Below are 72,089 nucleotides of genomic sequence, written 5' to 3'. Positions count from 1 at the left end.
CCGACCTTCTAGCTATCAGGGTAAGATATTTCGTCTTTTAGGGGTCAAATAAAACCAAAAAACCACCTCCGGGAAGCCAAGGTTTTTAATTGGGTCAAGTTTAGAGACTTTTGTAAAGAGTTTTTTATGATAGAATAAAGATTTTTCATGATTATGGTCGCATTTCTCTATTCAAAAAATACAATGAAGTAATTTTTTCTGGCATTTCATACTTATTAATCACCATGTTGACCAAATTAAACGGTACGTTAATTGTAGCCTCCGCCATCTACGAAAATTGCACGAAAACTATTTTGACAAAATACTTTCTTCGGGCAACAACATTTCAAAGCTCACAAAATTTGTTTTAATATCTGATCATCATCTTTAAAAATCAATGTTCTTTGTTATCGAAATTTTGTGTAATCTCTCTGAAACAATCAAAAAGACAATGCTGGAGACAGAAAAAAGCTGCCATCATAAGAAAACAAGGATAGATGGTTTCTGTGCAAGTAGCACATAATGTTCCAACCATAGTCTTCAAAAAAACAACAAACAAGTTTTTTTTTCAAATTAGTGTCGTTACTTTTGACGTGGTGTGATATAAAAGAACTGAACAAAAACTAAAGATTAGTCATTTTTGAGCGTCACAGTAAAAAAAATAATTAGAAAATTAATTTCTCTAGGAAAATGATTAGTAAAACGACCCAAATATAAAAATTAAGTTTTTTTTTCAATTTTTCTAAGCAGTTTTTTGAATGGTTAAAGTTTTTGATTTCAAAAAAAACGGGGAAAAACACTCAAAAAAACTAATGCTACTTGAGTAAAGTTACGTTTTTACGTTTTTTATTTTTAACTATTGTAGGCTTTTGAGCAGTTAATCAATTAAAATAATCATTCAGAGATAATCATTCAGAACCCTCGGTCCAGACCTCCGCTAGTGAAATTGAAACTAATAAAGGAATTGAAAGAACTGTAACTGATAAAGGAATTGAAAGAACGGTAACTGATAAAGTATTTGAAAGAACTGTAACTAATAAAGGAATTGAAAGAACTGTAGATATCCCCCAGCAGCCAGCAATGGGGGGTCCAAAAAGGACAAAATGGACTGCCCTCTGTCCGACTGTAACAAGAATTATGTCTATGTCAGCGGTTGGACTAAGCACATGCAAAACTGCCACCCGCATGTGAAACTGATCATTACATCAGAACTGACCGTCTGCTACAGTTGTTCTCTTACTTCGAGGACCAACTACTCGATTCGCTAGCAATAATTCTTCTCTTCTCTGACTGAGAACCAACTACTCTTAATAGTAGCCAACAACTGTTGTGAATATTAAAGGCTCTCCGCTACCCTCCAATTCCTTATCTTTCTTTACAATTAATTTTAGTTAAGTCACACCATTCCCTATCGGTCCTGACATCCGCTTAAATTACACGTCCGCACATGTTTTAAGGCTATATCCCTCCCCCTGTCACTTCTGCCACGTGCGAATTTCGGTTTCATTTTTAAATCTTTTCACGCTTGTTAGTTACCCGGTATGCGGTAGCTGTCATAATTTGACCAAGCAAACAAATCTCATACGAGTCTAATCAACTAATTCCTGATCTCAGTGACTTCAGCTCTCGAGTTCAACTAAACTCTAAACCATCCTATGTTTACCCAATGATCCTACCAAGGTCTTTACTTTAAATATCTCCTTAACATTCCGACCTCCTAAGGGTAGAGGGAGACCCTCTTTATGGGTAGCTAATTCGTTTCAGGCATCTAAAATTTCTATCTGTACTCTAATCCAATCCCGACCTTCTAGCTATCAGGGTAAGATATTTCGTCTATTAGGGATCAAAATAAAACCAAAAAACCACCTCCGGGAAGACAAGGTTTTTAATTGGGTCAAGTTTAGAGACTTTTGTAAATAGTTTTTGATGATAGAATAAAGATTTATCATGATTATGGTCGCATTTCACTATTCAAAAAATACAATGAAGTAATTTTTACTGGCATTTCATACTTATTAATCACCATGTTGACCAAATTAAACGGTACGTTAACTGTAGCCTCGGCAATCTACGTAAAGTGCACGAAAACTGTTTTGACAAAAACACTTTCTTAGGGCAACAACATTTCAAAGCGTACAAAAGTTGTTTTAATATCTGATCATCAACTTTAAAAATCAGTGTTCTTTGTTATCGAAATTTTGTGTAATTTCTCTAAAACAATCAAAAAGACTATGCTGGCGACAGAAAAAGCTGCCATCATAAAAAAACAAGGATAGGCAGTTTCTGTGCAAGTAGCACAGAATGTTCCAATCATAGTCTTAAAAATACAACAAAGCAGTTTTTTCAATTTAGTGTCGTTATTTTTGGCGTGGTGTGATAAAAAAATTGAACCAGAAACTAGAAATCAGTCATTCTATTTTTGAGCATCATAGTAAAAAAAATAGAAAATTACTTTCTCTAGGAAAATGATGAGTAAAAAACCCAAATAATAAAAATTGAGTTTTTTTTCCATTTTTCTAAGCAGTTTTCTGAATGATTTATGTTTTTGATTCGAAAAATGCGGGAAAAATACTCAGAAAAACTAATGCTACTTGGGTAAACTTATGTTTTTACGTTTTAATTTAAGCCATTGTAGGTTTTTGGGCAATAAACCAAGTAAAATGAAACTGCTTGCTAGCTTTTTTTGCTCTAATTCAGAAGGAAAATCCCAGTTTCAACCAAAAATCATATAATTAAGAGGAGAAACAAAAAATTTTTCTCGACAATAGGGGGAAAAATGAAAATTTTGTAATGAGAAACAAATTATAACTGCATGGGTTTTCATGATATTTGAGAAACTTCGTAGTCGGGTGTATTTCAGTTTTTTTTCACACAAAATCAAGTACCACAGAAAATCAGACTGGGTTGTACCTGAAAAAAATGAAAAAAACTGAAATACACCCCAAAACGAAATTTCTCCAATTTTCAAAGGTCGGAACAAAATTATTCCCTAAAAAATCATTATTTCGAAACAGGTTACACTAAAATGTACTTCTTAGTTTGGGAAAAGAGGACTGACATTGTAACGAACACCACGCCTGCAATACGTTACTCTAAAATCTACTACTGCCGTTGGAAAAAGAAGACTGACAGTGTAACAAACTCTACGCCTGCAAAACGTTACTTTAAAATGTACTACTGTGGTTGGGAAAAGAGGAATGACGGTGTAACAAACATTAAGCTTGCAATGTGTTACCTTGAAATGTACTACTGTGGATGGGAAAAGAGGACTGACCGTAAAACAAGCACTACGCCTGCAATACGTTACACTAAAATGTACTAATGTGGAATGACGGAATGACGGTGTAACAAACATTAATGGAATGACGGTGTAACAAACATTAAGCCTGCAATGCGTTACCTTGAAATGTACTACTGTGGATGGGAAAAGAGGACTGACCGTAAAACAAACACTACACCTGCAATACGTTAAACTAAAATGTACTACTGTTGTTGGAAGAAGAGAACTGACAGTGTAACAAACCTTACGCCTCCAATACCTTACACTAAAATGTACTACTGTGGTTGGGAAAAGAGGACTGACATTGTAACAAACACTACGACTGCAATACGTTACACTAAAATGTACTACTGTGGTTGGGAAAAGAGGACTGACCATGTAACAAACACTACGCCTGCAATACTTTACACTAAAATGTACAACTGGGGTTAGGAAACAGGACTCACCGTGTAACAAATACTACGCCTGCAATACGTTACCCTAAAATGTGCTACAAGGGTTGGGAAAAAAGAACGGACCGTGTAACAAACACTACGCCTGCAATACGTTACACTAAAATAAACTACTGTGGTTGTGAAAAGATGACTGACAGTGTAACAAACATTACGCCTGCAATACGTTACCCTAAAATGTGCTACAGTGGTTGGGAAAAAAGAACGGACCGTGTAACAAATACTACGCCTGCAATACGTTACCCTAAAAGGTTCTACTGTGGTTGGGAAAAGAGGACTGACCGTGTAACAAACACTACACCTGCAATACGTTAAACTAAAATGTACTACTGTTGTTGGAAAAAGAGAACTGACAGTGTAACAAACCTTACGCCTCCAATACTTTACACTAAAATGTACTACTGTGGTTGGGAAAAGAGGACTTACATTGTAACAAACACTACGACTGCAATACGTTACACTAAAATGTACTACTGTGGTTGGGAAAAGAGGACTGACCGTGTAACAAACACTTCGCTTGCAATACTTTACACTAAAGTCTACTACTGTGGTTGGAAAAAGAGGACTGACAATGTAACAAACACTACGCCTGCAATACTTTAAACTACAATATATTACTGTGGTTGGGAATAGAGGACTGACAGTGTAACAAACACTATGCCTGCAAAACGTTACTCTAAAATGTACTACTGTGGTTGGGAAAAGAGGACTGACAGTGTAACAAACACTACGCTTGCAATACGTTACACTAAAATAAATTACTTTGGTTGGGAAAAGAGGACTGACACTGTAACAAACACTACGCCTGCAATACTTTAAACTACAATATATTACTGTGGTTGGGAATAGAGGGCTGACAGTGTAACAAACACTATGCCTGCAATACGTTAAACTAAAATGTACTACTGTTGTTGGAAAAAGAGAACTGACAGTGTAACAAACCTTACGCCTCCAATACCTTACACTAAAATGTACTACTGTGGTTGGGAAAAGAGGACTGATATTGTAACAAACACTACGACTGCATTACGTTACACTAAAATGTACTACTGTGGTTGGGAAAAGAGGACTGACCATGTAACAAACACTACGCCTGCAATACTTTACACTAAAATGTACAACTGTGGTTGGGAAACGAGGACTCACCGTATAACAAATACTACGCCTGCAATACGTTACCCTAAAATGTGCTACAAGGGTTGGGAAAAAAGAACGGACCGTGTAACAAACACTACGCCTGCAATACGTTACACTAAAATAAACTACTGTGGTTGTGAAAAGATGACTGACAGTGTAACAAACATTACGCCTGCAATACGTTACCCTAAAATGTGCTACAGTGGTTGGGAAAAAAGAACGGACCGTGTAACAAATACTACGCCTGCAATACGTTACCCTAAAAGGTTCTACTGTGGTTGGGAAAAGAGGACTGACCGTGTAACAAACACTACACCTGCAATACGTTAAACTAAAATGTACTACTGTTGTTGGAAAAAGAGAACTGACAGTGTAACAAACCTTACGCCTCCAATACTTTACACTAAAATGTACTACTGTGGTTAGGAAAAGAGGACTGACATTGTAACAAACACAACGACTGCAATACCTTACACTAAAATTTACTACTGTGGTTGGGAAAAGAGGACTGACCGTGTAACAAACACTTCGCTTGCAATACTTTACACTAAAGTCTACTACTGTGGTTGGAAAAAGAGGACTGACAATGTAACAAACACTACGCCTGCAATACTTTAAACTACAATATATTACTGTGGTTGGGAATAGAGGACTGACAGTGTAACAAACACTATGCCTGCAAAACGTTACTCTAAAATGTACTACTGTGGTTGGGAAAAGAGGACTGACAGTGTAACAAACACTACGCTTGCAATACGTTACACTAAAATAAATTACTTTGGTTGGGAAAAGAGGACTGACACTGTAACAAACATTACGCCTGCAATTCGCTACAATAAAAATTACTACTGTGGTTGGGAAAAGAGGACTGACCATGTAACAAACACTACGCCTGCAATACTTTACACTAAAATGTACAACTGGGGTTGGGAAAAGAGGACTGACCGTGTAACAAATACTACGCCTGCAATGCGTTACCCTAAAAGGTTCTACAGTGGTTGGGAAAAAAGGACGGACCGTGTAACAAATACTACGCCTGCAATACGTTACACTAAAATAAACTACTGTGGTTGTGAAAAGAGGACTGACAGTGTAACAAACACTACGCCTGCAATACTTTACACTAAAATGTACAACTGGGGTTGGGAAAAGAGGACTGACCGTGTAACAAATACTACGCCTGCAATACGTTACCCTAAAAGGTTCTACAGTGGTTGGGAAAAAAGGACGGACCGTGTAACAAATACTACGCCTGCAATACGTTACACTAAAATGTACTACTGTGGTTGGGAAAAGAGGACTGACCGCGTAACAAACACTACGCTTGCAATACTTTACACTAAAGTCTACTACTGTGGTTTGAAAAAGAGGACTGACAATGTAACAAACACTACGCCTGCAATACTTTAAACTACAATATATTACTGTGGTTGGGAATAGAGGACTGACAGTGTAACAAATACTATGTCTGCAAAACGTTACTCTAAAATGTACTACTGTGGTTGGGAAAAGAGGACTGACTGTGTAACAAACACTACACCTGCAATACGTTAAACTAAAATGTACTACTGTTGTTGGAAAAAGAGGACTGTCAGTGTAACAAACCTTACGCCTCCAATACTTTACACTAAAATGTACTACTGTGGTTGGGAAAAGAGGACTGACATTGTAACAAACACTACGACTGCAATACTTTACACTAAAGTCTACTACTGTGGTTTGGAAAAGAGGACTGACAATGTAACAAACACTACGCCTGCAATACTTTGAACTACAATGTACTACTGTTGTTGGAAAAAGAGGACTGACAGTGTAACAAACCTTACGCCTCCAATACCTTACACTAAAATGTACTACTGTGGTTGGGAAAAGAGGACTGACATTGTAACAAACACTACGACTGCAATACGTTACACTAAAATGTACTACTGTGGTTGGGAAAAGAGGACTGACTGTGTAACAAACACTACACCTACAATACGTTAAACTAAAATGTACTACTGTGGTTGGGAAAAGAGGACTGACCATGTAACAAACACTACGCCTGCAATACTTTACACTAAAATGTACAACTGGGGTTGGGAAAAGAGGACTCACCGTGTAACAAACACTACGCTTGCAATACTTTACACTAAAATGTACAACTGGGGTTGGGAAAAGAGGACTCACCGTGTAACAAATACTATGCCTGCAAAACGTTACTCTAAAATGTACTACTGTGGTTGGGGAAAGAGGACTGACTGTGTAACAAACACTACACCTGCAATACGTTAAACTAAAATGTACTACTGTTGTTGGAAAAAAAGGACTGACAGTGTAACAAACCTTACGCCTCCAATACCTTACACTAAAATGTACTACTGTGTTTGGGAAAAGAGGACTGACATTGTAACAAACACTACGACTGCAATACGTTACACTAAAATGTACTACCGTGGTTGGGAAAATAGGACTGACCATGTAACAAACACTACGCCTGCAATACTTTACACTAAAATGTACAACTGGGGTTGGGAAAAGAGGACTCACCGTGTAACAAATACTACGCCTGCAATACGTTACCCTAAAATGTGCTACAGTGGTTGGGAAAAAAGAACGGACCGTGTGACAAACACTACGCCTGCAATACGTTACACTAAAATAAACTACTGTGGTTGTGAAAAGATGACTGACAGTGTAACAAACATTACGCCTGCAATACGTTACCCTAAAATGTGCTACAGTGGTTGGGAAAAAAGAACGGACCGTGTAACAAATACTACGCCTGCAATACGTTACCCTAAAAGGTTCTACTGTGGTTGGGAAAAGAGGACTGACCGTGTAACAAACACTACACCTGCAATACATTAAACTAAAATGTACTACTGTTGTTGGAAAAAGAGAACTGACAGTGTAACAAACCTTACGCCTCCAATACTTTACACTAAAATGTACTACTGTGGTTGGGAAAAGAGGACTGACATTGTAACAAACACTACGACTGCAATACGTTACACTAAAATGTACTACTGTGGTTGGGAAAAGAGGACTGACCGTGTAACAAACACTTCGCTTGCAATACTTTACACTAAAGTCTACTACTGTGGTTGGAAAAAGAGGACTGACAATGTAACAAACACTACGCCTGCAATACTTTAAACTACAATATATTACTGTGGTTGGGAATAGAGGACTGACAGTGTAACAAACACTATGCCTGCAAAACGTTACTCTAAAATGTACTACTGTGGTTGGGAAAAGAGGACTGACAGTGTAACAAACACTACGCTTGCAATACGTTACACTAAAATAAATTACTGTGGTTGGGAAAAGAGGACTGACACTGTAACAAACATTACGCCTGCAATTCGCTACAATAAAAATTACTACTGTGGTTGGGAAAAGAGGACTGACCATGTAACAAACACTACGCCTGCAATACTTTACACTAAAATGTACAACTGGGGTTGGGAAAAGAGGACTCACCGTGTAACAAACACTACGCCTGCAATACGTTACACTAAAATGTACTCTTTTGTTTGGGAAAAGAGGACTGACAGTGTAACAAAGACTATGCCTGCAAAACGTTACTCTAAAATTTACTACTGTGGTTGGGAAAAGAGGACTGACAGTGTAACAAACACTACGCCTGCAATACGTTACACTTAAATAAACTACTGTGGTTGGGAAAAGAGGACTGACACTGTAACAAACGTTACGCCTACAATTCGTTACAATAAAAATTACTACTAAGGTTGGGAAAAGAGGACTGACCATGTAACAAACACTACGCCTGCAATACGTTACACTAAAATGTAATACTGTGGGTGGTAAAAGAGGACTGACAGTGTAACAGACACTACTCCTGCAATACTTTACACTAAAATGTACTACTGTGGTTGGGAAAATAGGACTGGCCGTGTAACAAACACTAAGCCTGCAATACGTTACACTAAAATCAACAACTGTGGTTGTGAAAAGAGGACTGACAGTGTATTAAACATTACGCCTACAATACGTTACACTAAAATGTACTACTGTGGTTGGGAAAATAGGACTGACCGTGTAACAAACACTACACCTGCAATACTTAGACTAAAATGTACTACTGTCGTTGGTAAAAGAGAACTGACCGTGTAACAAACCTTACGCCTCCAACATTTTACACTAAAATGTACTAATTTGGTTGGGAAAAGAGGACTGACCGTGTAACAAACACTACGCCTGCAAAACGTTACACTAAAATGTACTACTGTGGTTGAGAAAAGAGGACTGACAGCGTAGCAAACATTACGCCTGCAATGCTTTACACTGAAATGTACTAATTTGGTTGGGAAAGGAGGACTGACCGTGTTACAAACGCTACGCCTCCAACATTTTCCACTAAAATGTACTAATTTGGTTGGGAAAAGAGGACTGACCGTGTAACAAACACTACGCCTGCAAAACGTTACACTAAAATGTACTACTGTGGTTGAGAAAAGAGGACTGACAGCGTAACAAACATTACGCCTGCAATGCTTTACACTGAAATGTACTAATTTGGTTGGGAAAGGAGGACTGACTGTGTTACAAACACTACGCCTCCAACAATTTACACTGAAATGCACTAATTTGGTTGGGAAAAGAGGACTGACCGTGTAACAAACACTACGCCTGCAATGCTTTACACTGAAATGTACTAATTTGGTTGGGAAAGGAGGACTGACCGTGTTACAAACACTACGCATGCAATACATTTCACTAAAATGTACTACAGTTAATAGGAAAAGAGGACTGACATTGTAACAAACTTTACGCCTGCAATACATTACAATAAAATGTACTACTGTGGTTGGGAAAAGAGGACTGACCGTGTAACAAACACTACGCCTGCAATACATTACTTTAAAGTCTACTATAGTGGTTGGAAAAAGAGGACTGACCATGTAACAAACACTGCGCCTGCAATACTTTACACTACAATATTTTACTGTGGTTGGAATAGAGGACTGGCAGTGTAACAAACCTTACGCCTGCAATACATTACACTGAAATGTACGACTGTGCTTGGGAAAAGAGGACTGACCGTGTAACAAACACTACGCCTGCAAAATCATACACTAAAATGGGCTACTGTGGTTGGGAAAAGAGGACTGACCGTGTAACAAACACTACGCCTTAAATACGTTATACTAAAATGTACGACTGTGGTTGGGAAAAAAGGACTGACCGTGTAACAAACACTACGCCTGCAATACGTTTTATTCAAATGTACTACTGTGGTTGGTAGTACATTTGAATACTGTGCTACTGTGCTTGGTAAAAATGTACTACTGTGCTTGGTAAGATAGAACTGACCGTGTAACAAAAATTACTCCTGCAATACGTTAAACTAAAATGTACTACTTTTGTTGGAAAAAGAGGACTGACAGTGTAACAAACCTTACGCCTCCAACATTTTACACTAAAATGTACTACTTTGGTTGGGAAAAAAGGACTGACCGTGTAACAAACACTACGCCTGCGATACGTTATACTAAAATGTACTACTGTGGTTGAGAAAAGAGGACTGACAGCGTAACAAACATTACGAATGCAATACAATTCACTAAAATGTACTACAGTTATTAGGAAAAGAGGACTGACATTGTAACAAACACTACGCCTGCAATACGTTACAATAAAATGTACTACTGTGGTTGTGAGAAAAGAGGACTGACAGCGTAACAAACATTACGCCTGCAATGCTTTACACTGAAATGTACTAATTTGGTTGGGAAAAGAGGACTAACCGTGTAACAAACACTACGCCTGCAAAACGTTACACTAAAATGTACTACCGTGGTTGAGAAAAGAGGACTGACAGCGTAACAAACATTACGCCTGCAATGCTTTACACTGAAATGTACTAATTTGGTTGGGAAAGGAGGACTGACCGTGTTACAAACACTACGCCTCCAACATTTTACACTAAAATGTACTAATTTGGTTGGGAAAAGAGGACTAACCGTGTAACAAACACTACGCCTGCAAAACGTTACACTAAAATGTACTACTGTGGTTGAGAAAAGAGGACTGACAGCGTAACAAACATTACGCCTGCAATGCTTTACACTGAAATGTACTAATTTGGTTGGGAAAGGAGGACTGACCGTGTAACAAACATTACGCCTGCAATGCTTTACACTGAAATGTACTAATTTGGTTGGGAAAAGAGGACTAACCGTGTAACAAACACTACGCCTGCAAAACGTTACACTAAAATGTACTACTGTGGTAGAGAAAAGAGGACTGACAGCGTAACAAACATTACGCCTGCAATGCTTTACACTGAAATGTACTAATTTGGTTGGGAAAGGAGGACTAACCGTGTAACAAACACTACGCCTGCAAAACGTTACACTAAAATGTACTACTGTGGTAGAGAAAAGAGGACTGACAGCGTAACAAACATTACGCCTGCAATGCTTTACACTGTAATGTACTAATTTGGTTGGGAAAGGAGGACTGACCGTGTTACAAACACTACGCATGCAATACATTTCACTAAAATGTACTACAGTTAATAGGAAAAGAGGACTGACATTGTAACAAACACTACGCCTGCAATACATTACAATAAAATGTACTACTGTGGTTGGGAAAAGAGGACTGACCGTGTAACAAACACTACGCCTGCAATACTTTACTTTAAAGTCTACTATAGTGGTTGGAAAAAGAGGACTGACAATGTAACAAACACTGCGCCTGCAATACTTTACACTACAATATATAACTGTGGTTGGAATAGAGGACTGGCAGTGTAACAAACCTTACGCCTGCAATACATTACACTGAAATGTACGACTGTGGTTGGGAAAAGAGGACTGACCGTGTAACAAACACTACGCCTGCAAAACCATACACTAAAATGGGCTACTGTGGTTGGGAAAAGAGGACTGACCGTGTAACAAACACTACGCCTTCAATACGTTATACTAAAATGTACGACTGTGGTTGGGAAAAGAGGACTGACCGTGTAACAAACACTACGCCTGCAATACGTTTTATTCAAATGTACTACTGTGGTTGGTAGTACATTTGAATACTGTGCTGCTGTGCTTGGTAAAAATGTACTACTGTAAAAATGTACTAATTTGGTTGGGAAAGGAGGACTGACCGTGTTACAAACACTACGCATGCAATAAATTTCACTAAAATGTACTACAGTTAATAGGAAAAGAGGACTGACATTGTAACAAACACTACGCCTGCAATACGTTACAATAAAATGTACTACTGTGGTTGGGAAAAGAGGACTGACCGTGTAACAAACACTACGCCTGCAATACTTTACACTAAAGTCTACTACTGTGGTTGGAAAAAGAGGACTGACAATGTAACAAACACTGCGCCTGCAATACTTTACACTACAATATATTACTGTGGTTGGAATAGAGGACTGGCAGTGTAACAAACCTTACGCCTGCAATACATTACACTGAAATGTACGACTGTGGTTGGGAAAAGAGGACTGACCGTGTAACAAACACTACGCCTGCAAAACTATACACTAAAATGTACTACTGTGGTTGGGAAAAGAGGACTGACAGTGTAACAAACACTACTCCTGCAATACGTTACACTAAAATGTACTGCTGTGGTTGGGAAAAGAGGACTGACCGTGTAACAAAAACTACGCCTGCAATACTTTGCACTAAAATGTACTAACGTGGTCGGGAAAAGAGCACTGACCGTGTAACAAACACTACGCCTGCAATACGTTATACTAAAATGTACGACTGTGGTTGGGAAAAGAGGACTGACCGTGTAACAAACACTACGCCTGCAATAACTTACACTAAAATGTACTACTGTGCTTGGTAAAAGAGAACTGACCGTTTAACAAAAATTACTCCTGCAATACGTTCAACTAAAATGTACTTCTTTTGTTGGAAAAAGAGGACTGACAGTGTAACAAACCTTACGCCTCCAACATTTTACACTAAAATGTACTACTTTGGTTGGGAAAAAAGGACTGACCGTGTAACAAACACTGCGCCTGCAATACTTTACACTACAATATATTACTGTGGTTGGAATAGAGGACTGGCAGTGTAACAAACCTTACCCCTGCAATACGTTATACTAAAATGTACGACTGTGGTTGGGAAAAGAGGACTGACCGTGTAACAAACACTACGCCTGCAATACTTTACACTAAAGTCTACTACTGTGGTTGGAAAAAGAGGACTGACAATGTAACAAACACTGCGCCTGCAATACTGTACACTACAATATATTACTGTGGTTGGAATAGAGGACTGGCAGTGTAACAAACCTTACGCCTGCAATACATTACACTGAAATGTACGACTGTGGTTGGGAAAAGAGGACTGACCGTGTAACAAACACTACGCCTGCAAAACTATACACTAAAATGTACTACTGTGGTTGGGAAAAGAGGACTGACAGTGTAACAAACACTACTCCTGCAATACGTTACACTAAAATGTACTGCTGTGGTTGGGAAAAGAGGACTGACCGTGTAACAAAAACTACGCCTGCAATACTTTGCACTAAAATGTACTAACGTGGTCGGGAAAAGAGCACTGACCGTGTAACAAACACTACGCATGCAATACGTTATACTAAAATGTACGACTGTGGTTGGGAAAATAGGACTGACCGTGTAACAAACACTACGCCTGCAATAACTTACACTAAAATGTACTACTGTGCTTGGTAAAAGAGAACTGACCGTTTAACAAAAATTACTCCTACAATACGTTCAACTAAAATGTACTACTTTTGTTGGAAAAAGAGGACTGACAGTGTAACAAACCTTACGCCTCCATTATTTTACACTAAAATGTACTACTTTGGTTGGGAAAAAAGGACTGACCGTGTAACAAACACTGCGCCTGCAATACTTTACACTACAATATATTACTGTGGTTGGAATAGAGGACTGGCAGTGTAACAAACCTTACCCCTGCAATACGTTATACTAAAATGTACGACTGTGGTTGGGAAAAGAGGACTGACCGTGTAACAAACACTACGCCTGCAATAACTTACACTAAAATGTACTACTGTGCTTGGTAAAAGAGAACTGACCGTGTAACAAAAATTACTCCTGCAATACGTTAAACTAAAATGTACTACTTTTGTTGGAAAAAGAGGACTGACAGTGTAACAAACCTTACGCCTCCAACATTTTACACTAAAATGTACGACTGTGGTTGCGAAAAGAGGGCTGACCGTGTAACAAACACTACGCCTGCAAAACCATACACTAAAATGTGCTACTGTGGTTGGGAAAAGAGGACTGACCGTGTAACAAACACTACGCCTTCAATACGTTATACTAAAATGTACGACTGTGGTTGGAAAAGAGGACTGACCGTGTAACAAACACTACGCCTGCAATAACTTACACTAAAATGTACTACTGTGCTTGGTAAAAGAGAACTGACCGTGTAACAAAAATTACTCCTGCAATACGTTAAACTAAAATGTACTACTTTTGTTGTAACAAGTGGACTGACAGTGTAACAAACCTTACGCCTCCAACATTTTACACTAAAATGTACTACTTTGGTTGGGAAAAAAGGACTGACCGTGTAACAAACACTACGCCTGCGATACGTTACACTAAAATGTACTACTGTGGTTGAGAAAAGAGGACTGACAGTGTAACAAACATTACGAATGCAATACAATTCACTAAAATGTACTACAGTTATTAGGAAAAGAGGACTGACATTGTAACAAACACTACGCCTGCAATACGTTACAATAAAATGTACTACTGTGGTTGGGAAAAGAGGACTGACTGTGTAACAAACACTACGCCTGCAATACTTTACACTAATGTCTACTACTGTGGTTGGAAAAAGAGGACTGACAATGTAACAAACACTGCGCCTGCAATACTTTACACTACAATATATTACTGTGGTTGGAATAGAGGACTGGCAGTGTAACAAACCTTACGCCTGCAATACATTACACTGAAATGTACGACTGTGGTTGGGAAAAGAGGACTGACCGTGTAACAAACACTACGCCGGCAAAACTATACACTAAAATGTACTACTGTGGTTGGGAAAAGAGGACTGACAGTGTAACAAACACTACTCCTGCAATACGTTACACTAAAATGTACTGCTGTGGTTCGGAAAAGAGGACTGACCGTGTAACAAAAACTACGCCTGCAATACTTTGCACTAAAATGTACTAACGTGGTCGGGAAAAAGAGCACTGACCGTGTAACAAACACTACGCCTGCAATACGTCATACTAAAATGTACGACTGTGGTTGGGAAAAGAGGACTGACCGTGTAACAAACACTATGCCTGCAAAACGTTACTCTAAAATTTTCTACTGTGGTTGGGAAAAGAGGACTGACAGTTTAACAAACACTACGCCTGCAATACGTTACACTTAAATAAATTACTGTGGTTGGGAAAAGAGGACTGTCACTGTAACAAATGATACGCCTACAATTCGTTACAATAAAAATTACTACTGTGGTTGGGAAAAGAGGACTGACCATGTAACAAACACTACGCCTGCAATACGTTACACTAAAATGTAATACTGTGGGTGGTAAAAGAGGAATGACAGTGTAACAGACACTACTCCTGCATTACGTTACAATAAAATGTACTACTGTGGTTGGGAAAAGAGGACTGACCGTGTAACAAACACTACGCCTGCAATACTTTACACTACAATATATTACTGTGGTTGGAATAGAGGACTGGCAGTGTAACAAACCTTACGCCTGCAATACATTACACTGAAATGTACGACTGTGGTTGGAAAAAGAGGACTGACCATGTAACAAACACTACGCCTGCAAAACTATACACTAAAATGTACTACTGTGGTTGGGAAAAGAGGACTGACAGTGTAACAAACCTTACGCCTCCAACATTTTACACTAAAATGTACTACTTTGGTTGGGAAAAAAGGACTGACCGTGTAACAAACACTACGCCTGCGATACGTTACACTAAAATATACTACTGTGGTTGAGAAAAGAGGACTGACAGCGTAACAAACATTACGAATGCAATACAATTCACTAAAATGTACTACAGTTATTAGGAAAAGAGGACTGACATTGTAACAAACACTACGCCTGCAATACGTTACAATAAAATGTACTACTGTGGTTGGGAAAAGAGGACTGACCGTGTAACAAACACTACGCCTGCAATACTTTACACTAAAGTCTACTACTGTGGTTGGAAAAAGAGGACTGACAATGTAACAAACACTGCGCCTGCAATACTTTACACTACAATATATTACTGTGGTTGGAATAGAGGACTGGCAGTGTAACAAACCTTACGCCTGCAATACATTACACTGAAATGTACGACTGTGGTTGGGAAAAGAGGACTGACCGTGTAACAAACACTACGCCTGCAATACTTTACACTAAAGTCTACTACTGTGGTTGGAAAAAGAGGACTGACAATGTAACAAACACTACGCCGGCAAAACTATACACTAAAATGTACTACTGTGGTTGGGAAAAGAGGACTGACAGTGTAACAAACACTACTCCTGCAATACGTTACACTAAAATGTACTGCTGTGGTTGGGAAAAGAGGAGTGACCGTGTAACAAACACTACGCCTGCAATACTTTGCACTAAAATGTACTAACGTGGTCGGGAAAAGAGCACTGACCGTGTAACAAACACTACGCCTGCAATACGTTATACTAAAATGTACCACTGTGGTTGGGAAAAGAGGACTGACCGTGTAACAAACACTATGCCTGCAAAACGTTACTCTAAAATGTTCTACTGTGGTTGGGAAAAGAGGACTGACAGTTTAACAAACACTACGCCTGCAATACGTTACACTTAAATAAATTACTGTGGTTGGGAAAAGAGGACTGTCACTGTAACAAATGTTACGCCTACAATTCGTTACAATAAAAATTACTACTGTGGTTGGGAAAAGAGGACTGACCATGTAACAAACACTACGCCTGCAATACGTTACACTAAAATGTAATACTGTGGGTGGTAAAAGAGGAATGACAGTGCAACAGACACTACTCCTGCAATACGTTACAATAAAATGTACTACTGTGGTTGGGAAAAGAGGACTGACCGTGTAACAAACACGGCGCCTGCAATACTTTACACTACAATATATTACTGTGGTTGGAATAGAGGACTGGCAGTGTAACAAACCTTACGCCTGCAATACATTACACTGAAATGTACGACTGTGGTTGGGAAAAGAGGACTGACCGTGTAACAAACACTACTCCTGCAATACTTTACACTAAAGTCTACTACTGTGGTTGGAAAAAGAGGACTGACAATGTAACAAACACTACGCCGGCAAAACTATACACTAAAATGTACTACTGTGGTTAGGAAAAGAGGACTGACAGTGTAACTAACACTACTCCTGCAATACGTTACACTAAAATGTACTGCTGTGGTTGGGAAAAGAGGACTGACCGTGTAACAAACACTACGCCTGCAATACTTTGCTTTAAAATGTACTAACGTGGTCGGGAAAAGAGCACTGACCGTGTAACAAACACTACGCCTGCAATACGTTATACTAAAATGTACCACTGTGGTTGGGAAAAGAGGACTGACCGTGTAACAAACACTATGCCTGCAAAACGTTACTCTAAAATGTTCTACTGTGGTTGGGAAAAGAGGACTGACAGTTTAACAAACACTACGCCTGCAATACGTTACACTTAAATAAATTACTGTGGTTGGGAAAAGAGGACTGTCACTGTAACAAATGTTACGCCTACAATTCGTTACAAAAAAAATTACTACTGTGGTTGGGAAAAGAGGACTGACCATGTAACAAACACTACGCCTGCAATACGTTACACTAAAATGTAATACTGTGGGTGGTAAAAGAGGAATGACAGTGTAACAGACACTACTCCTGCAATACGTTACAATAAAATGTACTACTAAGGTTGGGAAAAGAGGACTGACCGTGTAACAAACACTACGCCTGCAATACTTTACACTACAATATATTACTGTGGTTGGAATAGAGGACTGGCAGTGTAACAAACCTTACGCCTGCAATACATTACACTGAAATGTACGACTGTGGTTGGGAAAAGAGGACTGACCGTGTAACAAACACTACTCCTGCAATACGTTACACTAAAATGTACTGCTGTGGTTGGGAAAAGAGGACTGACCGTGTAACAAACACTACGCGCAATACTTTGCACTAAAATGTACTAACGTGGTCGGGAAAAGAGCACTGACCGTGTAACAAACACTACGCCTGCAATACGTTATACTAAAATGTACCACTGTGGTTGGGAAAAGAGGACTGACCGTGTAACAAACACTACGCCTGCAATAACTTACACTAAAATGTACACTGTGGTCGAGAAAAGAGGACTGACCGTGTAACAAACACTATGCCTGCAAAAAGTTACTCTAAAATGTTCTACTGTGGTTGGGAAAAGAGGACTGACAGTGTAACAAACACTACGCCTGCAAGACGTTACACTTAAATAAACTACTGTGGTCGGGAAAAGAGGAATGTCACTGTAACAAACGTTACGCCTACAATTCGTTATAATAAAAATTACTTTTGTGGTTGGGAAAAGAGGACTGACCATGTAACAAACACTACGCCTGCAATACGTTACACTAAAATGTAATACTGTGGGTGGTAAAAGAGGACTGACAGTGTAGCAGACACTACTCCTGCAATACGTTAAACTAAAATGTACTACTTTTCTTGGAAAAAGAGGACTGACCGTGTAACAAACACTACGCCTAAAATACGTTACACCAAAATGTACTACTGTGGTTGAGAAAAGAGGAATGACAGCGTAACAAACATTACGCTTGCAATACTTTACACTGAAATGTACTAATTTGGTTGGGAAAGGAGGACTGACCGTGTTACACACACTACGCATGCAATACATTTCACTAAAATGTACTACAGTTAATAGGAAAAGCGGACTGACATTGTAACAAACACTACGCCTGCAATACGTTACAAGAAAATGTACTACTGTGGTTGGGAAAAAAACTGACCGTGTAACAAACACTACGCCTGCAATACTTTGCACTACAATATATTACTGTGGTTGGAATAGAGGACTGGCAGTGTAACAAACGTTACGCCTACAAAACTATACACTAAAATGTACTATTGTGGTTGGGAAAAGAGGACTGACAGTGTAACAAACACTACGCCTGCAATACGTTACACTAAAATGTACTGCTGTGGTTAAGAAAAGAGGACTGACCGTGTAAAAAACACTACGCCTGCAATACTTTGCACTAAAATGTACTACCGTGGTCGGAAAAAGAGCACTGACCGTGTTACAAACACTACGCATGCAATACATTTCACTAAAATGAACTACAGTTAATAGGAAAAGAGGACTGACATTGTAACAAACACTACGCCTGCAATACGTTACAATAAAATGTACTACTGTGGTTGGGAAAAAAAACTGACCGTGTAACAAACACTACGCCTGCAATACTTTGCACTACAATATATTACTGTGGTTGGAATAGAGGACTGACCGTGTAAAAAACACTACGCCTGCAATACTTTGCACTAAAATGTACTAACGTGGTCGGAAAAAGAGCACTGATCGTGTAACAAACACTACGCCTGCAATACGTTATACTAAAATGTACGACTGTGGTTGGGAAAACAGGACTGACCGTGTAACAAACACTACGCCTGCAATAACTTACACTAAAATGTACACTGTGGTTGAGAAAAGGGGACTGACCGTGTAACAAACACTACTCCTGCAATACTTTACACTAAAGTCTACTACTGTGGTTGGAAAAAGAGGACTGACAATGTAAAAAACACTGCGCCTGCAATACTTTACACTATCATATTTTACTGTGGTTGGAATAGAGTACTGGCAGTGTAACAAACGTTACGCCTGCAATACATTACACTGAAATGTACGACTGTGGTTGGGAAAAGAGGACTGACCGTGTAACAAACACTACTCCTGCAATACGTTACAATAAAATGTACTGCTGTGGTTAAGAAAAGAGGACTGACCGTGTAAAAAACACTACGCCTGCAATACTTTGCACTAAAATGTACTACCGTGGTCGGAAAAAGAGCACTGACCGTGTAACAAACACTACGCCTGCAATACGTTATACTAAAATGTACGACTGTGGTTGGGAAAAGAGGACTGACCGTGTAACAAACACTACGCCTGCAAAACTATACACTAAAATGTACTATTGTGGTTGGGAAAAGAGGACTGACAGTGTAACAAACACTACTCCTGCAATACGTTACAATAAAATGTACTGCTGTGGTTAAGAAAAGAGGACTGACCGTGTAAAAAACACTACGCCTGCAATACTTTGCACTAAAATGTACTACCGTGGTCGGAAAAAGAGCACTGACCGTGTAACAAACACTACGCCTGCAATACGTTATACTAAAATGTACGACTGTGGTTGGGAAAAGAGGACTGACCGTGTAACAAACACTACGCCTGCAATAACTTACACTAAAATGTACACTGTGGTTGAGAAAAGAGGACTGACCATGTAACAAACACTACTCCTGCAATACTTTACACTAAAGTCTACTTCTGTGGTTGGAAAAAGAGGACTGACAATGTAAAAAACACTGCGCCTGCAATACTTTACACTATCATATTTTACTGTGGTTGGAATAGAGGACTGGCAGTGTAACAAAACTTACGCCTGCAATACATTACACTGAAACGTCCTACGGTGGTCGGGAAAAGAGCACTGACCGTGTAACAAACACTACGCCTGCAATACGTTATACTAAAATGTACGACTGTGGTTGGGAAAAGAGGACTGACCGTGTAACAAACACTATGCCTGCAAAACTTTACTCTAAAATGTTCTACTGTGGTTGGGAAAAGAGGACTGACAGTTTAACAAACACTACGCCTGCAATACGTTACACTTAAATAAATTACTGTGGTTGTGAAAAGAGGACTGACAAACAATGTAACAAACACTGCGCCTGCAATACATTACACTGAAATGTACGACTGTGGTTGGGAAAAGAGGACTGACCGTGTAACAAACACTACGCCGGCAAAACTATACACTAAAATGTACTACTGTGGTTGGGAAAAGAGGACTGACAGTGTAACAAACACTACTCCTGCAATACGTTACACTAAAATGTACTGCTGTGGTTGGGAAAAGAGTACTGACCGTGTAACAAACACTACGCCTGCAATACTTTGCACTAAAATGTACTAACATGGTCGGGAAAAGAGCACTGACCGTGTAACAAACACTACGCCTGCAATACGTTATACTAAAATGTACCACTGTGGTTGGGAAAAGAGGACTGACCGTGTAACAAACACTATGCCTGCAAAACGTTACTCTAAAATTTTCTACTGTGGTTGGGAAAAGAGGACTGACAGTTTAACAAATACTACGCCTGCAATACGTTACACTTAAATAAATTACTGTGGTTGGGAAAAGAGGACTGTCACTGTAACAAATGTTACGCCTACAATTCGTTACAATAAAAATTACTACTGTGGTTGGGAAAAGAGGACTGACCATGTAACAAACACTACGCCTGCAATACGTTACACTAAAATGTAATACTGTGGGTGGTAAAAGAGGAATGACAGTGTAACAGACACTACTCCTGCAATACGTTACAATAAAATGTACTACTGTGGTTGGGAAAAGAGGACTGACCGTGTAACAAACACTACGCCTGCAATACTTTACACTACAATATATTACTGTGGTTGGAATAGAGGACTGGCAGTGTAACAAACCTTACGCCTGCAATACATTACACTGAAATGTACGACTGTGGTTGGGAAAAGAGGACTGACCGTGTAACAAACACTACTCCTGCAATACGTTACACTAAAATGTACTGCTGTGGTTGGGAAAAGAGGACTGACCGTGTAACAAACACTACGCGCAATACTTTGCACTAAAATGTAGTAACGTGGTCGGGAAAAGAGCACTGACCGTGTAACAAACACTACGCCTGCAATACGTTATACTAAAATGTACCACTGTGTTTGGGAAAAGAGGACTGACCGTGTAACAAACACTATGCCTGCAATAACTTACACTAAAATGTACACTGTGGTTGAGAAAAGAGGACTGACCGTGTAACAAACACTATGCCTGCAAAACGTTACTCTAAAATGTTCTACTGTGGTTGGGAAAAGAGGACTGACAGTGTAACAAACACTACGCCTGCAAGACGTTACACTTAAATAAACTGCTGTGGTCGGGAAAAGAGGAATGTCACTGTAACAAACGTTACGCCTACAATTCGTTATAATAAAAATTACTTTTTTGGTTGGGAAAAGAGGACTGACCATGTAACAAACACTACGCCTGCAATACGTTACACTAAAATGTAATACTGTGGGTGGTAAAAGAGGACTGACAGTGTAACAAACACTACGCCTGCAAGACGTTACACTTAAATAAACTGCTGTGGTCGGGAAAAGAGGAATGTCACTGTAACAAACGTTACGCCTACAATTCGTTATAAAAAAAATTACTTTTTTGGTTGGGAAAAGAGGACTGGCCGTGTAACAAACACTACGCCTGCAATACGTTACACTAAAATCATCAACCGTGGTTGTGAAAAGAGGACTGACAGTGTAACAAACATTGCGCTTACCATAAGTTACACTAAAATGTACTCTTGTGGTTGGGAAAATAGGACTGACCGTGTAACAAACACTACACCTGCAATACTTTACACTAAAATGTACTACTGTGGTTGGTAAAAGAGAACTGACCGTGTAACAAAAATTACTCCGGCAATACGTTAAACTAAAATGTACTACTTTTCTTGGAAAAAGAGGACTGACAGTGTAACAAACCTTACGCCTCCAACATTTTACACTAAAATGTACTACTTTGGGTGGGAAAAGAGGACTGACCGTGTAACAAACACTACACCTGCAATACTTTACACTAAAATGTACTACTGTGGTTGGTAAAAGAGAACTGACCGTGTAACAAAAATTACTCCTGCAATACGTTAAACTAAAATGTACTACTTTTCTTGGAAAAAGAGCAATGACAGCGTAACAAACATTACGCCTGCAATACTTTACACTGAAATGTTTTAATTTGGTTGGGAAAGGAGGACTGACCGTGTTACAAACACTACGCATGCAATACATTTCACTAAAATGAACTACAGTTAATAGGAAAAGAGGACTGACATTGTAACAAACACTACGCCTGCAATACGTTACAATAAAATGTACTACTGTGGTTGGGAAAAAAAACTGACCGTGTAACAAACACTACGCCTGCAATACTTTGCACTACAATATATTACTATGGTTGGAATAGAGGACTGGCAATGTATCAAACACTACTCCTGCAATACGTTACACTAAAATGTACTGCTGTGGTTAAGAAAAGAGGACTGACCGTGTAAAAAACACTACGCCTGCAATACTTTGCACTAAAATGTACTACCGTGGTCGGAAAAAGAGCACTGACCGTGTAACAAACACTACGCCTGCAATACGTTATACTAAAACGTACGACTGTGGTTGGGAAAAGAGGACTGACCGTGTAACAAACACTACGCCTGCAAAACTATACACTAAAATGTACTATTGTGGTTGGGAAAAGAGGACTGACAGTGTAACAAACACTACTCCTGCAATACGTTACACTAAAATGTACTGCTGTGGTTAAGAAAAGAGGACTGACCGTGTAAAAAACACTACGCTTGCAATACTTTGCACTAAAATGTACTACCGTGGTCGGAAAAAGAGCACTGACCGTGTAACAAACACTACGCCTGCAATACGTTATACTAAAATGTACGACTGTGGTTGGGAAAAGAGGACCGACCGTGTAAAAAACACTACGCCTGCAATAACTTACACTAAAATGTACACTGTGGTTGAGAAAAGAGGACTGACCGTGTAACAAACACTACTCCTGCAATTATTTACACTAAATTCTACTACTGTGGTTGGAAAAAGAGGACTGACAATGTAAAAAACACTGCGCCTGCAATACTTTACACTATCATATATTACTGTGGTTGGAATAGAGGACTGGCAGTGTAACAAACACTGCGCCTGCAATACTTTACTCTACAATTTATTACTGTGGTTGGAATAGAGGACTGGCAGTGTAACAAACGTTACGCCTGCAATACATTACACTGAAATGTACGACTGTGGTTGGGAAAAGAGGACTGACCGTGTAACAAACACTACGCCTGCAAAACTATACACTAAAATGTACTATTGTGGTTGGGAAAAGAGGACTGACAGTGTAACAAACACTACTCCTGCAATACGTTACAATAAAATGTACTGCTGTGGTTAAGAAAAGAGGACTGACCGTGTAAAAAACACTACGCCTGCAATACTTTGCACTAAAATGTACTACCGTGGTCGGAAAAAGAGCACTGACCGTGTAACAAACACTACGCCTGCAATACGTTATACTAAAATGTACGACTGTGGTTGGGAAAAGAGGACTGACCGTGTAACAAACACTACGCCTGCAATAACTTACACTAAAATGTACACTGTGGTTGAGAAAAGAGGACTGACCGTGTAACAAACACTACTCCTGCAATACTTTACACTAAAGTCTACTTCTGTGGTTGGAAAAAGAGGACTGACAATGTAAAAAGCACTGCGCCTGCAATACTTTACACTATCATATTTTACTGAGGTTGGAATAGAGGACTGGCAGTGTAACAAACCTTACGCCTGCAACAATTTACACTGAAATGTACGACTGTGGTTGGGAAAAGAGGACTGACCGTGTAACAAACACTACTCCTGCAATACGTTACACTAAAATGTACTGCTGTGGTTGGGAAAAGAGGACTGACCGTGTAACAAACACTACGCGCAATACTTTGCACTAAAATGTACTAACGTGGTCGGGAAAAGATCACTGACCGTGTAACAAACACTACGCCTGCAATACGTTATACTAAAATGTACGACCGTGGTCGGGAAAAGAGCACTGACCGTGTAACAAACACTACGCTTGCAATACATTATACTAAAATGTACGACTGTGGTTGGGAAAAGAGGACTGACCGTGTAAAAAACACTACGCCTGCAATACTTTACACTAAAGTCTACTACTGTGGTTGGAAAAAGAGGACTGACAGTGTAACAGACACTACGCCTGCAATACGTTACACTAAAATGTACTACTGTGGTTGGGAAAAGAGAACTGACAGTGTAACAGACACTACGCCTGCAATACTTTGCACTAAAATGTACTACCGTGGTCGGAAAAAGAGCACTGACCGTGTAACAAACACTACGCCTGCAATACGTTATACTAAAATAAACGACTGTGGTTGGAAAAAGAGGACTGACCGTGTAACAAACACTATGCCTGCAATAACTTACACTAAAATGTACACTGTGGTTGAGAAAAGAGGACTGACCGTGTAACAAACACTATGCCTGCAAAACGTTACTCTAAAATGTTCTACTGTGGTTGGGAAAAGAGGACTGACAGTGTAACAAACACTACGCCTGCAAGACGTTACACTTAAATAAACTGCTGTGGTCGGGAAAAGAGGAATGTCACTGTAACAAACGTTACGCCTACAATTCGTTATAATAAAAATTACTTTTTTGGTTGGGAAAAGAGGACTGACCATGTAACAAACACTAAGCCTGCAATACGTTACACTAAAATGTAATACTGTGGGTGGTAAAAGAGGACTGACAGTGTAACAAACACTACGCCTGCAAGACGTTACACTTAAATAAACTGCTGTGGTCGGGAAAAGAGGAATGTCACTGTAACAAACGTTACGCCTACAATTCGTTATAATAAAAATTACTTTTTTGGTTGGGAAAAGAGGACTGGCCGTGTAACAAACACTACGCCTGCAATACGTTACACTAAAATCATCAACCGTGGTTGTGAAAAGAGGACTGACAGTGTAACAAACATTGCGCTTACCATAAGTTACACTAAAATGTACTCTTGTGGTTGGGAAAATAGGACTGACCGTGTAACAAACACTACACCTGCAATACTTTACACTAAAATGTACTACTGTGGTTGGTAAAAGAGAACTGACCGTGTAACAAAAATTACTCCGGCAATACGTTAAACTAAAATGTACTACTTTTCTTGGAAAAAGAGGACTGACAGTGTAACAAACCTTACGCCTCCAACATTTTACACTAAAATGTACTACTTTGGGTGGGAAAAGAGGACTGACCGTGTAACAAACACTACACCTGCAATACTTTACACTAAAATGTACTACTGTGGTTGGTAAAAGAGAACTGACCGTGTAACAAAAATTACTCCTGCAATACGTTAAACTAAAATGTACTACTTTTCTTGGAAAAAGAGCAATGACAGCGTAACAAACATTACGCCTGCAATACTTTACACTGAAATGTTTTAATTTGGTTGGGAAAGGAGGACTGACCGTGTTACAAACACTACGCATGCAATACATTTCACTAAAATGAACTACAGTTAATAGGAAAAGAGGACTGACATTGTAACAAACACTACGCCTGCAATACGTTACAATAAAATGTACTACTGTGGTTGGGAAAAAAAACTGACCGTGTAACAAACACTACGCCTGCAATACTTTGCACTACAATATATTACTATGGTTGGAATAGAGGACTGGCAATGTATCAAACACTACTCCTGCAATACGTTACACTAAAATGTACTGCTGTGGTTAAGAAAAGAGGACTGACCGTGTAAAAAACACTACGCCTGCAATACTTTGCACTAAAATGTACTACCGTGGTCGGAAAAAGAGCACTGACCGTGTAACAAACACTACGCCTGCAATACGTTATACTAAAACGTACGACTGTGGTTGGGAAAAGAGGACTGACCGTGTAACAAACACTACGCCTGCAAAACTATACACTAAAATGTACTATTGTGGTTGGGAAAAGAGGACTGACAGTGTAACAAACACTACTCCTGCAATACGTTACACTAAAATGTACTGCTGTGGTTAAGAAAAGAGGACTGACCGTGTAAAAAACACTACGCTTGCAATACTTTGCACTAAAATGTACTACCGTGGTCGGAAAAAGAGCACTGACCGTGTAACAAACACTACGCCTGCAATACGTTATACTAAAATGTACGACTGTGGTTGGGAAAAGAGGACCGACCGTGTAACAAACACTACGCCTGCAATAACTTACACTAAAATGTACACTGTGGTTGAGAAAAGAGGACTGACCGTGTAACAAACACTACTCCTGCAATTATTTACACTAAATTCTACTACTGTGGTTGGAAAAAGAGGACTGACAATGTAAAAAACACTGCGCCTGCAATACTTTACACTATCATATATTACTGTGGTTGGAATAGAGGACTGGCAGTGTAACAAACACTGCGCCTGCAATACTTTACTCTACAATTTATTACTGTGGTTGGAATAGAGGACTGGCAGTGTAACAAACGTTACGCCTGCAATACATTACACTGAAATGTACGACTGTGGTTGGGAAAAGAGGACTGACCGTGTAACAAACACTACGCCTGCAAAACTATACACTAAAATGTACTATTGTGGTTGGGAAAAGAGGACTGACAGTGTAACAAACACTACTCCTGCAATACGTTACAATAAAATGTACTGCTGTGGTTAAGAAAAGAGGACTGACCGTGTAAAAAACACTACGCCTGCAATACTTTGCACTAAAATGTACTACCGTGGTCGGAAAAAGAGCACTGACCGTGTAACAAACACTACGCCTGCAATACGTTATACTAAAATGTACGACTGTGGTTGGGAAAAGAGGACTGACCGTGTAACAAACACTACGCCTGCAATAACTTACACTAAATTGTACACTGTGGTTGAGAAAAGAGGACTGACCGTGTAACAAACACTACTCCTGCAATACTTTACACTAAAGTCTACTTCTGTGGTTGGAAAAAGAGGACTGACAATGTAAAAAGCACTGCGCCTGCAATACTTTACACTATCATATTTTACTGAGGTTGGAATAGAGGACTGGCAGTGTAACAAACCTTACGCCTGCAACAATTTACACTGAAATGTACGACTGTGGTTGGGAAAAGAGGACTGACCGTGTAACAAACACTACTCCTGCAATACGTTACACTAAAATGTACTGCTGTGGTTGGGAAAAGAGGACTGACCGTGTAACAAACACTACGCGCAATACTTTGCACTAAAATGTACTAACGTGGTCGGGAAAAGAGCACTGACCGTGTAACAAACACTACGCCTGCAATACGTTATACTAAAATGTACGACCGTGGTCGGGAAAAGAGCACTGACCGTGTAACAAACACTACGCTTGCAATACATTATACTAAAATGTACGACTGTGGTTGGGAAAAGAGGACTGACCGTGTAAAAAACACTACGCCTGCAATACTTTACACTAAAGTCTACTACTGTGGTTGGAAAAAGAGGACTGACAGTGTAACAGACACTACGCCTGCAATACGTTACACTAAAATGTACTACTGTGGTTGGGAAAAGAGAACTGACAGTGTAACAGACACTACGCCTGCAATACTTTGCACTAAAATGTACTACCGTGGTCGGAAAAAGAGCACTGACCGTGTAACAAACACTACGCCTGCAATACGTTATACTAAAATAAACGACTGTGGTTGGAAAAAGAGGACTGACCGTGTAACAAACACTACGCCTGCAATAATTTACACTAAAATGTACACTGTGGTTGAGAAAAGAGGACTGACAATGTAAAAAACACTGCGCCTGCAATACTTTACACTATCATATATTACTGTGGTTGGAATAGAGGACTGGCAGTGTAACAAACACTGCGCCTGCAATACTTTACTCTACGATATATTACTGTGGTTGGAATAGAGGACTGGCAGTTTAACAAACGTTACGCCTGCAATACATTACACTGAAATGTACGACTGTGGTTGGGAAAAGAGGACTGACCGTGTAACAAACACTACGCCTGCAAAACTATACACTAAAATGTACTATTGTAGTTGAGAAAAGAGGACTGACAGTGTAACAAACACTACTCCTGCAATACGTTACAATAAAATGTACTGCTGTGGTTAAGAAAAGAGGACTGACCGTGTAAAAAACACTACGCCTGCAACACTTTGCACTAAAATGTACTACCGTGGTCGGAAAAAGAGCACTGACCGTGTAACAAACACTACGCCTGCAATATGTTATACTAAAATGTACGACTGTGGTTGGAAAAAGAGGACTGACCGTGTAACAAACACTACGCCTGCAATAACTTACACTAAAATGTACACTGTGGTTGAGAAAAGAGGACTCACCGTGCAACAAACACTACTCCTGCAATACTTTACACTAAAGTCTACTACTGTGGTTGGAAAAAGAGGACTGACAATGTAAAAAACACTGCGCCTGCAATACTTTACACTATCATATTTTACTGTGGTTGGAATAGAGGACTGGCAGTGTAACAAACCTTACGCCTGCAATACATTACACTGAAACGTACTACGGTGGTCGCGAAAAGAGCACTGACCGTGTAACAAACACTACGCCTGCAATACTTTATACTAAAATGTACGACCGTGGTCGGGAAAAGAGCACTGACCGTGTAACAAACACTACGCTTGCAATACATTATACTAAAATGTACGACTGTGGTTGGGAAAAGAGGACTGACCGTGTAAAAAACACTACGCCTGCAATACTTTACACTAAAGTCTACTACTGTGGTTGGAAAAAGAGGACTGACAGTGTAACAGACACTACGCCTGCAATACGTTACACTAAAATGTACTACTGTGGTTGGGAAAAGAGAACTGACAGTGTAACAGACACTACGCCTGCAATACTTTGCACTAAAATGTACTACCGTGGTCGGAAAAAGAGCACTGACCGTGTAACAAACACTACGCCTGCAATACGTTATACTAAAATAAACGACTGTGGTTGGAAAAAGAGGACTGACCGTGTAACAAACACTACGCCTGCAATAATTTACACTAAAATGTACACTGTGGTTGAGAAAAGAGGACTGACAATGTAAAAAACACTGCGCCTGCAATACTTTACACTATCATATATTACTGTGGTTGGAATAGAGGACTGGCAGTGTAACAAACACTGCGCCTGCAATACTTTACTCTACAATATATTACTGTGGTTGGAATAGAGGACTGGCAGTGTAACAAACGTTACGCCTGCAATACATTACACTGAAATGTACGACTGTGGTTGGGAAAAGAGGACTGACCGTGTAACAAACACTACGCCTGCAAAACTATACACTAAAATGTACTATTGTAGTTGAGAAAAGAGGACTGACAGTGTAACAAACACTACTCCTGCAATACGTTACAATATAATGTACTGCTGTGGTTAAGAAAAGAGGACTGACCGTGTAAAAAACACTACGCCTGCAACACTTTGCACTAAAATGTACTACCGTGGTCGGAAAAAGAGCACTGACCGTGTAACAAACACTACGCCTGCAATATGTTATACTAAAATGTACGACTGTGGTTGGAAAAAGAGGACTGACCGTGTAACAAACACTACGCCTGCAATAACTTACACTAAAATGTACACTGTGGTTGAGAAAAGAGGACTCACCGTGTAACAAACACTACTCCTGCAATACTTTACACTAAAGTCTACTACTGTGGTTGGAAAAAGAGGACTGACAATGTAAAAAACACTGCGCCTGCAATACTTTACACTATCATATTTTACTGTGGTTGGAATAGAGGACTGGCAGTGTAACAAACCTTACGCCTGCAATACATTACACTGAAACGTACTACGGTGGTCGCGAAAAGAGCACTGACCGTGTAACAAACACTACGCCTGCAATACGTTATACTAAAATGTACGACCGTGGTCGGGAAAAGAGCACTGACCGTGTAACAAACACTACGCTTGCAATACATTATACTAAAATGTACGACTGTGGTTGGGAAAAGAGGACTGACCGTGTAAAAAACACTACGCCTGCAATACTTTACACTAAAGTCTACTACTGTGGTTGGAAAAAGAGGACTGACAGTGTAACAGACACTACGCCTGCAATACGTTACACTAAAATGTACTACTGTGGTTGGGAAAAGAGAACTGACAGTGTAACAGACACTACGCCTGCAATACTTTGCACTAAAATGTACTACCGTGGTCGGAAAAAGAGCACTGACCGTGTAACAAACACTACGCCTGCAATACGTTATACTAAAATAAACGACTGTGGTTGGAAAAAGAGGACTGACCGTGTAACAAACACTACGCCTGCAATAATTTACACTAAAATGTACACTGTGGTTGAGAAAAGAGGACTGACAATGTAAAAAACACTGCGCCTGCAATACTTTACACTATCATATATATTACTGTGGTTGGAATAGAGGACTGGCAGTGTAACAAACACTGCGCCTGCAATACTTTACTCTATATATATATTACTGTGGTTGGAATAGAGGACTGGCAGTGTAACAAACGTTACGCCTGCAATACATTACACTGAAATGTACGACTGTGGTTGGGAAAAGAGGACTGACCGTGTAACAAACACTACGCCTGCAAAACTATACACTAAAATGTACTATTGTAGTTGAGAAAAGAGGACTGACAGTGTAACAAACACTACTCCTGCAATACGTTACAATAAAATGTACTGCTGTGGTTAAGAAAAGAGGACTGACCGTGTAAAAAACACTACGCCTGCAACACTTTGCACTAAAATGTACTACCGTGGTCGGAAAAAGAGCACTGACCGTGTAACAAACACTACGCCTGCAATAACTTACACTAAAATGTACACTGTGGTTGAGAAAAGAGGACTCACCGTGTAACAAACACTACTCCTGCAATACTTTACACTAAAGTCTACTACTTTGGTTGGAAAAAGAGGACTGACAATGTAAAAAACACTGCGCCTGCAATACTTTACACTATCATATTTTACTGTGGTTGGAATAGAGGACTGGCAGTGTAACAAACCTTACGCCTGCAATACATTACACTGAAACGTACTACGGTGGTCGCGAAAAGAGCACTGACCGTGTAACAAACACTACGCCTGCAATACGTTATACTAAAATGTACGACCGTGGTCGGGAAAAGAGCACTGACCGTGTAACAAACACTACGCTTGCAATACATTATACTAAAATGTACGACTGTGGTTGGGAAAAGAGGACTGAACGTGTAAAAAACACTACGCCGGCAATACTTTACACTAAAGTCTACTACTGTGGTTGGAAAAAGAGGACTGACAATGTAACAAACACTGCGCCTGCAATACTTTACACTACAATATTTTTACTGTGGTTGGAATAGAGGACTGGCAGTGTAACAAACTTACGCCTGCAATACATTACACTGAAATTTACTATTGTGGTTGGGAAAAGAGGACTGACCGTGTAACAAACACTACGCTTGCAAAACTTTCCACTAAAATGTACTACGGTGGTCGCGAAAAGAGGACTGACGGTGTAACAAACACTACGCCTGCAATACGTTATACTAAAATGTACGACTGTGGTTGGGAAAAGAGGACTAACCGTGTAACAAACACTACGCTTGCAATACATTATACTAAAATGTACGACTGTGGTTGGGAAAAGAGGACTGAACGTGTAAAAAACACTACGCCTGCAATACTTTAAACTAAAGTCTACTACTGTGGTTGGAAAAAGAGGACTGGCAATGTAACAAACACTGCGCCTGCAATACTTTACACTACAATATATTACTGTGGTTGGAATAGAGGACTGGCAGTGTAACAAACCTTACGCCTGCAATACATTTCACTAAAATGTACTACGGTGGTCGGGAAAAGAGCACTGACCGTGTAACAAACACTACGCCTGCAATACGTTATACTAAAATGTACGATCGTGGTCGGGAAAAGAGCACTGACCGTGTAACAAACACTACGCCTGCAATACATTATACTAAAATGTACGACTGTGGTTGGGAAAAGAGGACTGACCGTAAAACAAACACTACGCCTGCAATACTTTACACTAAAGTCTACTACTGTGGTTGGAAAAAGAGGACTTACAATGTAACAAACACTGCGCCTGCAATACTTTACACTACAATATATTACTGTGGTTGGAATAGAGGACTGGGAGTGCTACAAACCTTAAACCTGCAATACATTACACTGAAATGTACTACTGTGGTTGGGAAAAGAGGACTGACGGTGTAACAAACACTACTCCTGCAATACGTTACACTAAAATGTACTGCTGTGGTTGGGAAAAGAGGACTGACCGTGTAACAAACACTACGCCTGCAATACTTTGCACTAAAATGTACTACCGTGGTCGGGAAAAGAGCACTGACCGTGTAACAAACACTACGCCTGCAATATGTTATACTAAAATGTACGACTGTGGTTGGGAAAAGAGGACTAACCGTGTAACAAACACTACGCCTGCAATACTTTACACTAAAGTCTACTACTGTGGTTGGAAAAAGAGGACTGACAATGTAACAAACACTGCGCCTGCAAAACTTTACACTACAGTATATTACTGTGGTTGGAATAGAGGACTGGCAGTATAACAAACCTTGCGCCTGCAATAAATTACACTGAAATGTACGACTGTGGTTGGGAAAGAGGACTGACCGTGTAACAAACACTACGCCTGCAAAACTTTACACTAAAATGTACTACTGTGGTTGGAAAAAGAGGACTGACGTGTAACAAACACTACTACTGCAATACGTTACACTAAAATGTACTGCTGTGGTTGGGAAAAGAGGACTGACCATGTAACAAACACTACGCCTGCAATACTTTGCACTAAAATGTACTACCGTGGTCGGGAAAAGAGCACTGACCGTGTAACAAACACTACGCCTGCAATACGTTATACTAAAATGTACGACTGTGGTTGGGAAAAGAGGACTGACCGTGTAACAAAAACTACGCCTGCAATAACTTTCCCTAAAATGTACACTGTGGTTGAGAAAAGAGAACTGACCGTGTTACAAACACTACACCTGGAATACTTTACATTCAAATGTACTACTGTGGTTGGGAAAAGAGGAATGACAGTGTAACAAACATTACGCCTGCAAAACTTTACACCACAATATATTACTCTGGTTGGAATAGAGGACTGGCAGTATAACAAACCTTGCGCCTGCAATACATTACACTGAAATGTACAACTGTGGTTGGGAAAGAGGACTGACCGTGTAACAAACACTACGCCTGCAAAACTTTACACTAAAATGTACTACCGTGGTCGGGAAAAGAGCACTGACCGTGTAACAAACACTACGCCTGCAATACGTTATATTAAAATGTACGACTGTGGTTGGGAAAAGAGGACTGACCGTGTAACAAACACTACGCCTCCAATAACTTTCCCTAAAATGTACACTGTGGTTGAGAAAAGAGAACTGACCGTGTTACAAACACTACACCTGGAATACTTTACATTCAAATGTACTACTGTGGTTGGGAAAAGAGGACTGAAAATGCAACAAACACTGCGCCTGCAAAACTTTACACTACAATATATTACTGTGGTTGGAATAGAGGACTGGCAGTATAACAAACCTTGCGCCTGCAATACATTACACTGAAATGTACGACTGTGGTTGGGAAATAGGACTGACCGTGTAACAAACACTAAGCCTGCAAAAATTTACACTAAAATGTACTACTGTGGTTGGGAAAAGAGGATTGACGTGTAACAAACACTACTACTGCAATACGTTACACTGAAATGTACTGCTGTGGTTGGGAAAAGAGGACTGACCGTGTAACAAACACTACGCCTGCAATACTTTGCACTAAAATGTATTTTCGTGGTCGGGAAAAGAGCACTGACCGTGTAACAAACACTACGCCTGCAATACGTTATACTAAAATGTACGACTGTGGTTGGGAAAAGAGGACTGACCGTGTAACAAACACTACGCCTGCAATAACTTTCCCTAAAATGTACACTGTGGTTGAGAAAAGAGAACTGACCGTGTTACAAACACTACACCTGGAATACTTTACATTCAAATGTACTACTGTGGTTGGGAAAAGAGGAATGACAGTGTAACAAACAATACACCTGCAATACGTTACACTAAATTGTACTACTCTTGTTGGAAAAAGAATACTGACAGTGTAACAAACTCTACGCCTCCAATACATTACACTAAAATATACTACTGTGGTAGGGAAAAGAGGACTGACCGTGTAACAAACACTACGCCTGCAATATGTTACACTAAAATGCACTACTGTGGTTGGGAAAGGAGGACTGATCGTGTTACCAACCTTACGCGTGCAATACGTTACACTAGAAGGTACTGCTGTGGTTGGGAAAAGAGGACTGACAGTGTAACGAACACTACGCCTGCAATACATTACACTGAAATTTACTACTTTGGTTGGGAAAAGAGGACTGACCGTGTAACAAACACTACGCCTGCAATACTTTACACTAAAATGTACTACTGTGGTTGGTAGAAAAGGACTGACAGTGTAATAAACACTACGCCTGCAATACGATACAATAAAATGTACTACTGTGGTGGGGAAAAGGGGACTGAAGGTAAAACAAACATTACGCCTGCAAAACTTTAACAAAAGAGGACTGACAGTGTAACAAACCTTACGCCTCCAATACTTTACACTAAAATGTACTGTTAGGGTTGGGACAAGAGGACTGACATTGTAACAAACTCTAATCCAATCCCGACCTTCTAGCTATCAGGGTAAGATATTTCGTCTATTAGGGGTCAAATCAAACCAAAAAATTACCTCCGGGAAGCCAAGGTTTTCAATTCGGTCAAGTTTAGAGACTTTTGTAAATAGTTTTTGATGATAGAATAAAGATTTTTGCATGATTATGGTTGCATTTCACTATTCAAAAAATACAATGAAGTAATCTTGTCTGGCACTTCATACGTTTAAATTACCATGTTGACCGAATTAAACGGTACGTTAACTGTAGCCTCGGCAATCTACGAAAAGTGCACAAAAACTATTTTGACAAAAACATTTTCTTAGGACAACAACATTTCAAAGCGTACAAAAGTTGTTTTAATAGCTGATCATCAATTTTAAAAATCATTGTTCTTTTTTATCGAAACTTTGTGTAATCTCTCTGAAACAATCAAAAAGACTATGCTGGCGACAGAAAAAGATGTCATCATAAGAAAACAAGGATAGGCGGTTTCTGTGCAAGTAGCACAGAATGTTCCAATCATAGTCTTCAAAAATACAACAAAGTAGTTTTTTCAAATTAGTGTCGTTATTTTTGGCGTGGTGTGATAAAAACGAGTTGAACCAAAAACTAGAAAATAGTCATTTTATTTTTGAGCATCCTAGTAAAAAAAATAAATAGAAAATTACTTTCTCTAGGAAAATTATTAGTAAAAGGACCCAAATAATAAAAATTGAGTTTTTTTTCAGTTTTTCTAAGCAGTTTTCTGAATGATTTACGTTTTTGATGGGAAAAATGCGGGAAAAAATACTCAGAAAAACTAATGCTACTTGAGTAAATTTATGTTTTTACATTTTAATTTCAGCCATTGTAGGCTTTTGGGCAATTAATCAATTAAAATAAAACTGCTTGCTAGCTTTTTTTGCTCAAATTCAGAGGGAAAATCCAAATTTCAACCGAAAACCAAATAATTAAGAGGAGAAACAAGAAGTTTTTCTCGACAATAAGGGTTAAAATGAAATTTTTGTAATGAGAAACAAATTAGGACTGCACGGGTTTTAATATGATATTTGAGAAACTTCGTATTCGGGTGTATTTCAGTTTTATTTTTCACACAAAATCAAGTACCACAGAAAATTAGACTGGGTTGTACCCGGAAAAAATGAAAAAACTGAAATACACCCGAAAACGAAATTTCTCCCATTTTCAATGACCGGAACAAAAAAATTGTCCCTAAAAAATCATTATTTCGAAACAGGTTACACTAAAATGTACTACTTTCTTTGGAAAAAAAGGACTGACCGTGTAACAAACACCACACCTACATTACGTTAAACGAAAATGTACTACTGTTGTTGGAAAAAGAGGACTGACAGTGTAACAAACCTTACGCCTCCATTACTTTACACTAAAATGTACTACTTTGGTGGGGAAAAGAGGACTGACATTATAACAAACTCTAATCCAATCCCGACCTTCTAGCTATCAGGGTAAGATATTTCGTCTATTAGGGGTCAAAACAAACCAAAAAATTACCTCCGGGAAGCCAAGGTTTTTAATTGGGTCAAGTTTAGAGACTTTTGTAAATAAATTTTGATGATAGAATAAAGATTTTTCATGATTATGGTTGCGTTTCACTATTCAAAAATTACAATGAAGTAATCTTGTCTGGCACTTCATACGTATTAATCACCATGTTGACCGAAATAAACGGTACGTTAACTGTAGCCTCGGCAATCTACGAAAAGTGCACGAAAACTATTTTGACAAAAACATTTTCTTGGGGCAACAACATTTCAAAGCGTACAAAAGTTGTTTTAATAGCTGATCATCAACTTTAAAAATCAGTGTTCTTTGTTATCGAAATTTTGTGTAATCTCTCTGAAACAATCAAAAAGACTATGCTGGCGCCAGAAAAAGCTGTCATCAAATGAAAACAAGGATAGGCGGTATCTGTGCAAGTAGCACAGAATGTTCCAATCATAGTCTTCAAAAATACAACAAAGTAGTTTTTTCAAATTAGTGTTATTTTTGGCGTGGTGTGATAGAAAAGAGTTGAACCAGAAACTGGAAATTAGTCATTTTATTTTTGAGCATCATAGTAAAAAAAATAAATAGAAAATTACTTTCTCAGGGGAAAATGATTAGTAAAGGGACCCAAATAATAAAAATTGAGTTTTTTTTCAGTTTTTCTAAGCAGTTTTCTGAATGATTTATGTTTTTGATTCGAAAAATGCGGGAAAAATACTCAGAAAAACTAATGCTACTTGAGTAAATTTATGTTTTTACATTTTAATTTCAGCCATTGTAGGCTTTTGGGCAATTAATCAATTAAAATAAAACTGCTTGCTAGCTTTTTTTGCTCAAATTCAGAGGGAAAATCCAAGTTTCAACCGAAAACCAAATAATTAAGAGAAGAAACAAAAAGTTTTTCTCGACAATAGGGGAAAAATGAAATTTTTGTAATGAGAAACAAATTAGGACTGCACGGGTTTTAATATGATATTTGAGAAACTTCGTATTCGGGTGTATTTCAGTTTTTTTTTCACACAAAATCAACTACCACAGAAAATTAGACTGGGTTGTACCTGAAAAAAATGAAAAAACTGAAATACACCCGAAAACGAAATTTCTCCCATTTTCAATGACCGGAACAAAAAAATTGTCCCTGAAAAATCATTATTTCGAAACAGGTTACACTAAAATGTACTACTTTGTTTGGGAAAAGAGGACTGGCAGTGTAACGAATACTACGCCTGCAATACGTTACTCTAAAATCTACTACTGCGGTTGGGAAAAGAAGACTGACAGTGTAACAAACTTTACGCCTCCAATACGTTACATTAAAATGTACTACTGTGGTTGGGAAAAGAGAAATAACAGTGTAACAAACATTACGCCTGCAATACTTTACACTTAAATGTACTACTCTGGTTGGGAAAAGAGGGCTGACCGTGTAGCAAACACTACGCCTGCAATACGTTACACTAAAATGTACTAATGTGGTTAATAAAAGAAGACTGACAGTGCAAAAAACACTACGCCTGCAATACTTTACACTAAAATGTACTACTGTGGTTGGGAAAAGAGGACTGATCGTGAATCAAACACTACGCCTGCAATACTTTACACTGAAATGTACTACTGCGATTGGAAGTAGAGGACTGACCTTGTAATAAACACTACGCCTGCAATACCTTATAATAAAGTGTACTACAGTGGTTGAGAAAAACGGACTGACAGTGTAACAAACATTACGTCTCCATTACGTTACACTAAAAAATACTACTGTGGTTGGGAAAAGAGGACTGACCGTGTAACAAACACTACGCCCGCAAGATGTTACACTAAAATTTACTACGTTGTTTGGGAAAAGAGAACTGACAGTGTAACAAACACTATGCCTGCATAACGTTACTCTAAAATGTACTACTGATGTTGGGAAAAGAGGACTGACAGTGTAACAAACACTACGCCTGAAATACGCTACACTAAAATAAACTACTGTGACTGGGAAAAGAGGACTGACACTGTAACAAACACTACTCCTGCAATACTTTAGACTAAATTGTACTACTGTGGTTGGGAAAAGGGGACTGACCGTGTAACAAACAATACGCCTGCAATACGTTACACTAAAACAAACTACTGTGGTTGTGAAAAGAGGACTGACAGTAAAACAAACATTACGCCTGCACTGCAATACGTTACACTAAAATGTACTACTGTTGTTGGAAAAAGAGGACTGACAGTGTAACAAACCTTACACCTCCAATACTTTACACTAAAATGTACTACTGTGGTTGGGAAAAGAGGAGTAACATTGTAAAAAACACTACGACTGCAATACGTTACACTAAAATGTACTACTTAGGATGGAAAAAGAGGACTGACATTGTAACAAACACTACGCCTGCAATACGTTACATTAAAATGTACTACTGTGGTTGGGAAAAGAGAAATAACAGTGTAACAAACATTACGCCTGCAATACGTTACACTAAAATGTACTAATGTGGTTAAGAAAAGAAGAAAGAAGACTGACAGTGCAAAAAACACTACGCCTGCAATACGTTACACTAAAATGTACTAATGTGGTTAAGAAAAGAAGAAAGAAGACTGACAGTGCAAAAAACACTACGCCTGCAATACTTTACACTAAAGTGTACTACTGTGGTTGGGAAAAGAGGACTGACAGTGTAACAAACACTACGCCTGCAATACTTTACACTGAAATGTACTACTGTGGTTGGGAAAAGAGAAATAACAGTGTAACAAACATTACGCCTGCAATACGTTACTCTAAAATGTACTACTGTGGATGGGAAAAGAGGACTGACCGTAAAACATGCACTACGCCTGCAATACTTTACACTAAAATGTACTACTCTGGTTGGGAAAAGAGGGCTGACCGTGTAGCAAACACTATGCCTGCAATACGTTACACTAAAATGTACTACTTAGGATGGAAAAAGAGGACTGACATTGTAACAAACACTACGCCTGCAATACGTTACATTAAAATGTACTACTGTGGTTGGGAAAAGAGAAATAACAGTGTAACAAACATTACGCCTGCAATACGTTACACTAAAATGTACTAATGTGGTTAAGAAAAGAAGAAAGAATACTGACAGTGCAAAAAACACTACGCCTGCAATACGTTACACTAAAATGTACTAATGTGGTTAAGAAAAGAAGAAAGAAGACTGACAGTGCAAAAAACACTACGCCTGCAATACTTTACACTAAAGTGTACTACTGTGGTTAAGAAAAGAAGACTGAGAGTGCAAAAAACACTACGCCTGCAAAACTTTACACTTAAATGTACTACTGTTGTTGGAAAAAGAGGACTGACATTGTAACAAACACTACGCCTGCATTACGTTACATTAAAATGTACTACTGTGGTTGGGAAAAGAGAAATAACAGTGTAACAAACATTACACCTGCAATACGTTACTCTCAAACGTACTACTGTGGATAGGAAAAGAGGACTGACCGTAAAACAATCACTACGCCTGCAATACTTTACACTAAAATGTACTACTCTGGTTGGGAAAAGAGGGCTGACCGTGTAGCAAACACTACGCCTGCAATACGTTACACTAAAATATACTAATGTGGTTAAGAAAAGAGGACTGACCGTGTAACAAACACTACGCCTGCAATACTTTATAATAAAGTGTACTACAGTGGTTGGGAAAAACGGACTGACAGTGTAACAAACATTACGTCTGCATTACGTTACACTAAAAAATACTACTGTGGTTGGGAAAAGAGGACTGACCGTGTAACAAACACTACGCCCGCAAGACGTTACACTAAAATTTACTACGTTGTTTGGGAAAAGAGAACTGACAGTGTAACAAACACTACTCCTGCAATACTTTAGACTAAATTGTACTACTGTGGTTGGGAAAAGGGGACTGACCGTGTAACAAACACTACGCCTGCAATACCTTATAATAAATTGTACTACACAGGTTGGGAAAAACGGACTGACAGTGAAACAAACATTACGTCTGCATTACGTTACACTAAAAAATACTACTGTGGTTGGGAAAAGAGGACTGACCGTGTAACAAACACTACGCCCGCAAGACGTTACACTAAAATTTACTACGTTGTTTGGGAAAAGAGAACTGACAGTGTAACAAACACTACTCCTGCAATACTTTAGACTAAATTGTACTACTGTGGTTGGGAAAAGGGGACTGACCGTGTAACAAACACTACGCCTGCAATACCTTATAATAAATTGTACTACACAGGTTGGGAAAAACGGACTGACAGTGAAACAAACATTACGTCTGCATTACGTTACACTAAAAAATACTACTGTGGTTGGGAAAAGAGGACTGACCGTGTAACAAACACTACTCCTGCAATACTTTACACTAAAGTCTACTACTGTGGTTGGAAAAAGAGGACTGACAATGTAAAAAACACTGCGCCTGCAATACTTTACACTATCATATTTTACTGTGGTTGGAATAGAGGACTGGCAGTGTAACAAACCTTACGCCTGCAATACATTACACTGAAACGTACTACGGTGGTCGCGAAAAGAGCACTGACCGTGTAACAAACACTACGCCTGCAATACGTTATACTAAAATGTACGACCGTGGTCGGGAAAAGAGCACTGACCGTGTAACAAACACTACGCTTGCAATACATTATACTAAAATGTACGACTGTGGTTGGGAAAAGAGGACTGACCGTGTAAAAAACACTACGCCTGCAATACTTTACACTAAAATTTACTACGTTGTTTGGGAAAAGAGAACTGACAGTGTAACAAACACTACTCCTGCAATACTTTAGACTAAATTGTACTACTGTGGTTGGGAAAAGGGGACTGACCGTGTAACAAACACTACGCCTGCAATACCTTATAATAAATTGTACTACACAGGTTGGGAAAAACGGACTGACAGTGTAACAATCATTACGTCTGCATTACGTTACACTAAAAAATACTACTGTGGTTGGGAAAAGAGGACTGACCATGTAACAAACACTACGCCTGCAATACCTTATAATAAAGTGTACTACAGTGGTTGGGAAAAACGGACTGACAGTGTAACAAACATTACGTCTGCATTACGTTACACTAAAAAATACTACTGTGGTTGGGAAAAGAGGACTGACCGTGTAACAAACACTACGCCCGCAAGACGTTACACTAAAATTTACTACGTTGTTTGGGAAAAGAGAACTGACAGTGTAACAAACACTACTCCTGCAATACTTTAGACTAAATTGTACTACTGTGGTTGGGAAAAGGGGACTGACCGTGTAACAAACACTACGCCTGCAATACCTTATAATAAATTGTACTACACAGGTTGGGAAAAACGGACTGACAGTGAAACAAACATTACGTCTGCATTACGTTACACTAAAAAATACTACTGTGGATGGGAAAAGAGGACTGACCGTGTAACAAACACTACGCCCGCAAGACGTTACACTAAAATTTACTACGTTGTTTGGGAAAAGAGAACTGACAGTGCAAAAAACACTACGCCTGCAATACTTTACACTAAAATGTACTACTGTGGTTGGGAAAAGAGGACTGACCGTGTAACAAACACTACGCCTGCAATACCTTATAATAAAGTGTACTACAGTGGTTGGGAAAAACGGACTGACAGTGTAACAAACATTACGTCTGCATTACGTTACACTAAAAAATACTACTGTGGTTGGGAAAAGAGGACTGACCGTGTAACAAACACTACGCCCGCAAGACGTTACACTAAAATTTACTACGTTGTTTGGGAAAAGAGAACTGACAGTGTAACAAACACTACTCCTGCAATACTTTAGACTAAATTGTACTACTGTGACTGGGAAAAGAGGACTGACACTGTAACAAACACTACTCCTGCAATACTTTAGACTAAATTGTACCTTTTGTGGTTGGGAAAAGGGGACTGACCGTGTAACAAACAATACGCCTGCAATACGTTACACTAAAACAAACTACTTTGGTTGTGAAAAGAGGACTGACAGTGTAACAAACATTACGCCTGCACTGCAATACGTTACACTAAAATGTACTACTGTTGTTGGAAAAAGAGGACTGACAGTGTAACAAACCTTACACCTCCAATACTTTACACTAAAATGTACTACTGTGGTTGGGAAAAGAGGACTGACGTTGTAAAAAACACTACGACTGCAATACGTTACACTAAAATGTACTACTGTGGTTGGAAAAAGAGGACTGACATTGTAACAAACACTACGCCTGCAATACGTTATATTAAAATGTACTACTGTGGTTGGGAAAAGAGAAATAACAGTGTAACAAACATTACGCCTGCAATAAGTTACTCTAAAATGTACTACTGTGGTTGGGAAAAGAGGACTGACGTTGTAAAAAACACTACGACTGCAATACGTTACACTAAAATGTACTACTGTGGTTGGAAAAAGAGGACTGACAGTGAAACAAACATTACGTCTGCATTACGTTACACTAAAAAATACTACTGTGGTTGGGAAAAGAGGACTGACCGTGTAACAAACACTACGCCCGCAAGACGTTACACTAAAATTTACTACGTTGTTTGGGAAAAGAGAACTGACAGTGCAAAAAACACTACGCCTGCAATACTTTACACTAAAATGTACTACTGTGGTTGGGAAAAGAGGACTGACCGTGTAACAAACACTACGCCTGCAATACCTTATAATAAAGTGTACTACAGTGGTTGGGAAAAACGGACTGACAGTGTAACAAACATTACGTCTGCATTACGTTACACTAAAAAATACTACTGTGGTTGGGAAAAGAGGACTGACCGTGTAACAAACACTACGCCCGCAAGACGTTACACTAAAATTTACTACGTTGTTTGGGAAAAGAGAACTGACAGTGTAACAAACACTACTCCTGCAATACTTTAGACTAAATTGTACTACTGTGACTGGGAAAAGAGGACTGACACTGTAACAAACACTACTCCTGCAATACTTTAGACTAAATTGTACCTTTTGTGGTTGGGAAAAGGGGACTGACCGTGTAACAAACAATACGCCTGCAATACGTTACACTAAAACAAACTACTTTGGTTGTGAAAAGAGGACTGACAGTGTAACAAACATTACGCCTGCACTGCAATACGTTACACTAAAATGTACTACTGTTGTTGGAAAAAGAGGACTGACAGTGTAACAAACCTTACACCTCCAATACTTTACACTAAAATGTACTACTGTGGTTGGGAAAAGAGGACTGACGTTGTAAAAAACACTACGACTGCAATACGTTACACTAAAATGTACTACTGTGGTTGGGAAAAGAGGACTGACCGTGTAACAAACACTACGCCCGCAAGACGTTACACTAAAATTTACTACGTTGTTTGGGAAACGAGAACTGACAGTGCAAAAAACACTACGCCTGCAATACTTTACACTAAAATGTACTACTGTGGTTGGGAAAAGAGGACTGACCGTGTAACAAACACTACGCCTGCAATACCTTATAATAAAGTGTACTACAGTGGTTGGGAAAAACGGACTGACAGTGTAACAAACATTACGTCTGCATTACGTTACACTAAAAAATACTACTGTGGTTGGGAAAAGAGGACTGACCGTGTAACAAACACTACGCCCGCAAGACGTTACACTAAAATTTACTACGTTGTTTGGGAAAAGAGAACTGACAGTGTGACAAACACTACTCCTGCAATACTTTAGACTAAATTGTACTACTGTGACTGGGAAAAGGGGACTGACACTGTAACAAACACTACTCCTGCAATACTTTAGACTAAATTGTACCTTTTGTGGTTGGGAAAAGGGGACTGACCGTGTAACAAACAATACGCCTGCAATACGTTACACTAAAACAAACTACTTTGGTTGTGAAAAGAGGACTGACAGTGTAACAAACATTACGCCTGCACTGCAATACGTTACACTAAAATGTACTACTGTTGTTGGAAAAAGAGGACTGACAGTGTAACAAACCTTACACCTCCAATACTTTACACTAAAATGTACTACTGTGGTTGGGAAAAGAGGACTGACGTTGTAAAAAACACTACGACTGCAATACGTTACACTAAAATGTACTACTGTGGTTGGAAAAAGAGGACTGACATTGTAACAAACACTACGCCTGCAATACGTTACATTAAAATGTACTACTGTGGTTGGGAAAAGAGAAATAACAGTGTAACAAACATTACGCCTGCAATAAGTTACTCTAAAATGTACTACTGTGGATGGGAAAAGAGGACTGACCGTAAAACAAGCACTACGCCTGCAATACTTTACAGTTAAATGTACTACTCTGGTTGGGAAAAGAGGGCTGACCGTGTAGCAAACACTACGCCTGCAATACGTTACACTAAAATGTACTAATGTGGTTAAGAAAAGAAAATTGATAGTGCAAAAAACACTACGCCTGCAATACTTTACACTAAAATGTACTACTGTGGTTGGGAAAAGAGGACTGACCGTGTAACAAACACTACGCCTGCAATACTTTACACTGAAATGTACTACTGCGATTGGAAATAGAGGACTGACCGTGTAACAAACACTACGCCTGCAATACCTTATAATAAAGTGTACTACAGTGGTTGGGAAAAACGGACTGACAGTGTAACAAACATTACGTCTGCATTACGTTACACTAAAAAATACTACTGTGGTTGGGAAAAGAGGACTGACCGTGTAACAAACACTACGCCCGCAAGACGTTACACTAAAATTTACTACGTTGTTTGGGAAAAGAGAACTGACAGTGTAACAAACACTATGCCTGCATAACGTTACTCTAAAATGTACTACTGTGGTTGGTAAAAGAGGACTGACAGTGTAACAAACACTACGCCTGAAATTCGCTACACTGAAATAAACTACTGTGACTGGGAAAAGAGGACTGACACTTTAACAAACACTACTCCGGCAATACTTTAGACTAAATTGTACTACTGTGGTTGGGAAAAGGGGACTGACCGTGTAACAAACAATACGCCTGCAATACGTTACACTAAAACAAACTACTGTGGTTGTGAAAAGAGGACTGACAGTGTAACAAACCTTACACCTCCAATACTTTACGCTAAAATGTACTACTGTGGTTGGGAAAAGAGGACTGACATTATAAAAACACTACGACTGCAATACGTTACACTAAAATGTACTACTGTGGTTGGAAAAAGAGGACTGACATTGTAACAAACACTACGCCTGCAATACGTTACACTAAAATGTACTACTGTGGTTGGTAAAAGAGGACTAACAATGTAACAAACACTACGCCTGCAATACTTTACACTACAATATATTACCGTGATTGGGAAAAGAGGACTGACAGTGTATCAAACACTGAGCCTGCAATACGTTACACTAAAATGTACGACTGTGGTTGGGAAAAGAGGACTGACCGTGTAACAAACACTACGCCTGCAAAACTTTACACCAAAATGTAATACTGTGGTTGGGAAAAGAAGACTGACCGTGTAACAAACATTACGCCTGCATTACGTTACACTAAATTGTTCGACTGTGGTTGGGAAAAGAGGATTGACCGTGTAACAAACACTACGCCTGCAAAACTTTACACCAAAATGTACTACTGTGGTGGGAAAAGAGGACTGACCGTGTAACAAACATTACGCCTTCAATACCTTACACTAAATTGTACTAATGTGGTTGGAAAAAGAGGACTGACGGTGTTACAAATACTACGCATGCAATACGTTACACTAAAATGTACTACTGTGGTTGGGAAAAGAGGACTGACATTGTTACAAACACTACGCCTGCAATACGTTACAATAAAATGTACTACTGTGGTTGGGAAAAGAGGACTGACCGTATAACAAACAATACGCCTGCAATACCCTATACTAAATTGTACTACTCTTGTTGGAAAAAGAGGACTGACAGTGTAACAAACACTACGCCTCCAATACATTACACTAAAACATACTACTGTGGTAGGGAAAAGAGGACTGACCGTGTAACAAACACTACGCCTGCAATACGTTACACTAAAATGTACTACTGTGGTTGGGAAAAGAGGACTGACAGTGTAACAAACCTTACGCCTGCGATACGTTACACTAAAACGTACTAATGTGGTTGGGAGGACTGATCGTGTTACCAACACTACGCATACAATACGTTACTCTAAAAGGTACTACTGTGGTTGGGAAAAGAGGACTGACTATGTAACAAACCATACGTCTGCAATATTTTACACTACAGTATATTACTGTGGTTGGTAAAATAGGACTTAAAGTGTAACAAACACTACGCCTGCAATACTTTACACTAAATTGTACTACTGCGGTTGGGAAAAGAGGACTGACCGTGTAACAAACACTACGCCTGCAATAAGTTACTCTAAAATGTACTACTGTGGTTGGGAAAAGAGGACTGACTATGTAACAAACCATACGTCTGCAATATTTTACACTACAGTATATTACTGTGGATGGGAAAATAGGACTTACAGTGTAACAACACTACGCCTGCAATACTTTACACTAAAGTGTACTACTGTGGTTGGGAAAAGAGGACTGACCGTGTAACAAACACTACGCCTGCATTAAGTTATACTAAAATGTACTACTGTGGCTGGGAAAAGAGGACTGACGTTGTAAAAAACACTACGACTGCAATACGTTACACTAAAATGTACTACTGTGGTTGGGAAAAGAGGACTGACCGTGTAACAAACACTACGCCCGCAAGACGTTACACTAAAATTTACTACGTTGTTTGGGAAAAGAGAACTGACAGTGCAAAAAACACTACGCCTGCAATACTTTACACTAAAATGTACTACTGTGGTTGGGAAAAGAGGACTGACCGTGTAACAAACACTACGCCTGCAATACCTTATAATAAAGTGTACTACAGTGGTTGGGAAAAACGGACTGACAGTGTAACAAACATTACGTCTGCATTACGTTACACTAAAAAATACTACTGTGGTTGGGAAAAGAGGAATGACCGTGTAACAAACACTACGCCCGCAAGACGTTACACTAAAATTTACTACGTTGTTTGGGAAAAGAGAACTGACAGTGTAACAAACACTACTCCTGCAATACTTTAGACTAAATTGTACTACTGTGACTGGGAAAAGAGGACTGACACTGTAACAAACACTACTCCTGCAATACTTTAGACTAAATTGTACCTTTTGTGGTTGGGAAAAGGGGACTGACCGTGTAACAAACAAAACGCCTGCAATACGTTACACTAAAACAAACTACTTTGGTTGTGAAAAGAGGACTGACAGTGTAACAAACATTACGCCTGCACTGCAATACGTTACACTAAAATGTACTACTGTTGTTGGAAAAAGAGGACTGACAGTGTAACAAACCTTACACCTCCAATACTTTACACTAAAATGTACTACTGTGGTTGGGAAAAGAGGACTGACGTTGTAAAAAACACTACGACTGCAATACGTTACACTAAAATGTACTACTGTGGTTGGAAAAAGAGGACTGACATTGTAACAAACACTACGCCTGCAATACGTTACATTAAAATGTACTACTGTGGTTGGGAAAAGAGAAATAACAGTGTAACAAACATTACGCCTGCAATAAGTTACTCTAAAATGTACTACTGTGGATGGGAAAAGAGGACTGACCGTAAAACAAGCACTACGCCTGCAATACTTTACACTTAAATGTACTACTCTGGTTGGGAAAAGAGGGCTGACCGTGTAGCAAACACTACGCCTGCAATACGTTACACTAAAATGTACTAATGTGGTTAAGAAAAGAAAATTGATAGTGCAAATAACACTACGCCTGCATTACTTTACACTAAAATGTACTACTGTGGTTGGGAAAAGAGGACTGACCGTGTAAAAAACACTACGCCTGCAATACTTTACACTGAAATGTACTACTGCGATTGGAAATAGAGGACTGACCGTGTAACAAACACTACGCCTGCAATACCTTATAATAAAGTGTACTACAGTGGTTGGGAAAAACGGACTGACAGTGTAACAAACATTACGTCTGCATTACGTTACACTAAAAAATACTACTGTGGTTGGGAAAAGAGGACTGACCGTGTAACAAACACTACGCCCGCAAGACGTTACACTAAAATTTACTACGTTGTTTGGGAAAAGAGAACTGACAGTGTAACAAACACTATGCCTGCATAACGTTACTCTAAAATGTACTACTGTGGTTGGTAAAAGAGGACTGACAGTGTAACAAACACTACGCCTGAAATTCGCTACACTAAAATAAACTACTGTGACTGGGAAAAGAGGACTGACACTTTAACAAACACTACTCCGGCAATACTTTAGACTAAATTGTACTACTGTGGTTGGGAAAAGGGGACTGACCGTGTAACAAACAATACGCCTGCAATACGTTACACTAAAACAAACTACTGTGGTTGTGAAAAGAGGACTGACAGTGTAACAAACCTTACACCTCCAATACTTTACGCTAAAATGTACTACTGTGGTTGGGAAAAGGGGACTGACATTATAAAAAACACTACGACTGCAATACGTTACACTAAAATGTACTACTGTGGTTGGAAAAAGAGGACTGACATTGTAACAAACACTACGCCTGCAATACGTTACACAAAAATGTACTACTGTGGTTGGTAAAAGAGGACTAACAATGTAACAAACACTACGCCTGCAATACTTTACACTACAATATATTACCGTGATTGGGAAAAGAGGACTGACAGTGTATCAAACACTGAGCCTGCAATACGTTACACTAAAATGTACGACTGTGGTTGGGAAAAGAGGACTGACCGTGTAACAAACACTACGCCTGCAAAACTTTACACCAAAATGTATTACTGTGGTTGGGAAAAGAAGACTGACCGTGTAACAAACATTACACCTGCATTACGTTACACTAAATTGTTCGACTGTGGTTGGGAAAAGAGGATTGACCGTGTAACAAACACTACGCCTGCAAAACTTTACACCAAAATGTACTACTGTGGTGGGAAAAGAGGACTGACCGTGTAACAAACATTACGCCTTCAATACCTTACACTAAATTGTACTAATGTGGTTGGAAAAAGAGGACTGACGGTGTTACAAATACTACGCATGCAATACGTTACACTAAAATGTACTACTGTGGTTGGGAAAAGTGGACTGACATTGTTACAAACACTACGCCTGCAATACGTTACAATAAAATGTACTACTGTGGTTGGGAAAAGAGGACTGACCGTATAACAAACAATACGCCTGCAATACCCTATACTAAATTGTACTACTCTTGTTGGAAAAAGAGGACTGACAGTGTAACAAACACTACGCCTCCAATACATTACACTAAAACATACTACTGTGGTAGGGAAAAGAGGACTGACCGTGTAACAAACACTACGCCTGCAATACGTTACACTAAAATGTACTACTGTGGTTGGGAAAAGAGGACTGACCGTATAACAAACAATACGCCTGCAATACCCTATACTAAATTGTACTACTCTTGTTGGAAAAAGAGGACTGACAGTGTAACAAACACTACGCCTCCAATACATTACACTAAAACATACTACTGTGGTAGGGAAAAGAGGACTGACCGTGTAACAAACACTACGCCTGCGATACGTTACACTAAAACGTACTAATGTGGTTGGGAGGACTGATCGTGTTACCAACACTACGCATACAATACGTTACTCTAAAAGGTACTACTGTGGTTGGGAAAAGAGGACTGACTATGTAACAAACCATACGTCTGCAATATTTTACACTACAGTATATTACTGTGGTTGGTAAAATAGGACTTACAGTGTAACAAACACTACGCCTGCAATACTTTACACTAAATTGTACTACTGCGGTTGGGAAAAGAGGACTGACCGTGTAACAAACACTACGCCTGCAATAAGTTACTCTAAAATGTACTACTGTGGTTGGGAAAAGAGGACTGACTATGTAACAAACCATACGTCTGCAATATTTTACACTACAGTATATTACTGTGGATGGGAAAATAGGACTTACAGTGTAACAACACTACGCCTGCAATACTTTACACTAAAGTGTACTACTGTGGTTGGGAAAAGAGGACTGACCGTGTAACAAACACTACGCCTGCATTAAGTTATACTAAAATGTACTACTGTGGCTGGGAAAAGAGAACTGACAGTGTAACAGACACTACGCCTGCAATACGTTACACTAAAATGAGCTACTGTGGTTGGGAAAAGAGGACTGACAGTGTAACAAACATTACGCATGCAACACGTTACACTAAAATGTACTACTGTGGTTGAGAAAAGAGGACCGACATAGTAACAAACCTTACGCCTGCAATACGTTACAGTAAAATGTACTACAGTGGTTGGGAAAAGAGGACTGACCGTGTAACAAACACTACGCTTGCAATACGTTACTATAAATTGTGCTACTGTGGTTGGGAAAAGAGGACTGACAGTGTAACATACACTACGCATGCAACACGGTACACTAACGTGTACTACTGTGGTTGAGAAAAGAGGACCGACATAGTAACAAACCTTACGCCTGCAAAACGTTACATTAAATTGGACTACTGTGGGTGGGAAAAGAGGACTGACCGTGTAACAAACACTACGCTTGCAATACGTTACACTAAAATGAGCTACTGTGGTTGGGAAAAGAGGACTGACAGTGTAACAAACATTACGCATGCAACACGGTACACTAACGTGTACTACTGTGGTTGAGAAAAGAGGACCGACATAGTAACAAACCTTACGCCTGCAAAACGTTACATTAAATTGGACTACTGTGGGTGGGAAAAGAGGACTGACCGTGTAACATACACTACGCCTGCAATACGTTACACTAAAATGTACTACTGTGGTTGGAAAAAGAGGACTGACAATGTAACAAACAATACGTCTGCAATATGTTACACTAAAGTAGATTACTGTGGTTGGGAAAATAGGACTGACAGTGTAACAAACACTACGCCTGCAATACGTTACACTAAAATGAGCTACTGTGGTTGGGAAAAGAGGACTGACAGTGTAACAGACACTGCGCCTGCAATACGTTACACTAAAATGAGCTACTGTGGTTGGGAAAAGAGGACTGACAGTGTAACAAACATTACGCATGCAACACGGTACACTAACGTGTACTACTGTGGTTGAGAAAAGAGGACCGACATAGTAACAAACCTTACGCCTGCAAAACGTTACATTAAATTGGACTACTGTGGGTGGGAAAAGAGGACTGACCGTGTAACATACACTACGCCTGCAATACGTTACACTAAAATGTACTACTGTGGTTGGAAAAAGAGGACTGACAATGTAACAAACAATACGTCTGCAATATGTTACACTAAAGTAGATTACTGTGGTTGGGAAAATAGGACTGACAGTGTAACAAACACTACGCCTGCAATACGTTACACTAAAATGAGCTACTGTGGTTGGGAAAAGAGGGCTGACAGTGTAACAGACACTGCGCCTGCAATACGTTACACTAAAATGAGCTACTGTGGTTGGGAAAAGAGGACTGACAGTGTAACAAACATTACGCATGCAACACGTTACACTAAAATGTACTAATGTGGTTGAAAAAGAGGACCGACATAGTAACAAACCTTACGCCTGCAAAACGTTACAATAAATTGGACTACTGTGGGTGGGAAAAGAGGACTGACCGTGTAACATACACTACGCCTGCAATACGTTACACTAAATTGTACTACTGTGGTTGGGAAAAGAGGACTGACCGTGTAACAAACACTACGCCTGCGATACGTTATACTAAACTATACTACTTTTGTTGGAAAAAGAGGACTGACAGTGTAACAGACACTACGCCTGCAATACGTTACACTAAAAGGAGCTACTGTGGTTGGGAAAAGAGGACTGACAGTGTAACAAACATTACGCATGCAACACGTTACACTAAAATGTACTACTGTGGTTGAGAAAAGAGGACCGACATAGTAACAAACCTTACGCCTGCAATACGTTACAGTAAAATGTACTACAGTGGTTGGGAAAAGAGGACTGACCGTGTAACAAACACTACGCTTGCAATACGTTACACTAAATTGTGCTACTGTGGTTGGGAAAAGAGGACTGACAGTGTAACATACACTACGCCTGCAATAAGTTACTCTAAAATGTACTACTGTGGTTGGGAAAAGAGGACTGACTATGTAACAAACCATACGTCTGCAATATTTTACACTACAGTATATTACTGTGGATGGGAAAATAGGACTTACAGTGTAACAACACTACGCCTGCAATACTTTACACTAAAGTGCACTACTGTGGTTGGGAAAAGAGGACTGACCGTGTAACAAACACTACGCCTGCATTAAGTTATACTAAAATGTACTACTGTGGCTGGGAAAAGAGAACTGACAGTGTAACAGACACTACGCCTGCAATACGTTACACTAAAATGAGCTACTGTGGTTGGGAAAAGAGGACTGACAGTGTAACAAACATTACGCATGCAACACGTTACACTAAAATGTACTACTGTGGTTGAGAAAAGAGGACCGACATAGTAACAAACCTTACGCCTGCAATACGTTACAGTAAAATGTACTACAGTGGTTGGGAAAAGAGGACTGACCGTGTAACAAACACTACGCTTGCAATACGTTACACTAAATTGTGCTACTGTGGTTGGGAAAAGAGGGCTGACAGTGTAACATACACTACGCCTGCAATACGTTACACTAAAATGAGCTACTGTGGTTGGGAAAAGAGGACTGACAGTGTAACAAACATTACGCATGCAACACGGTACACTAACGTGTACTACTGTGGTTGAGAAAAGAGGACCGACATAGTAACAAACCTTACGCCTGCAAAACGTTACATTAAATTGGACTACTGTGGGTGGGAAAAGAGGACTGACCGTGTAACATACACTACGCCTGCAATACGTTACACTAAAATGTACTACTGTGGTTGGAAAAAGAGGACTGACAATGTAACAAACAATACGTCTGCAATATGTTACACTAAAGTAGATTACTGTGGTTGGGAAAATAGGACTGACAGTGTAACAAACACTACGCCTGCAATACGTTACACTAAAATGAGCTACTGTGGTTGGGAAAAGAGGACTGACAGTGTAACAGACACTGCGCCTGCAATACGTTACACTAAAATGAGCTACTGTGGTTGGGAAAAGAGGACTGACAGTGTAACAAACATTACGCATGCAACACGTTACACTAAAATGTACTAATGTGGTTGAAAAAGAGGACCGACATAGTAACAAACCTTACGCCTGCAAAACGTTACATTAAATTGGACTACTGTGGGTGGGAAAAGAGGACTGACCGTGTAACATACACTACGCCTGCAATACGTTACACTAAATTGTACTACTGTGGTTGGGAAAAGAGGACTGACCGTGTAACAAACACTACGCCTGCGATACGTTATACTAAACTATACTACTTTTGTTGGAAAAAGAGGACTGACAGTGTAACAGACACTACGCCTGCAATACGTTACACTAAAATGTATTACTGTGGTTGGGAAAAGAGGACTGACCGTGTAACAAACACTACGCCTGCAATACGTTACACTAAAATGTGCTACTGTGGTTGGGAAAAGAGGACTGACAGTGTAAGAGACACTACGCCTGCAATACGTTACACTAAAATGTGCTACTGTGGTTGGGAAAAGAGGACTGACAGTGTAACAAACATTACGCATGCAATACGTTACACTAAAATGAACTACTGTGGTTGGGAAAAGATGAGTGACAGTGTAACAAACATTACGAATGCAATACGTTACACTAAAAAGTACTACTGTGATTGGGAAAAGAGGACCGATATTGTAACAAACACTACGCCTGCAATACGTTACACTAAAATGTGCTACTGTGGTTGGGAAAAGAGGACTGACAGTGTAAGAGACACTACGCCTGCAATACGTTACACTAAAATGAGCTACTGTGGTTGGGAAAAAAGGACTGACAGTGTAACAAACATTACGCATGCAACACGTTACACTAAAATGTACTACTGTGGTTGAGAAAAGAGGACCGACATAGTAACAAACCTTACGCCTGCAATACGTTACAGTAAAATGTACTATAGTGGTTGGGAAAAGAGGACTGACCGTGTAACAAACACTACGCTTGCAATACGTTACACTAAATTGTGCTACTGTGGTTGGGAAAAGAGGACTGACAGTGTAACATACACTACGCCTGCATTACGTTACACTAAAATGAGCTACTGTGGTTGGGAAAAGAGGACTGACAGTGTAACAAACATTACGCATGCAACACGGTACACTAACGTGTACTACTGCGGTTGAGAAAAGAGGACCGACATAGTAACAAACCTTACGCCTGCAAAACGTTACCTTAAATTGGACTACTGTGGGTGCGAAAAGAGGACTGACCGTGTAACATACACTACGCCTGCAATACGTTACACTAAAATGTACTACTGTGGTTGGAAAAAGAGGACTGACAATGTAACAAACAATACGTCTGCAATATGTTACACTAAAGTAGATTACTGTGGTTGGGAAAATAGGACTGACAGTGTAACAAACACTACGCCTGCAATACGTTACACTAAAATGAGCTACTGTGATTGGGAAAAGAGGACTGACAGTGTAACAAACATTACGCATGCAACACGTTACACTAAAATGTACTACTGTGGTTGAGAAAAGAGGACCGACATAGTAACAAACCTTACGCCTGCAATACGTTACAGCAAAATGTACTACAGTGGTTGGGAAAAGAGGACTGACCGTGTAACAAACACTACGCTTGCAATACGTTACACTAAATTGTGCTACTGTGGTTGGGAAAAGAGGACTGACAGTGTAACATACACTACGCCTGCAATACGTTACACTAAAATGAGCTACTGTGGTTGGGAAAAGAGGACTGACAGTGTAACAAACATTACGCATGCAACACGGTACACTAACGTGTACTACTGTGGTTGAGAAAAGAGGACCGACATAGTAACAAACCTTACGCCTGCAAAACGTTACATTAAATTGGACTACTGTGGGTGGGAAAAGAGGACTGACCGTGTAACATACACTACGCCTGCAATACGTTACACTAAAATGTACTACTGTGGTTGGAAAAAGAGGACTGACAATGTAACAAACAATACGTCTGCAATATGTTACACTAAAGTAGATTACTGTGGTTGGGAAAATAGGACTGACAGTGTAACAAACACTACGCCTGCAATACGTTACACTAAAATGAGCTACTGTGGTTGGGAAAAGAGGACTGACAGTGTAACAGACACTGCGCCTGCAATACGTTACACTAAAATGAGCTACTGTGGTTGGGAAAAGAGGACTGACAGTGTAACAAACATTACGCATGCAACACGTTACACTAAAATGTACTAATGTGGTTGAAAAAGAGGACCGACATAGTAACAAACCCTACGCCTGCAAAACGTTACATTAAATTGGACTACTGCGGGTGGGAAAAGAGGACTGACCGTGTAACATACACTACGCCTGCAATACGTTACACTAAATTGTACTACTGTGGTTGGGAAAAGAGGACTGACCGTGTAACAAACACTACGCCTGCAATACGTTATACTAAACTATACTACTTTTGTTGGAAAAAGAGGACTGACAGTGTAACAGACACTACGCCTGCAATACGTTACACTAAAATGTATTACTGTGGTTGGGAAAAGAGGACTGACCGTGTAACAAACACTACGCCTGCAATACGTTACACTAAAATGTGCTACTGTGGTTGGGAAAAGAGGACTGACAGTGTAAGAGACACTACGCCTGCAATACGTTACACTGAAATGTGCTACTGTGGTTGGGAAAAGAGGACTGACAGTGTAACAAACATTACGCATGCAATACGTTACACTAAAATGAACTACTGTGGTTGGGAAAAGAGGAGTGACAGTGTAACAAACATTACGAATGCAATACGTTACACTAAAAAGTACTACTGTGATTGGGAAAAGAGGACCGATATTGTAACAAACCTTACGCCTGCAAAACGTTACATTAAATTGGATTACTGTGGGTGGGAAAAGAGGACTGACCGTGTAACATACACTACGCCTGCAATACGTTACACTAAATTGTACTACTGTGGTTGGGAAAAGAGGACTGACAGTGTAACAAACATTACGCATGCAATACTTTACACTAAAATGAACTACTGTGGTTGGGAAAAGAGGAGTGACAGTGTAACAAACATTACGAATGCAATACGTTACACTAAAAAGTACTACTGTGGTTGGGAAAAGAGGACCGATATTGTAACAAACCTTACGCCTGCAAAACGTTACATTAAATTGGACTATTGTGGGTGGGAAAAGAGGACTGACCGTGTAACATACACTACGCCTGCAATACGTTACACTAAATTGTACTACTGTGGTTGGGAATAGAGGACTGACCGTGTAACAAACACTACGCCTGCAATACGTTATACTAAACTATACTACTTTTGTTGGAAAAAGAGGACTGACAGTGTAACAGACACTACGCCTGCAATACGTTACACTAAAATGAGCTACTGTGGTTGGGAAAAGAGGACTGACAGTGTAACAGACACTGCGCCTGCAATACGTTACACTAAAATGAGCTACTGTGGTTGGGAAAAGAGGACTGACAGTGTAACAAACACTACGCCTGCAATACGTTGCACTAAAATGAGCTACTGTGGTTGGGAAAAGAGGAATGACAGTGTAACAGACACTGCGCCTGCTATACGTTACACTAAAATGAGCTACTGTGGTTGGGAAAAGAGGACTGACAGTGTAACAGACACTGCGCCTGCAATACGTTACACTAAAATGAGCTACTGTGGTTGGGAAAAGAGGACTGACAGTGTAACAAACATTACGCATGCAACCCGTTACACTAAAATTTACTACTGTGGTTGAGAAAAGAGGACCGACATAGTAACAAACCTTACGCCTGCAAAACGTTACATTAGATTGGACTACAGTGGGTGGGAAAAGAGGACTGACCGTGTAACATACACTACGCCTGCAATACGTTACACTAAATTGTACTACTGTGGTTGGGAAAAGAGGACTGACCGTGTAACAAACACTACGCCTGCAATACGTTATACTAAACTATACTACTTTTGTTGGAAAAAGAGGAATGACAGTGTAACAGACACTACGCCTGCAATACGTTAAACTAAAATGTATTACTGTGGTTGGGAAAAGAGGACTGACCGTGTAACAAACACTACGCCTGCAATACGTTACACTAAAATGTGCTACTGTGGTTGGGAAAAGAGGACTGACAGTGTAAGAGACACTACGCCTGCAATACGTTACACTAAAATGTGCTACTGTGGTTGGGAAAAGAGGACTGACAGTGTAACAAACATTACGCATGCAATACGTTACACTAAAATGAACTACTGTGGTTGGGAAAAGAGGAGTGAGAGTGTAACAAACATTACGAATGCAATACGTTACACTAAAAAGTACTACTGTGGTTGGGAAAAGAGGACCGATATTGTAACAAACACTACGCCTGCAAAACGTTACACTAAATTGTACTACTGTGGTTGGGAAAAGAGGACTGACCGTGTAACAAACACTACGCCTGCAATACGTTGCACTAAATTGTACTACTGTGGTTGGGAAGAGAGGACTGACCGTGTAACAAACACTACGCCTGCAATACGTTATACTAAAATGTGCTACTGTGGTTGAGAAAAGAGGAGTGACAGTGTAACAAACATTACGAATGCAATACGTTACACTAAAATGTACTACTGTGGTTGGGAAAAAAGGAGCGACATTGTAACAAACACTACGCCTGCAATACATTACATTAAATTGTACTACTGTGGTTGGAAAAAGAGGACTGACCGTGTAACAAACACTACGCCTGCAATACGTTATACTAAAATGTACTACTGTTGTTGGAAAAAGAGGACTGACAGTGTAACAGACACTACGCCTGCAATACGTTACACTAAAATGTACTACTGTGGTTGGGAAAAGAGGAGTGACAGTGTAAGAAACATTACGAATGCAATACGTTACACTAAAATGTACTACTGTGGTTGGGAAAAGAGGACCGACTTTGTAACAAACACTACGCCTGCAATTCGTTACACTAAATTGTACTACTGTGGTTGGGAAAAGAGGACCGACATTGTAACAAACACTACGCCTGCAATACGTTACACTAAATTGTACTACTGTGGTTGGGAAAAGAGGAGTGACCGTGTAACAAACACTACGCCTGCAATAAGTTACACTAAAATGTACTACTGTGGTTGGGAAAAGAGGACTGACAGTGTAACAAACATTACGCCTGCAATACCTTATACTAAAAAGTACTAATGTGGTTGGAAAAGGAGGACTGACCGTGTTACAAACACTACACCTGCAATACATTACACAAAATGTACTTACTACTGTGGTTGGGAAAAGAGGACTGACATTGTAACAAACACTACGCCTGCAAAACTTTACACTAAAATGAATTACTGTGCTTGGAAAAAGAGAATTGACAATGTAACAAACAATACGTCTGCAATACTTTACATTACACTATATTACTGTGGTTGGCAAAAGAGGAATAACAGTGTAACAAGCACTACGCCTGCAATACGTTCCAGTAAATTGTACGACTGTGGTTGGGAAAAGTGGACTGACCGTGTAACAAACACTACGCCTGCAAAACTTTACATTAAAAAGTACTAGTGTGATTGGGAAAAGAGGACTGACAGTGTAACAAACACTGCACCTGCAATACGTTACACTAAAATGTACTACTGTGGTTGGAAAAAGAGGACTGACCGTGTAACAAAGACTACGCCTGCAATAATTTACACTAAATTGTACTACTATGGTTGGGAAAAGAGGACTGACAGTGTAACAATCATTACGCCTGCAATACATTACACTAAAATGTTCTACTGTGGTTGGGAAAAGAGGACTGACAGTGTAACAAACACTACGCCTGAAATACTTTACTCTAAAATGTACTACTGTGGTTGGGAAAAGAGGACTGACAGTGTAACAAACAATACGCCTGCAATACTTTACACTAAAATGTACTACTGTGGTTGGAAAAAGAGGACTGACAGTGTAACAATTACTACGCCTGCAATTATTTACACTAAAATATACTACTGTGGTTGGGAAAAGAGGACTGAAAGTGTAACAAACACTACGCCTGTTATACGTTACACTAAAATGTACTACTGTGGTTGGGAAAAGAGGACTGACAGTGTAACAAACAATACGCCTGCAATACTTTACACTAAAATGTACTACTGTGGTTGGAAAAAGAGGACTGACAGTGTAACAATTACTACGCCTGCAATTATTTACACTAAAATATACTACTGTGGTTGGAAAAAGAGGACTGACCGTGTAACAAAGACTACGCCTGCAATAATTTACACTAAATTGTACTACTGTGGTTGGGTAAAGAGGACTGACAGTGTAACAATCATTACGCCTGCAATACATTACACTAAAATGTTCTACTGTGGTTGGGAAAAGAGGACTGACAGTGTAACAAACACTACGCCTGAAATACTTTACTCTAAAATGTACTACTGTGGTTGGGAAAAGAGGACTGACAGTGTAACAAACAATACGCCTGCAATACTTTACACTAAAATGTACTACTGTGGTTGGAAAAAGAGGACTGACAGTGTAACAATTACTACGCCTGCAATTATTTACACTAAAATATACTACTGTGGTTGGGAAAAGAGGACTGAAAGTGTAACAAACACTACGCCTGTTATACGTTACACTAAAATGAACTACTGTGGTTGGAAAAAGAGGACTGAAAGTGTAACAAACACTACGCCTGCAATACATTACACCAAAAATTACTACTGTGGTTGGCTAAAGAGGACTGAAAGTGTAACAAACACTACATCTGCAATACTAATTACTTCCACACTACTATATACCAAAATCTCACGTTTCTGTATATGCTTCTGAGAAATTTGGATGGACATAAAAAACTATATCAACTGCATGGATTCAAAAATTTTCATCTAGCAATTAGATTCTAAACAAAGAGGTAAAAAAGCCATTACAAAATAAAATTTAATTAGACGGATTGGAGTGTAAAATTGTTAATTTTTCTGGCTTACAAACTTGGGTTACTTAGAAACCTAACCAGTGGCATGCGTTGTAGCGCATTAGGGGACATTTTGGTGCTTTGTTGGAGCTCAAAACTTCGAGTAACTGATTTACGAAAAGGTTGTCATTTTGTAATGGCCATCTCGTCAAAAACTATTTCTGCCAAACGGGTTGATCTCTCGTCTTTGCTGAGTCTGTTTTAAGTAATAGAAGAATATCTATATTTTATCAACAAAATATTGTCAACTGAGACATAATTCCGCACAGTTTTTTTTTAATTTTTAGAGGAATCTAAAAAAAAACACCAGGAATCGAACCCACAACCTATAAAAAAAAATCACGTTTATTTTGTACCACACTTTCGCTTTATGAATTACTTAAAGCTGATATTAACTTCTGAATGCGCATCATAGTAATAAATGAATGGGGATACAAAAAATTTTGCATCAAATTCAAATTCAAATTTAATATACTAATAAAAATCATAATCCTAATAGTAATAATAATATTAATAATAATAATAATTTAAAAAATAATAATAAACTAGCAAAGTTTGTCGCGGAAAATTAAAATATTGTTGCAATTTTCGAAAATGCTGTGCCGCATGCGAACTATGGGAAACATGCCGATGCTAGCAGGGGCGGATTTAAGGGGGCGGATGCTTTCCCCTCAAGGATTCGACCACCTGCCGACCAAAAGGGTCCCCCTGTGTACTTTTTTGAGATATCCATTTTTGGCTGACAGACCCTAAAGTTTTTCCAGAGGTGCCTTTAGCGCCAATATACTTTTATTTTGAGAGGGAGCGAGCGCCAAAAAAAAACGCAATTTTTTGGTCAATATGTTCCAAAAAATCCTAAAAACACTTTTTTTGGCCTGATTTTTAAAATTTTGCCTGCGGCCCAGAAAATTTGGCCAAAACAGGGTCTTTTTATTGCTCTGAGAGCGCTCGGAAAATCAATTTGGTCGGCCTAAAAAAATTGTTGAAATTTTCGAAATTTGAGTTTTTTTTTTGAAATCTATGCCACGCTCGACCCATCCCCCCCCCAACACCACCCCCGAGAAATTCCTAGATCCGCCCCTGGATGCTAGTAATATTTTTGCAGTTTTGAAGAGTTTGACGATAAAGTGAAATTTTAGGCGGACTCCCTCTCTTTCTAAATGAGCAGAAATGGCTGCCGAAAACTAGTAGAAGAGGGTTGTACTTTTGGGAAATTGAGCAACCAGAGTTATAATTTTTTATAATCACGTATATTCTCGAGGGGGCTTTTCAAAACACTTCCAAAAACCTTGACGCGCTTTTCTTAAATGTATTACTGTGGTTGGGAAAAGAGGACTGACAGTGTAACAATTACTACGACTGCAATACTTAACACCATAATGTACTAATGTGGCTGGGAAAAGATGACTGACCGTGTAACAAACACTACGCCTGCAAAACTTTACACTAAAATGTACTACTGTGGTTGGGAAAAGAGGACTGACAGTGTAACAAACACTACGCCTGCAAAACTTTACACTAAAATGTACTACTGTGGTTGGGAAAAGAGGACTGACAGTGTAACAAACACTACTCCTGCAATACGTTACACTAAAATGTACTGCTGTGGTTGAGAAAAGAGGACTGACCGTGTAACAAACACTACGCCTGCAATACATTACACCAAAATTTACTACTGTGGTTGGCTAAAGAGGACTGAAAGTGTAACAAACACTACGTCTGCAATACTAATTACTTCCACACTACTATATACAAAATCTCACGTTTCTGTATATGCTTCTGAGAAATTTGGATGGACATAAAAAACTATATCAACTGCATGGATTCAAAACATTTCATCTTGCAATTAGATTCTAAACAAAGAGGTAAAAAAGCCAAAACAAAATAAAATTTAATTAGACGGATTGGAGTGTAAAATTGTTAATTTTTCTGGCTTACAAACTTGAGTTACTTAGAAACTTAACCAGTGGCATGCGTTTTAGCGCATTAGGGGACATTTTGGTGCTTTGTTGGAGCTCAAAACTTCGAGTAACTGATTTACGAAAAGGTTGTCATTTTGTAATGGCCATCTCGTCAAAAACTATTTCTGCCAAACGGGTTGATCTCTCGTCTTTGCTGAGTCTGTTTTAAGTAATAGAAGAATATCTATATTTTATCAACAAAATATTGTCAACTGAGACATAATTCCGCACAGTTTTTTTTTAATTTTTAGAGGAATCTAAAAAAAACACCAGGAATCGAACCCACAACCTATAAAAAAAATCACGTTTATTTTGTACCACACTTTCGCTTTATGAATTACTTAAAGCTGATATTAACTTCTGAATGCGCATCATAGTAATGAATGAATGGGGATACAAAAAATTTCGCATCAAATTCAAATTCAAATTTAATATACTAATAAAAATCATAATCCTAATAGTAATAATAATATTAATAATAATAATAATTTAAAAAATAATAATAAACTAGCAAAGTTTGTCGCGGAAAATTAACATATTGTTGTAATTTTCGAAAATGCTGTGCCGCATGCGAACTATGGGAAACATGCCGATGCTAGCAGGGGCGGATTTAAGGGGGCGGATGCTTTCCCCTCAAGGATTCGAGCACCTGCCGACCAAAAGGGTCCCCCTGTGTACTTTTTTGAGATATCCATTTTTGGCTGACAGACCCTAAAGTTTTTCCAGAGGTGCCTTTAGCGCCAATATACTTTTATTTTGAGAGGAAGCGAGCGCCAAAAAAAACGCAATTTTTTGGTGAATATGTTCCAAAAAATCCTAAAAACACTTTTTTTGGCCTGATTTTAAAATTTTGCCTGCGGCCCAGAAAATTTGGCCAAAACAGGGTTTTTTTATTGCTCTGAGAGCGCTCGGAAAATCAATTTGGTCGGCCTAAAAAAATTGTTGAAATTTTCGAAATTTGAGTTTTTTTTTTTTGAAAAAGCCACGCTCGACCCATCCCCCCCCCCCCAACACCACCCCCGAGAAATTCCTAGATCCGCCCCTGGATGCTAGTATCATTTTTGCAGTTTTGAAGAGTTTGACGAGAAAGTGAAGTTTTAGGCGCACTCACTCTCTTTCTAAATGAGCAGAAATGGCTGCCGAAAACTAGTACAAGAGGGTTGTACTTTTGGGAAATTGAGCAACCAGAGTTATAATTTTTTATAATCACGTGTATTCTCGAGGGGGCTTTTCAAAACAGTTTCAAAAACCTTGACGCGCTTTTTTTAAATGTATTACTGTGGTTGGGAAAAAAAGACGGACAGTGTAACAAACACTACGCCTGCAATACTTAACACCAAAATGTACTACTGTGGTTGGGAAAAGATGACTGACCGTGTAACAAACACTACGCCTGCAATACGTTACACTAAACTGTACTACTGTGGTTGGGAAAAAAGGACTGACAGTGTAAAAAATATTACGCCTGCAATACGTTACACTTAAATGTTTTACTGTGATTGGGAAAAGAGGACTGACAGTGTAACAATTACTACGCCTGCAATACTTAACACCATAATGTACTAATGTGGTTGGGAAAAGATGACTGACCGTGTAACAAACACTACGCCTGCAATACTTTACACTAAAATGTACTACTGTGGTTGGGAAAAATGACTGACCGTGTAACAAACATTACGCCTGCAATACGTTACACTAAAATGTACTACTGTGGTTGAGAAAACAGGACTGACCGTGTAACAAACACTACGCCTGTAATACGTTACACTAAAATGTTCTACTGTGGTTGGGGCAAGAGGACTGACAGTGTAACAATTACTACGCCTGCAATACGTTACACTAAAGTGTTCTACTGTGGTTGGGAAAAGGGGACTGACAGTGTAACAAACACTACGCCTGCAATACGTTACATTCAAATGTACTACTGTGGTTGGGAAAAGAGGACTTACAGTGTAACAAACATTACGCCTGCAATACGTTACACTAAAATGTACTACTGTGGTTGAGAAAACAGGACTGACCGTGTAACAAACACTACGCCTGCAATACGTTACATTCAAATGTACTACTGTGGTTGGGAAAAGAGGACTGACAGTGTAACAAACATTACGCCTGCAATACGTTACACTAAATTGTACTACTGTGGTTGGGAAAAGGGGACTGACAGTGTAACAAACACTACGCCTGCAATACGTTACATTCAAATGTACTACTGTGGTTCGGAAAAGAGGACTTACAGTGTAACAAACATTACGCCTGCAATACGTTACACTAAAATGTACTACTGTGGTTGAGAAAACAGGACTGACCGTGTAACAAACACTACGCCTGCAATACGTTACACTAAATGTTCTACTGTGGTTGGGACAAGAGGACTGACAGTGTAACAATTACTACGCCTGCAATACTTAACACCATAATGTACTAATGTGGTTGGGAAAAGATGACTGACCGTGTCACAAACACTACGCCTGCAAAACTTTACACTAAAATGTACTAATGTGGTTGGGAAAAGAGGACTTACAGTGTAACAAACATTACGCCTGCAATACGTTACACTAAAATGTACTACTGCGGATGAGAAAACAGGACTTAAAGTGTAACAAACATTACGCCTGCAATACGTTACACTAAAATGTACTACTGTGGTTGAGAAAACAGGACTGACCGTGTAAAAAACATTACGCCTGCAAAACGTTACACTTAAATGTTTTACTGTGGTTGGGAAAAGAGGACTGACAGTGTAACAATTACTACGCCTGCAATACTTAACACCATAATGTACTAATGTGGTTGGGAAAAGATGACTGACCGTGTATAAAACACTACGCCTGCAAACTTTTACACTAAAATGCACTACTGTGGTTGTGAAAAGAAGACTTACAGTGTAACAAACATTACGCCTGCAATACGTTACACTAAAATGTACTACTGTGGTTGAGAAAACAGGACTTACAGTGTAACAAACATTACGCCTGCAATACGTTACACTAAAATGTACTACTGTGGTTGAGAAAACAGGACTGACCGTGTAAAAAACATTACGCCTGCAAAACGTTACACTTAAATGTTCTACTGTGGTTGGGACAAGAGGACTGACAGTGTAACAATTACTACGCCTGCAATACTTAACACCATAATGTACTAATGTGGTTGGGAAAAGATGACTGACCGTGTCACAAACACTACGCCTGCAAAACTTTACACTAAAATGTACTAATGTGGTTGGGAAAAGAGGAATTACAGTGTAACAAACATTACGCCTGCAATACGTTACACTAAAATGTACTACTGTGGTTGAGAAAACAGGACTTACAGTGTAACAAACATTACGCCTGCAATACGTTACACTAAAATGTACTACTGTGGTTGAGAAAACAGGACTGACCGTGTAAAAAACATTACGCCTGCAAAACGTTACACTTAAATGTTTTACTGTGGTTGGGAAAAGAGGACTGACAGTGTAACAATTACTACGCCTGCAATACTTAACACCATAATGTACTACTGTGGTTGGGAAAAGGGGACTGACAGTGTAACAAACACTACGCCTGCAATACATTACATTCAAATGTACTACTGTGGTTCGGAAAAGAGGACTTACAGTGTAACAAACATTACGCCTGCAATACGTTACACTAAAATGTACTACTGTGGTTGAGAAAACAGGACTGACCGTGTAACAAACACTACGCCTGCAATACGTTACACTAAAGTGTTCTACTGTGGTTGGGACAAGAGGACTGACAGTGTAACAATTACTACGCCTGCAATACTTAACACCATAATGTACTAATGTGGTTGGGAAAAGATGACTGACCGTGTCACAAACACTACGCCTGCAAAACTTTACACTAAAATGTACTAATGTGGTTGGGAAAAGAGGACTTACAGTGTAACAAACATTACGCCTGCAATACGTTACACTAAAATGTACTACTGTGGATGAGAAAACAGGACTTAAAGTGTAACAAACATTACGCCTGCCATACGTTACACTAAAATGTACTACTGTGGTTGAGAAAACAGGACTGACCGTGTAAAAAACATTACGCCTGCAAAACGTTACACTTAAATGTTTTACTGTGGTTGGGAAAAGAGGACTGACAGTGTAACAATTACTACGCCTGCAATACTTAACACCATAATGTACTAATGTGGTTGGGAAAAGATGACTGACCGTGTATAAAACACTACGCCTGCAAACTTTTACACTAAAATGCACTACTGTGGTTGTGAAAAGAAGACTTACAGTGTAACAAACATTACGCCTGCAATACGTTACACTAAAATGTACTACTGTGGTTGAGAAAACAGGACTTACAGTGTAACAAACATTACGCCTGCAATACGTTACACCAAAATGTACTACTGTGGTTGAGAAAACAGGACTGACCGTGTAAAAAACATTACGCCTGCAAAACGTTACACTTAAATGTTCTACTGTGGTTGGGACAAGAGGACTGACAGTGTAACAATTACTACACCTGCAATACTTAACACCATAATGTACTAATGTGGTTGGAAAAAGATGACTGACCGTGTCACAAACACTACGCCTGCAAAACTTTACACTAAAATGTACTAATGTGGTTGGGAAAAGAGGACTTACAGTGTAACAAACATTACGCCTGCAATACGTTACACTAAAATGTACTACTGTGGTTGAGAAAACAGGACTGACCGTGTAAAAAACATTACGCCTGCAAAACGTTACACTTAAATGTTTTACTGTGGTTGGGAAAAGAGGACTGACAGTGTAACAATTACTACGCCTGCAATACTTAACACCATAATGTACTAATGTGGTTGGGAAAAGATGACTGACCGTGTCACAAACACTACGCCTGCAAAACTTTACACTAAAATGTACTAATGTGGTTGGGAAAAGAGGACTTACATTGTAACAAACATTACGCCTGCAATACGTTACACTAAAATGTACTACTGTGGTTGAGAAAACAGGACTTACAGTGTAACAAACATTACGCCTGCAATACGTTACACTAAAATGTACTACTGTGGTTGAGAAAACAGGACTGACCGTGTAAAAAACATTACGCCTGCAAAACGTTACACTTAAATGTTTTACTGAGGTTGGGAAAAGAGGACTGACAGTGTAACAATTACTACGCCTGCAATACTTAACACCATAATGTACTAATGTGGTTGGGAAAAGATGACTGACCGTGTCACAAACACTACGCCTGCAAAACTTTACACTAAAATGTACTAATGTGGTTGGGAAAAGAGGACTTACAGTGTAACAAACATTACGCCTGCAATACGTTACACTAAAATGTACTGCTGTGGTTGAGAAAACAGGACATACAGTGTAACAAACATTACGCCTGCAATACGTTACACTAAAATGTACTACTGTGGTTGAGAAAACAGGACTGACCGTGTAAAAAACATTACGCCTGCAATACGTTACACTAAAATATACTACTGTGGTTGAGAAAAGAGGACTGACAGCGTAACAAACATTACGAATGCAATACAATTCACTAAAATGTACTACTGTGGTTGGGAAAAGAGGACTGACCGTGTGACAAACACTACGCCTGCGATACGTTACACTAAAATATACTACTGTGGTTGAGAAAAGAGGACTGACAGCGTAACAAACATTACGAATGCAATACAATTCACTAAAATGTACTACAGTTATTAGGAAAAGAGGACTGACATTGTAACAAACACTACGCCTGCAAAACTTTACACTAAAATGTAATACTGTGGTTGGGAAAAGAGGACTTACAAAGTAACAAACATTACGCCTGCAATACGTTACACTTAAATTTACTACTGTGATTGGGAAAAGAGGACTGACAGTGTAACAATTACTACGCCTGCAATACGTTACATTCAAATGTACTAATGTGGTTGGGAAAAGAGGACTTACAGTGTAACAAACATTACGCCTGCAATACGTTACACTAAAATGTACTACTGTGGTTGGGAAAAGAGGACTGACCGTGTAACAAACACTACGCCTGCGATACGTTACACTAAAATATACTACTGTGGTTGAGAAAAGAGGACTGACAGCGTAACAAACATTATGAATGCAATACAATTCACTAAAATGTACTACAGTTATTAGGAAAAGAGGACTGACATTGTAACAAACACTACGCCTGCAAAACTTTACACTAAAATGTAATACTGTGGTTGGGAAAAGAGGACTTAGAAAGTAACAAACATTACGCCTGCAATACGCTACACTTAAATTTACTACTGTTATTGGGAAAAGAGGACTGACAGTGTAACAATTACTACGCCTGCAATACGTTACATTCAAATGTACTACTGTTGTTGGGAAAAGAGGACTGACAGTGTAACAAACATTACGCCTGCAATACGTTACACCAAATTGTACTACTGTGGTTGGAAAAAGAGGACTGACCGTGTAACAAACACTACGCCTGCAATACATTACACTAAAATGTTTTACTGTGGTTGGGACAAGAGGACTGACAGTGTAGCAATTACTACGCCTGCAATACTAAACACCATAATTTACTAATGTGGTTGGGAAAAGATGACTGACCGTCTAACAAACACTACGCCTGCAAAACTTTACACTAAAATGTAATAATGTGGTTGGGAAAAGAGGACTTACAGTGTAACAAACATTACACCTGCAATACGTTACACTAAAATGTACTACTGTGGTTGAGAAAACAGGACTGACCGTGTAACAAACACTACGCCTGCAATACGTTACACTAAAATGTACTACTGTGGTTGAGAAAACAGGACTGAGCGTGTAAAAAACATTACGCATGCAAAATTTTACACTAAAATGTACTAATGTGGTTGGGAAAAGATGACTGACCGTGTAACAAACACTACGCCTGCAAAACTTTACACTAAAATGTACTACTGTGGTTGGGAAAAGATGACTGACCGTGTAAAAAACACTACGCCTGCAAAACTTTACACTAAAATGTACTACTGTGGTTGGGAAAAGAAGACTTACAGTGTAACAAACATTACGCCTGCAATACGTTACACTTAAATTTACTACTATGATTGGGAAAAGAGGACTGACAGCGTAACAATTACTGCGCCTGCAATACGTTACATTCAAATGTACTACTGTGGTTGGGAATAGAGGACTGACAGTGTAACAAATATTACGCCTGCAATACGTTCCACCAAGTTGTACTACTGTGGTTGGAAAAAGAGGACTGACCGTGTAACAAACACTACGCCTGCAATACGTTACACTAAAATGTTCTACTGTGGTTGGGACAAGAGGACTGACATTGTAACAAACACTACGCCTGCAATACGTTACATTCAAATGTACTACTGTGGTTGGGACAAGAGGACTGACATTGTAACAAACACTACGCCTGCAATATGTCACATTCAAATGTACTACTGTGGTTGGGAAAAGAGGACTTACAGTGTAACAAACATTACGCCAGCAATACGTTACACTAAAATGTTCTACTGTGGTTGGGACAAGAGGACTGACATTGTAACAAACACTACGCCTGCAATACGTTTTATTCAAATGTACTACTGCGGTTGGGAAAAGAGGACTGACAGTGTAACAAACATTACGCCTGCAATACGTTACACTAAATTTTACTACTGTGGTTGGGAAAAGAGGACTGACAGTGTAACAAACACTACGCCTGCAATACGTTACACTTAAATGTACTACTGTGTTTGGGAAAAGATGACTGACAGTGTAACAATTACTACGCCTGCAATACTTAACACCATAATGTACTAATGTGGTTGGGAAAAGATGACTGACCGTATAACAAACATTACGCCTGCAAAACTTTACACTAAAATGTACTTCTGTGGTTGGGAAAAGGGGACTGACCGTGTAACAAACACTACGCCTGCAATACGTTTCATTAAAATGTACTACTGTGGTTGGGAAAAGAGGACTTACAGTCTAATAAACATTACGCCTGCAATACGTTACACTAAAATGTACTAATGTGGTTGAGAAAACAGGACTGACCGTGTAACAAACACTACGCCTGCAATACGTTACACTAAAATGTACTTCTGTGGCTGGGAAAAGAGGACTGACCGTGTAACAAACACTACGCCTGCAATACGTTACATTCAAATGTACTACTGTGGTTGGGAAAAGAGGACTGACAGTGTAACAAACATTACGCCTGCAATACGTTACACCAAATTGTACTACTGTGGTTGGAAAAAGAGGACTGACCGTGTAACAAACACTACACCTGCAATACATTACACTAAAATGTTTTACTGTGGTTGGGACAAGATGACTGACAGTGTAACAATTACTACGCCTGCAATACTTAACACCATAATGTACTAATGTGGTTGGGAAAAGATGACTGACCGTGTAACAAACACTACGCCTGCAAAACTTTACACTAAAATGTACTTCTGTGGTTGGGAAAAGAGGACTGACCGTGTAACAAACACTACGCCTGCAATACGTTTCATTAAAATGTACTACTGTGGTTGGGAAAAGAGGACTTACAGTCTAATAAACATTACGCCTGCAATACGTTACACTAAAATGTACTAATGTGGTTGAGAAAACAGGACTGACCGTGTAACAAACACTACGCCTGCAATACGTTACACTAAAATGTTCTACTGTGGTTGGGACAAGAGGACTGACATTGTAACAAACACTACGCCTGCAATACTTTACACTAAAATGTACTACTGTGGTTGGAAAAAGAGGACTGACAGTGTAACAAACACTACGTCTGCAATACTAATTTTTTCCACACTACTATATACAAAATCTCACGTTTCTGTATATGCTTCTGAGAAGTTTGGGTGGACATTAAACTATATCAACTACATGGTTCTCTTTTTATCAATAAATTGATTCAAAAAAATTTATTTAAAAATAGACACTAAACAAAGAGGTAATAAAATCAAAACAAAATTAAATTTAATTAGAATGATTGGAGTGTAAAATTGTTAATTTTTCTGGCTTACAAACTTGGGTTACTTAGAAACCTAACCAGTGGCATGCGTTGTAGCGCATTAAGGG

This window comes from Symsagittifera roscoffensis, chromosome 4 (assembly GCF_963678635.1).
Source record: "Symsagittifera roscoffensis chromosome 4, txSymRosc1.1, whole genome shotgun sequence".
In the NCBI taxonomy this organism is placed as follows: domain Eukaryota; kingdom Metazoa; phylum Xenacoelomorpha; order Acoela; family Convolutidae; genus Symsagittifera; species Symsagittifera roscoffensis.
The sequence above is the reverse complement of the archived record's forward strand: the minus strand, read 5'-3'. Positions refer to the sequence as shown.